This window comes from Haemaphysalis longicornis, unplaced genomic scaffold, assembly GCF_048455015.1.
Source record: "Haemaphysalis longicornis isolate Haplotype H1 unplaced genomic scaffold, Haemaphysalis longicornis Haplotype H1 scaffold_5, whole genome shotgun sequence".
NCBI classification, from domain to species: Eukaryota; Metazoa; Arthropoda; class Arachnida; order Ixodida; family Ixodidae; genus Haemaphysalis; species Haemaphysalis longicornis.
In genome coordinates, this window is record NW_027526385.1 from 169407670 (window position 1) to 169479758 (window position 72089).

General features: G+C 45.4%; 2 protein-coding genes, 1 long non-coding RNA gene and 1 other non-coding gene across 4 annotated transcripts; 3 read left to right on the forward strand and 1 right to left on the reverse strand.

Moving 5' to 3' along the window:
* Positions 1–366: 366 nt before the first annotated feature.
* LOC144139505 (uncharacterized) lies at positions 367–9398 on the forward strand. The gene is made up of 3 exons (XR_013316236.1): positions 367–443; positions 5319–5628; positions 9153–9398. It is a non-coding gene; the product is annotated as an uncharacterized LOC144139505 (long non-coding RNA).
* Positions 9399–13359: 3961 nt separating this feature from the next.
* Positions 13360–55579, forward strand: LOC144139994 (phosphatidylinositol phosphatase PTPRQ-like). The gene is made up of 4 exons (XM_077672211.1): positions 13360–13392; positions 17802–18012; positions 28100–28276; positions 55353–55579. The coding sequence occupies exons 1-4, from the start codon at positions 13360–13362 to the stop codon at positions 55499–55501; spliced, it is 570 nt and encodes a 189-aa protein (XP_077528337.1). The 3' UTR covers positions 55502–55579.
* On the forward strand, positions 36947–37019 carry Trnas-gcu (transfer RNA serine (anticodon GCU)). The gene has a single exon. It is a non-coding gene; the product is annotated as a tRNA-Ser (tRNA).
* Positions 55580–67193: 11614 nt separating the features above from the next.
* On the reverse strand, positions 67194–67958 carry LOC144139995 (uncharacterized). Its single transcript, XM_077672212.1, has one exon. The coding sequence runs from the start codon at positions 67956–67958 to the stop codon at positions 67194–67196; it is 765 nt and encodes a 254-aa protein (XP_077528338.1).
* Between the last annotated feature and the right edge of the window lie 4131 nt (positions 67959–72089).

Genomic DNA, 72089 nt, shown 5'->3' on the forward strand with positions numbered 1-72089 from the left:
CCATAGACGTTCAGTTCCTAGAAGGAGTACGCTAAGATGCACCAGAAATTCGATAGCCTACCACAACTACAGCTTCGTGACCTTTTGTCTTCATAAAGAGAAAGGGATCTCAATTGCCGCACTGAAGATGCTGTGAGCGGCACTGCATATATCTTTAACTTTGCCTTTGCCAACTCCTTTTTTGTGCTCGGATATTACATAAAATCATGACACATGAGAAGCGCAGAGCTGAGGCCCAAACAGAAGTGTTTTGTAAATACCAAGCGTCTTGAATATCTTTCTCCAGAACTATTTAGGCCTTGTCCATCTCTTCCTTGTTATACATAATGCAGTCTATAATTTATTGAGATTGTTAAAACATGTTTCAGGTAATAGTGATCCTACAAAACGTCAGCCAAGATAACAACACCGAAGCAATCGTCTTTACGCCAACTTTTTCCTTGGTAAGTTTATTTGCTGCTTATTCTTTACTACTAAAAACCGCACTTCAAATAGTACCCCATTGCAAGCAAGCGGACACAAATACGCTCGGGTCTAGTCCTAGCACCGTATTTTTATTATTGTTTTTTGGCAGGATAATGGTTTTTACCAAAATATACCGGTCCCATCAGCGAAATTCAATTGAAGGGGGAATAATTTGGCATACGTAACAAGAAAAGCACAAAACTCCCATTTTCATGGGTGCAATAGGCAAAGTATATAAAATTCTGTGCTTGACGTTATACGTAATTCCAAACACTATTAGAACTAGATTTGATGTAACACGTCACGTGCAAAGTGTTACTTTATTCACGTTAATATTTTGCGTTCGAGAAAAATTCTATGTGCAGTATTCTAATAGTATCCTAATGTGCAGTATTCTAATAATGTCTTTAAAGGCGCCAGACCGCTTCTAGCAATGCTAAAGAACGGTTTTTCGGACCGCTAAAAATCGCAAATAAAAGAAATTTCGCAAACACATACATAGTTTTTTTCGCGAGGTGGGGACGTTTTGTAAAGGTGTCGGTGTTAGATGTGCACTTGAAATGTAGAGAAATGTTGCATGTTTCCCTTAACTCACCAACCAGTCTTTAAAATTTTCTGAGTGAACAAAAATACTTCCTGTGCACGCAGTATTTTATGGAATTTTTACCTGAAAAGAATCCGGACAATAAATTTTCTTCTGTTGTGCCCTTGGTATTGATCTACCTGCAAAATGCGAAAATTACTTGACTGCTATGTGTTGGTAAGTGATTTGTCCAGTAAAAACACGTCAGCCACTATCTCAAGGTGAAACACGCGCGGAGAGGGGCAGTAGTACTCGCATCCCTACAAGAAAAACGGTAGGGTGGGCAATCGATACTTTAAGTAAATACCCCAATTAAGCAGTGCAACTCTTCTTGGCCTTGTGGTTGTCCATATTTCGTGCAAACTGCTAACGCCCTCGTATTTTAGTGTTTACTGGTCTCAGAAATGAGGTGGCTATTCAAAAGCCGCTTTTTTGTTCGGAATGTTTTCATTTCGTTCCTGGTGAACAGCTTCACACACCAGTTCATCAAATTTATATTTCTGGACAAGTGCAAAGACAACAATGGTAAATTGCAATGTTCGAACCGCATGTGTGCGTCGGAATGCCAAGGGACTTTACGCCTTTCTTCATCACGTGGGGTTTCTTTTCCTAAACCGTGCCCAAATGATTCGTGCGATCTTGAAACAACCACATCGTTTTTTTCACAATAATTTACGAAAACGACCGAACAAACATCAGACGACGAGATACGTGCGCAGGATGACTGAAACTATTCATTGGAAAGAGAGGATTAAACGCCGAAGTTGCGACCAGTTGAGGTGCATGCAAACAGGTCAATAAAAGTTAATGGTCTCACCACCGATGCGTTTATGAGCAGGCTGCAGGAATTTAAAGGAGTGACAACATTTCACACACGCCATGCCACAGGATACATGAAGTTTTACAAAATATTTCTGCTGTCATACAAAATTAGTTATTCTGGGAACCACCGAGACAGGGCACTGAATCACTTTTATTTCGGGCTTGGTCGAAAGTTAATAAGTCCTCGCAAGTACCATCTTCCTGGGCAACAATAGCGGCGCCAGTACTTCGCGTACCGAGAAGATGTACAGGCGAGCCAGGGTAACATGAAGGATTTCTGCAAAGACCCTATCGCGATGGCATAAACTTGTGCAGGTCATTACCCCACGGAAAAGGAGAGTCATGTTTTGCAGTGATTGGTGCCTTGCTGTTTTTCTTTCAGTTTTTGTTGGGCCCACTGCAGGAGCGCATGCAAAAGTACGCCTACAGCCTCGATAAAAACAATATCGTTATAAATCGAACCAGGGCCCTCAAAATAACTTGCTTTCAGAGGAGCCGATGGCTTGTGCGGCGTTGGCGCTAAACCTAACTATCTGTTTTCAGAATTTGCTCACAGTAGTTGTCACGGTTACCTGACTGAGCTCGCAGTGTTAAATGCAAATGGCAGCTATCGCACTGTCTTTGTAGGAAATGCTTTTGGTGAACCGACAAGGAAAATGCGTAGGGAGATTGATAACGCGAAAGCCTTCGGTGTCTCATCAAACGCTAAGAAGGGGTACAGCTGTCGGCATCAACAAAAACGTTACAACGCTTGCCACCGCTGCAAAGAAAAGTTAACAAAGCGAAATAAATTTGTTGTATAGCGGATTTCAACCATGCTGCAAGCAGAAGGCAAATGCGCTAACTATTGCACTAACCTGACCTCTGATCAGAATGTAGCAACAATTAACCAGGTGCATGCCGTGTGACCGGTGGTGGTGTCGCCAAGCAAAGAGCCAGGGCACGCGGACGAGAGCTCTGACTGTAGGGAAGCTGCGTGTGCGTAACGGCTTGGCTGCTTGTCGGGTAATTCACGTTAACGCACAAATAATAAAAATAAAAAAATAGTGTGGTGAAGTAAAATATGCGGATTCGCCTTCACAAATATCTCGGCGCACCTTGTACGAACGTCGTTACTGATTCGCTCTATTCGTATTATTCCAGTGCGTTGAAGCGCTAGTGAGGTGGATCATGTTCACTTTAGAATGAAAGAAAAACTTGAGCTTTTTAAAAGTTGCCTTGAGTTTGTGTAACTGGCGGTGTGAAGTGGGAACTTTCTTCTGAGGTCACAGCAGAGGCGCTGCCAAATTATGTGACAAAGAAGAGGAAGATGAGAGGGCGGAAACCAAAGCGGCCGAAGCAGCCGCCACATGTACTACAAAATAAGCGGTAGTACCTGCGTGACAGGTCCTTAGAAAACTGGTTTTACTGCGTCGGGTATTATTGAACGATGTAGAAGGGAAGGAAATAGCTAGGAATGGTGTTGGAATAGGCTGAAATCTTGACCCTTTGTCCTGGTAAGGTTAAGCCAGCGGTCCTTGGAGGAGTTTGTGCGGCATAATAGATATATTGGTTTGTAAGCCGTACCTCAATTTCCGGTGCGCTAAAAGAAAACAGAACTTGTGCAGAATAAAAGTATACGCAGCCGAATGCAACTGAATAGTGAAATGACCGCACATATAATATATTCAAGAAAAAAAACATGTTGTAGGTACATCCTCCCTTTCCGGCAAAGCGGGATAACATCGTCATTTCGGTGCCCCCAGTTTCTGCAGTTGGAGGAAGACTGCCATGTTAAGGTATAACAAAAGGGAGCAACTGTAGGCAACACTCCGCAGCACCCACTCTGGGATGATTCTTTTAACGACAAACAAACTACAAAACCGAGTTAGGCACCACGTTTCATGGCCTAATATGTACGAAATAGGCAAAATAAAGTGTTGACAGTAACAATGCCTTGTGTGTATATTTGATTTGGAGTACGTCAATCACCCTAACAATGATATCACTATTATTCCCTATGGCTGCTGTAAACATGATCGTACTACTGTGCGGTTCAAGATATTGACTGAGAATTGGGCCATATAAAATTATTATAAAATTTGACCACCGTTTGAAATTTTATTGGTAGAGAAAATATTTACTGAAATACAATAAAAGGCTAGTGCAACACCCCAAGCTCACATGTGCAGCTCCCTTGGTGAGTGGCTTTGGGGTCGGCGTCGGAGGACAAGCATTAAGAGTGAATAACCAGATGTTTATAAACACAGCGGCCATATCCCCATTGCTTTTGTGTGCTGCTCTGGGTCTATGTTTAACTTCAGTAAAATAACAGCAGCGCTAGCCATGTATACGAAACCCCCATCATTGCATTTGTCTTTGAGGTTCAACAACGTCAACCACTCCCCTTAGCTTGACTTCGAGAAAAGTAGTACTTTCTTTCAATAAATACTGCGTTGACAAATTTACAAATCGTATTCGGACGCTATTCCCAACCTCTTGTGTTAAGCATGGACGTTTGCTAAAGTACAAATTGACCCTTATGACGCACCAAGCTGCGTCTATCCGCTACCTGGCAGCGGTTACTTATACATGTCGGCGACCGCAGAGCGTGTAGAGGCCTAACCTAGAGCCTTCGTCGACCAATTTCACCTTATCGTCGGGCAAGAAACCAAATCTAAACAGAAAAACACGGAAGTTTTTACAGAGCAGGCTCTATGAATAAGCCGTTAACAAATGGGATTCATGAACACAAGCTTCAAACGCATTCCACAATAGCGAGAGAGGTGCATAATGGAGCTGCGCAATACATCACCACTCCACTTAATTTGAAGCAGGTGAACATGATTGGATATCTACAGACACGTAAACCAAGATTCTTCTATCCGAATCAACAAAGACCATTACTGGGAAGATGGCATTGGCATAGTGTGAGCAAAGCTGCTCTCTTAAACTTATTAAGGACAGTTTGGTGCTTTACATCCCTCTCTCTGTGAGATTGCTCCGACTACAAGAATAGTTCAGCCATTGCAACAGAAGTGATAACTTTCCCCTATTCAGAACATTTGAAAAGATCCCCGAAAATGGCCGTTACAACTCTTTGACAGCATAGTTTTATGTGTAATAGGATGTCTCAAAAGTTTAGAAGGGAAAGTAATCGTGAAATCTGCCTACCAGAACTCGTAATAATTAATTCGGAACGCGATACAACGAGTACATTTGTTGTACGGAACAATAGGCTAAAGTTCTAACGGCAGAAACGCTATTGTTTTAGTCACAAGAGTACGCTACTGAATCTTATTTACCTTGACTGCGTGAAATTGTCTTTCACTGCAGTTGCATGACGTAGATTCTTGACTTTTTCAAGGCCGTTAATTAGTAAACTCTACACCATACAAAATGTTTCATCGGCAGAAATTTTACATCCAAGGTAGTGACACAAATTCATTTTATTTTGTGTTTTCTGCAGACGACGAACCCGATAAACGGCACGAACAATATTTCGAAATATTCTGAAAAGCAAGACTTGCTCTCGACTACCATATATGAAATTTCTGTTCCGAATCAACAAGTCTCCTCGCCGACGGCGCTTTGGGCAAAGGAAAAGGGAGTTCACAGGGCCACGATTTGGTTGGAGGGAAACAGCCAGACGTTTTCAAACTACAGCCTTCCAGTGTTCGGCCTGATGCCATACAGGAACTACGAAGTGCACATGCGGTCTTGCGCTGCTAACACCTGCAGCGGCAGTATATCAGCACGCTTCAAAACATCACCCTCAAGTAAGGCCATTTTCTGTGAATTCCCCGACGAACTGTTTTGCATGTTTTCTGATTTTGTTTGAACCAACGCCTCCGAATAGGATCTAATTTATTGAGCAGTGAAGATAGTTACCAGCGCGTAAACAATGCTTACATACGACTAGATTTTAATCATATCCATGGCAAATTAGTTGCTTCTCGCAGATCTAAAAAACTATTCAGATGCACTCAGCAATTTCTTATGTTAATTAGTCACCAAAAAAATGCTGTGTCGAAATATATGCGATTACATTTTCCTAATTTTAAGCATTTAGATTTGTTTTACGCGTACGACTTTCACTGCATAGCTGTGATATCTAGTCGCAAACTAAACTATGCTTATGATTACTTTACGCACAATTATGGCGCTGATGCGATATGTTATCGTTGTGGTTTTGTTTTGATTCTGGAAATAATGTTCCCGTGTCATGGTTTTACCCATTGGCCTTCCCACTAGTGCTTACGTTTCTGAGCGCATGCCTTAACACGAAGAGAACTGGGGTTGCACAGTGCGTTAACAGGGCTATAAGCATTTTCCTGGCAGCCACTCTACTAGCTTTTTTTATTATTTTCGCTGCCGAGGGAGAACACTTGTGAGGTTTACAAGACAATTTAGGCATTTCGCTGCTTTTTCATACGCTTTGACAGCTGCCCCTCTAGTTTGTGAATGCACAACTCTAATACAAGCTTGCTAAGACACAAAGTTAACTCTTCCGTGTGTTGGCTTTAAGAAAAATGAAAATATTTTATCAGAAGAACTTGTGATTAAGGAAGTCTTTATTACTTGCAATTTTAGGTGCAGCCTTGTTCCACCAAGTTATAAGTTGGTTTTCGAGACCCCCGGTTAAAATTCTGTCCACATTGTGAGCGTTACGTTGGTTTAGAAAGTAAAAATTTGACATCTTTTTTGTGGAGTGCATTATGAGCTGCTTAGAATCGTCCGCTACTGGAAACTGCAGCACGCGCCGGGAAAGGCACCGGGCAGCACTGAAAAAGGTTATGTGAAAAAAAGAGGGAGAGAGCGCTTGCCATGAAAGTGTACAGTAGTGGTGGAGGATGGATGGCCGCTGCCGCATGTGCAATACCAGCAGCCTTGAGAGGCAAATGTAACGACGAGGACAAGCAGGGGGCTTTTGCCAAAGACAAGTGAACTGAACGAGCTTTTGAGGGTGCGGTTCGTGGGACAGACCATAAGGTGACAGCCGCGACCGTGAAGATCAAGTGGAAGTTTCACAGTTGAACAGAAGGCCCAAATAGGCTTTCGCTTTCAAATTGCTCGAAAGTTCTACTTACGCTCTCGACATTTTTTTAGGCAATAAGGTAGGTGACACTAAAATTTCTACGACACTGCAGTGATTTAGCCAGGCGGCAGCACGGAGTCCGCTCCCCGTCGCTATTTCAACAATAAGCTTCGACGTGCTGCGCAGCTCCACCCGAATTGGTTGTTGTAGTCAAGGAGCCCCTTTTAAAGAAAGGTTTGCACTGGTTCATTAAAAAGCTTTACTTTGGAAAGCAGCCGTGCGCATGGCAAGAACTGAGTAAAAAATAAACACTGCGACGAATCTACTATTACATCAATCCGAAGCTGTTACATCCCGTGGTTTAGCACTTTCGACGTCCGCATTCTGTCATCTTGGTTCCGTCCCAAAAAACAAAGCCGTTTGGTTTGGAAATGCTGCCTAATCAGTGCTTCCCTAAAATGATCGCGCCTGCACCTGCCCCCGCCCATTTTACGTCGTTTAATCTCGCAGTGTGTACGGGCTGTATCTACCGCAAAACTTTCGCGGAACAGTAGGAGGTGTTCGAAGGTAAATCTTTAAAAACAACGTTTTTTATGGTTCCCGCTGACATACATGTAGAATTCGATGCCTAAACATTCGCTGAATTCACATCGGCTTAAGATTACCCTATTACGAACAATTGCGGTCAAGACTGTCACACAGCCATGAAAACGTGCACAAAACTGGTCACTTGAAGTTGTAACAAAGCTTGGGAAAGTAAATGCGCCCAATTCGTCTGTCGCAAGACAAACTTCACAACAATAGTTTTGAGTTTCGATACGTGCTCTTTCCTGTTGGTTCTCGGACGCAGTACAAGTAAGTAGCTTGTGCTCCCTATAGCTTATACAGCTGTTTTATGTGTTTAAATGGTTAGGAAAACCTGGGTCATTCTTGTTAGCACCCTCAACACTATAGCTTAGAATTAGGAAGTGATAACCTGAACGACAAGTGAATTGTAAAAAAAGTTAGTGTTGAGAACAGACACCAAGACAGAGTGGCAAACCAGAAAAAAAACTTGGCGTCGCTTTATAAACAGCTCACGGTGTGCGCAAACCCTTAACGTATTCTCCTGCTCGGTACACCTCTTCGCGTGATAAAAGGACGCTTGAATTCTTTGTTCCGACAAAAGTGCTACCACGTTTTTGTACTTAAGTTTCAGTTGATCTACTGCAGTGCTTTTGAGAATTGTATCTGGAGCTTCGGGACAGCAACGGTCGTCTCGACTGCTCGGAAGACAATGAAACGCCACAAGAGAGAATATGCTCGACCACTTAAAACAGCACCACACAGAATAATTTATATTCTAGGTGGTGCAACAGGGGTGTGGCCATAGGGGTGTTTCAGTGTCAGAAGACCCTCCGAAATGTCCTGAGCGATGATTCCCTACTCTGTCCACTCCACAATTCGGATTCTTGCCGTGCAGACTGTTCACACACCGCTTAGTTTTATGTAATGGAAACAAAATAATAAAATTAGGTAAGAAAATGAGAATGAAATAATTTTTGCGCGCAGGCTATATTTCATTTTAAGTTTTTGTGTTCGGCGGACTATAAGGCCCCCGGAGAAATATATCCGGCTACTCCACTGGTCTTCAGCGAGCACAAGGATTTACTCTTCGCAACAGGATACAAGAGAGTTTTGCATTCCTACAGAAAAAAATGGTGGTATTAGAAAAAAATTGACGCAGATTGCACTACTTGTGCAAAGCTTGACAAAGAGCGCAGCAGTATATCGAACAAGTTTCTTCCGGTCTTGCTAAACCAATTCTAGAACCGATGATTTAAAATGCCTTAGTAGTGAATGTTTCTACGCACTACGGTAGCTTCGAGCCCATACGTGTAAATGGTGAAGTCTACCTCCAGCGAAAATGGTGTGGCGCTGCTTTACCTTTTTCTACGTGTCGCTCTAAACAAAATATTTAAATAAACAGTTGCGAAAACCAAAAAGAAACCCTGTCTTATGGTATTTGCTTTCTGCATTGTCAAGCACAAGCTAAGCTGTGCCTTCTGGCGGTCCTTTAGGCTCGGTCTTATGAGCAAATAATCACCGTCATTCCTTGCACAACATTTAAAAGTACCTTTAAAATTCAAGTAGCTACAAAGCGCACTGTTGATTTTTAAGCACTGCGAATGGGAAAGCGGAGTCAATAATTGTCCTATGTTTTCGGTGTGATTTGCTTCATATTACCTTGGCCCTACACGATGCCTTTTTCTTTTGTTATTTCAGACATTCCTAAAGCCACGATTACTAAAATATTCTCTAATGACACAAGCTCAATTCATCTGGAGTGGATCTTCCCTGACCCCGATAAATGGCTAGACCTTGGTCTTCAGTTCGAAGTGCGGTCCTACAACGACGGCGTTTTTCAACTGTTTACAACCACAAAACTAGCACTCACAATCAACAACCTCCATTCTGGTGCGGAGTACGATGTCGAGGTTCGGCCTTCCCTCGAGGTAATACCGGGAACGCGAAAATACGGCTTCCCGGCCGAAGCCATGGTCAGCACCTGGCCCCTCGGTAAGCACAATTTCCAGTGCGCCGTATGTTGTGTTTGCTTCAGAGGTATATTTATTCATGCATGTAATAAATAGGCCATGCTCAACCTTTCTTTTGAAACCGTCACGAAAAAGTCCTCGAAAAAGATTAGGGATTTCAGTGTGGTCGCTTTGGAGTGTTTTTTTTACCCTGATAAAACAGCTACGTTCAGAATTATGTCGAAAAAAAGGGAAGAGAGTACTCAAACAGTGTGGAATAAAAAGCTGGAAAAGTGAAACCGGTACAAGGAACCAAAACCGAAATGGAGCCTCACGCTACAAATGCTCCTAAAACTGTGGTTTTATTTTTCATCGAACAAATCAAGTAGAACTGCGAAAAGGAGAACCGAAAGAAACCCGAACACACCACAAAACACTGTTGGACAAGGAGTTCCTCTTCGTAACAGGCTAGAACAGAATTTTGCATTCGTACACACAAAAAAATGGCGGTGTTAGAAAAATATTGGCGCAGATTGAACTAGTTGTGCAAAGCTTGACAAACAGCGCGGCAATATATCGAACAAGTTTATTCCGTTCGTGCTAAATTTTGTTAGGTTTTGGTAGTCTAAGCTAAGTATTGCTTGGTTTAGGCCGTTCGCCACACCAATTAATTTGTGGGCTTGACGTTGGGCGTTCTCCGTTGCACGAAGCCCGGTGTTGTTTTGCCAGCGAATCTGTTTCTACTGCGCATCACAAGCCTGTACTCTGGGTCTTCCTATCTTCACTGTTGTTTAGACGCGGCAGCTTCGGCGCGAAGCTCGGGATATTATCTAATCGTCTCATATGTTCTCTACCACCGATATGATGGCGATCGCACCGCGATTCTTGTTCCGCACGAGTAACATACGTCTCCGGCAGACCTATCTTCTGCTGGAGTCTAAACGCTCGGCATGGAGTCGCAGTGACGTCCCAGCTAGACGAGACTTGGCGCTGCTTCAGAGCTGCGCGTAGGTCGGACCGGGCGGATGGCTCCAGAGGAGTTTTTGTATTTTGTGCTGACGCCACCGAAACAAATTGAACCTTAAACATCTCCTCCGGTAAACCATGACCTTCTCGGTTTCATGTGATTCCCGTCTGCTTGTTGCAGGATTTAGGGAAAAATCACGTCCAGTAAAAGTTTGAAGTGCACCGAGTTTGCGCCACCAGATGGTGTCTTTGAACCAATAAGAGCTTGAAAACCTCAATTTCGGCCTACGCCTTTCGTAATTAATCTCTTTTGCTGCAGGCTCGTATGTTGTAGCTACCATTGGGAAAATGAATTTTCTGATTTATAACAAGCATACGGATGAGGGCGAGAAGAGGTTGCTAATAGGGTCAGTGTTCATCTGTATGGAGGTTGCAGCCAGGCATACTCCAAGAAAACAGCGGGGCAGTATACATAAGAGAAATGTGCAGGGAACAGGTACGCCGGCTTCGTGTAGGTGATCGCGCTTTTTAGGTTCATTGTGGTTCGAATATGCTGCCCCACCGAGCTACAGCACTGGTTAGAAATTTATGTTGCTTCCATATGAAAATTGCTAAATCCCTAGCATCGTTATTAAGAGCAGTCGTAGATAGATTTTGGTTATAGCGAGTAATTTACACGCCTACGAAGCACCACCAAATACTCACAGTAGCAATTTATACCATATTCCTATATTTACGACACCTGCAACTATGTTTGTTATCACACGGCTTTTAGAGAGAATGCTGGCAACTTGAAAGGTACATGCCTCCTTCTGCGCCGTTTGTAATGAAGGGTGGTTTACTGCGCTCTCAGTACCTAGTCGGGGCCTTTTTTGTGAGCCGGCCAAGTCCGCCTACCTCCAGTCAATATCCATCACGCAGTGCTTTCTGGTTGTGCCGTGTTTCGAACCATCTGATAGTTAGAGGTTTTTGTAGTCCGTAACGGACCAAAAACTTGTTTATTTAATTCATTAGAGCAAATGAAGGATGAATAACAAACAAGGCACAGTGCCGATAACAAACTGATTTTTTGCCCATTGCTCTGCTTTTCACGGCGACGTAAAATACCTTAAAGGGAGAAAAAGCCCCCCTTAAAAGAAAAATTACCGCTTTTGTGGGCTGACAATGCTCTCCCGGATTACCCTGTAATCGAACATTACGACACCCAGAAGCTCTAGACAACGGATGGAACCAACACACTGGCGATGGGCAGGCTCAGTTTAACGGAACTTGATGCTGAGTGAGTTTGTTCACATTTGAATAACAAATAAAGGAAATTTAGACTAATGCGTAAGACTTGACAGTAGTGAAGTTGTATGGAAGAGCAGTGGTTTTCCTCTCTTTCGCCTCACGGCGTTGTTTAGGCCTTGCCGCTGTACGAGGAACCACAGCTGGTTGTTCCTCCCTTATCGCACACAATTCTACGCCCCAAGTGGCCTCGTGGCCTTTTTTCATGGCGCGCGTTCATGGCTGCGGCGAAGCTTCATTGCTCCACCACGTCCCGCGCACGTCTCCTTTTCCTCCTCGTTAGTGTTCCCCCTCCTGCCTATCTCTCCCCGGTATCTGGCCGCTGCTCCATGTCCGGTGCTTGCGAAAGGGGGTGTGGTTTGACCCGCGAAGAGTGCCCGAGGTAACGTAATGTAGCTTGCCCTAAAAAAGAAATCTCGCCGCATGACAGACGTAGACGAAGACGTTGCGTCTTGTCTGCATCAACGTCTGTTTAACACAACGTCTCCGTTTTATTCACGCGATCTCAGGCTTGGTCAAAACCCAGTTAAAGCCGTTCGATGTTTATGGAAATTCGTAGGTGCTGCACTGTTAAATTATAAGGAAATTTTCTTTGATATCTTTAAAATACTCATTCGGAAGTTTTACCAAAGCAGCCAGTGCTTAGCTCCACTTTATATATGGCAGGCTTAAGAGTAATCTTAAACACGTCCAACCAAATTCATTCCTACAGAGATAGACTGCACATAATGAAATGTATACCGTCATTGGACCACACACCTGCCCGATATTGCATTCCCTTGCAGCCCACATGCGCTATTACCGAGAGCAGAAAGGGAATATACGTCTAGTTTCTGTCCCCCATCAGGGCAATTATCATTGAGTGCCCTAATAAGCAAGTCACTTCATCACAAGGCACCGCCTTAGAGGTGTAAACAACATATAATAAAACATTTTCTACGCACTCGGTATACAGCGCACAATCTGGTTTATTAAATATACGCGTACCCGGTGGCAACGCTCCGCTGTATTTCTGTGTCAATTTTGTAAAAAGACCCCCCCCCCAAAAAAAAAGTGATTTATTTTGTCTGAGAATTACTATAAATAAATTCCCGATTATTGCAAAATTTTTCTCGTTATTTTAACACAGAAAGTACTTCTCCAAATATTTATTCGCTCTTTTATCACACTTGATGGCCCTCCGCTGTGCCATACCAGATATAGCAAATCTGACTTTGAATGTAAAAGCCACCGCAATGGCGAACATTAGCCTACTAAATCTGTTGCACAAGACAAAATTTAATAATAAGTCTGTGTGTACCATAACTGCGTGCGCTTTTCTAGTAACAACTGAAATGGTGTCCACGCACCAAAAGATTTTCCAGAGGCCTTTCCTTTTGATTTAAATAAAACAGAATAACGTTCCTAATGCTTTGATTAGCAGCATACTAAACTATTTTAACGTTGGTGCAGGCCAATATCCTTATTGCGGCTTTGCCCACAGCCTTAATTTATCACATACACTTAAAAGAAAGGTTAGCGTCGAGAAGCAAAATAAACAGTTGAGAGCATGAAATATTGTAAACGACTTATGCGTTACCTGTAATATGTCTGTGTGCATACTCATGGAGCAAGAGCCAGCAAAGAGCCCGTTATCGGCTTGATATAAACTGAAGGTTTCTGGACTTGCAATTGGCATTCAAAGTTTAAGACTTTAACGGTTGATGGTCCGCATCGGCTATGAGGCACGCCTGCGAGTAGGGCCCCGGAATAATTCCTACCACGTAGGGGACTTTTCTTGGGCGCAATTTTTGATACGCGGGCATTCTCGCTTTTCTCCTACATATGAAGCCGCCACCGTGGCCGGGATCATACCCCCGCCATCACGATTTTTTGCTATCAGGAGACTAGGAATAAACAGCTCCTCTGTTTATTCCCACTATACTGTACATGTACTGCACATGAACTCCACGTGCAGAGAGTACTGCACATGTGGTACTGCAATGATTGGAAGTTGAAGGTGTATTTGTTATAAAAACTGTTGTGTTTGTTTGGTGCTCTACTCTATTATAAACATGTTTGTACTTGTTTTTCTGTTTTTAAGATCCGATGCAGATTTTGTCATAATTGGTAAAGTTTTTTGCACAGACTAGTCAGGCACCGAATTTACCGTTGTCATCGACACCAGTATTGCATTTTGCTTCGGGCGGCGCATGCACACACACAACAGTGATTTCTGAGATGCCCAATCCGGTTGTTCGTAACCAAACATAAGGCGGCAGTTTTCGTACAAAATGAACATACGTAGTTTTGATGAAGGGCTTGTAAGCACTCTTGAATTGACCGACTGTTACTAGGTTTTTGCGTTTGTCATGTTCGTATAACTACATTTACCTCTCTTCATTTTCTTTACCCAGTTCCCCTGCCACCAACTTTATGGACCAAGGGATTCGAAAATGCCGCTGACGTAGTGGCTGTCTCCTGGAGTTTTGTCAACAGCACCGTTGTTATTATAGAGGTAACATGAAATCTGCACACAAGTAGGGCATTGATTAAGATTTGGGTTTTCGGTGGCTGTGTCAGCAAACGGGTGGGAGTATGAGAAGTGGCGTCTTATTTAAGAACAGTTGGTCATCTCACGAACAAATGTTTTTACATACATTGGTATTTTACTTGAAATACTGGTGCTTTTCGTTACCGTAGTGAATCCAGTATTTGCAAGAAACGGGGAAAGTATAGTGGTATTATCTTAAGTTCTTAGGTAGGTCACTTTAATAGCGTATAAACACACATTTGAATTGCTCGTGTTGACTATAGAATATACTGATAAAAAAGTAATAGCAGGATTACTAAAAATAGTTTCAATATGAATAAAAGGTACCTGTTTGTCTTTTTTTTGTCCTTCCTTGAGTAGAAAAACTTACTAATTCGGAAAACTGAGGGTACAGCGTTTTCTTTTGAAAAAAATATTTTGGGATGGGGGATCTCAGTTTCGCCAGAAGTTTTATTTGGCTGGTGAACCACGGCAACTCGTTTGGTAAGTTTGCAGGGAATTTCATTATTTGAAGGTGGAATGAGTAGAGGTGATTCAAATATTGTAATGTGTGACGTCAGCAACTCATATTTTCTCGACCTATCAAGCTCGGGGGGGGACAGAAGAAAGAACAAAACGCCGCATGAATGCGGTGTTGTTGCTTTGACCACGCCGCAGACGTTCCTAGAGACAAGTCAAATATAAACGTGACTTTCAACCTGGTTAAGCCGATGCGGACATCGCACACTGTGTTAATTGCGCTCATGACTCCCTCAGATCTTGCACGTGTTGTAAAATAGAGATACAAGACAGTGCACGGCGGCAACAATGAAAGGAAGCAAAATAAAGAAGAAAAGTGTCCTTAAGGTTGAACAACAACTTGGGGGATAGCGGTGAATGCTGCTGCTAAATTGAACAAACCACGGAACAGAGGTAGTTGGTGTACAGCTCAGTTGGCGCAATAAACGAGAGGCTGGACAAAAACACTCAATTGAAGACTCAGGAACCCTCAATTCTTCTCAGCCGCACTCCTTCTTGCTCTTTTTTTTCTTACTTTGAGGAATAACGGTTCGCTCTGACACCGGCCCCTCTACAAGACAGGACGGTACACCAAAGGGCTAAGCTCTGGGATAATTCTAAACAAGATCATCGTGTTCGGGGAAATTCCTGGTTTCGCTTGAAATTTTACCTATTCTTTCTTTTCTCGGTTTTCTGCTTGAATGGGAACCATAGGCACACGACACAATTACATCGAAAGCAACGTTACCTTGCGTATCGCAGCACCTCTGTTTTAGATAATAAAAGTAAAGCAAATACTAATTGATTGTGCATAAAACTTACACGAATCTTTTTTTCAGCGTGTTTGTAGAGAATCTGAGCACAGCTGTGGAATTCACAAAACCTATTATCTTTATTTGGTAGTTGTTATGTTTGATGGTTATAGTCCACCAACTAAAAACAGACACTGGCCACGAGTGTTTATAAAAAAGAAAAAAAAACACGTTTCTACTCCCGTACAGGAGCCTTGGTCACATCGAGTTGAGAGGGCGAAAGTGATGTGGTTATGTTGGATTCAAGATGTGACGTAGGTGACGTCCGTACCCGTGTGGGATGTTGCCGTCATTGGGAATAAGTGTTTGTTGCGTGGTGTGGATGTTTAGGGATTCAAGAAAAAGCAGTGCGGTCCAATTCTTCCCTTTTGCCATTATTTTCTCATTTGCCCTGTCTATTTTGTGGCGAGTTGCTTCTTGTGTCAAGCCATACATGTCCTGCTTGAGCCTTTGCTGAAAATTGGCTGTCATGCCGACATAGCTTCGATCGTAGTCTGCGCAGGGAATGCTGTAGGTAACTCTGGGGAACTTTTCGTTCGTTACCTTGTCTCTGACGTTCACCAAGGAAGGCCCTAACATTTCTATTGCTGCGTGCCCTACCCGAACACTGTAGGGCGTAGAACATGCATCATGTGCTCGCTAAGTCCATGCATATACGATAGCGGAGCACGATTCTTGGGACGTGGAGTGACGGACGTTCAAGTTGGCTTTCCATGGAGCGCACAAACGAGTAAGCGTAGCCACTTGCAGAGAGTCCTACTGCACATGCTCTATGTCGGCAGCGATATCTTCCAGTTTCTTGCAAACCCTGTTCGTAGGGCAACTTGCCACACGTGTACGCACATTAAATACGTCACATCTTGAATTTAACATAACCACATCACTTTCGCCGCCTCAGCTCATTGGGAACAAGGCTGCAATATGGCAGCCGGAACGTCTTTGCTTGATTTTATAAACGCTCGCGTCGGTGTCAATTTTTAATTGATGTGAAGTGTTTTCCCTACCTGACGGGGTTAAATGTATATGGTAAATTGGAGCCCCCTTTCACTGTCTACTCGATTAAATAGTTAGATGATCCTCGCTTCTTTTTGTTTAGAGTGCTTGAACCATAAAAGTTTTAAACACAAGTTTAGATGTTTCGCGCAGGGCAGCATTTGCGCCAACAATGTGTGTGCCTTTCCGAAAAACCTGATGAGTGGTAACTATGGACCACTCGTCGAATGGGTTTAGTTCGCAAGCATGACGTCACATAATCTACCAACTGAATATTTGCGAGTGATAATACTAAAAAGCGGTGGTAAAACCCTTGATCTATTTACTGTTTTGCGAAAAAAACCAAGTGTCAGGCAAGCGCAATTTCGCAAAATGTTTGTAAAGAGCGAAAATATTTTATTTGAACGCATAAAAGGGAGGAAAATTGTGCTTTCACATTGAAGAAGTTACGTAATAATGATTGTATACTCGAGCCTAAACGTTCCTGCAAGGTACGCCACAATGATATGTTGTTACAAATACACAGTACAAATACGAGTGATTCATCAAAGAACGATGTTTTTTTTTTTGAATCGGTATTAATACCTTCCCACATGGATAAAAACTAACTGCCATGTGACAGTGCAGGTTTCGGCTAACAACGAAGGAGACTCAATTCCTCGTTTTAAGAGCATCAGTTCTAAGAAGGGCTACAAGGTGTACGTCGCTATGCTGCTCTAATTATCTTCTGGGAATAACGTCTTCCCTACTTCAAGAATAACACCACCAGATTTTCCTGAATAATTATTTGAAGCTCAAATTGGGAAACGTCAATAGGTCAATTGAGAAAATTGTGGCAGGGATTGCCGATTTTGGGGGGCTAGAGTTACTCGATGCCATGATGCATGCATAATCTTACATGATGCCGAACGAGAATGCAATTTATTGACAGAGTTTGATGTCGTAAGAACGCTCTCTGTTACAATAGGCTTCTGTAGCCTAAATTTAAATACATTACGAATAGCTCAAGCGCTTTGGGTTTTAATATTTCTTCTACATTAAAACAAGTATAAGCCAGCTTGGGAACTTTAAATTTGCGAAGACAGGATGTACAGCTTCGGTAGGAGTTTAGAAACGAATGTTATGACGACCGTCAAGAGAATACCATAAGACCCTTTGAGTTGTCACTCTGTTATTCGGGATAAAACATTTTCGAACATGTGCCATGCAGAACTTCTTTTAAACGTTTTGCACTAAGTTCTTTTATGATACTGCGAAGAATACTTTTTGTCAAATTGTTTACACAGAAACTAATTTTTTACCCCGTCAGGTGGCTACCAACAGCAGCGACTTCGTGAACTGCACAACCCTGTCGGACTGTGAGTTAGTTGTGCTATACGGCTGGAACTCATCTTTCAAATCTGGTTTTGTCGAAATCTCGGGGCTAAAACCCTACGAAAACCACATCATTGACCTCCGAGGCTGCAACGAACACGGGTGTGGACACTCATCTAGAGTTCATGTCACCACGGGCCTCTTAGGTGATATTTTTTTTCAATTCATATCGTTAGCTATGTAATTAAAAAGTCCATGAAAGAAATGCAGGTATAGTTCAATAAAAAGACTCTTTTGTCTTAACAACATGACAAAGTTTGCGGGAAAACTTAAACAAATAACCCAGACAAAAAAATGGGTCAGGAGTAGCAACTCCAAAGCGATTTTCCGACAACACCTCTGTGACGTCACGGTAGCTTGTTTGTGCAATATCGGGTGTCGAGCAAAGTCCCCGCGAAGGCGCATGACTTGTCAGTTGCAGTTTTGTTTTGATGGTATCACTTGCAATCTAGCCTGTAATTAACGGGATAAAAATTATGTAGTTGGTGCTTGCCTATATTACGTGACTGGCGCCCAAATTACGTCAATGAGGCGCCACATTTCAATGCTACTTGCTATGTCTTGTGTTTTTTGGTAACAAACATACTGCGTTGCTGAAATGGGACTGAGTGAGTCACCATTAAATAGCTATTTTGAACTGAACGAAGTTGTATTTCGTCTTTACAGCCCTTTTGTGTTCGTGAGGCAATTAGAACAGAGAGAGCAAGAAGGCGAGTGAAAGTTCAATGTTCCTTAAACGAAAAAAGCGAAAATAGACATACAGAAATTACATCTACGTGCAAGTATGGAGACAGGTAAAACAATAAAAATGTAAGAATACGTTATGTTATCCAATTAACGAAACAAAATAAAGGTAAGTAGACGTCTAGAAATGATAACGTACATATGAGGAAGCCACACTATTTAGAACATGCATGTGCTCAAACAAAAAAACCAGTCAGCTTTAATTTTCATTTCATGTATTTGCTCCTTATAGGCCCGAAGGCTTTACATAAATGGGGGCTTGCGCCAAGGTTCCGCGGAATGTGTGGTGTTCGGTGCATAGGGTGCTGCAATCAAGCAAGGATTTCTACAGGCCAACTGCTTGAGTAAATAATACGGTGCGAACAAGTATTGTTTCACCCACATACCTAGCGGTGTTTGCTGACTCGGGGTATTTTTGAAAGGTCGAGTTTATAGCCTTACCTTGGACGGTTTTATGGGGATAGAAAGATATTGTATGCGTCACGAAAAATGTGAATCTCAGGTTATCTGAGCCCAGTGTCTTGGAAAAATTACGGAAAAAGTTGGAAACACATGTGTCTTTTCTCAACTTGTTATGGTACTATTTGCGTTCACAAACGTTTGATTAATAAAAACATCATTGTAATAACATCGATTGACATCACAATGAGATCTACACATCAAGCTCCTAAACGTCAGACTTTATATGGGGAAAATATATCAGTTGCAACACGGGCGCAGCAGTTTTTCTGTTTCTCCACTGCCGATTTTTGCTGCCGGTGCTGTACCATCTAGCTGCAGGTGATTTAAACAAAAACAACAAATGGCAAGTAGAAATGTAGTTCGTAAAGCATACTCTTTCTACCGGTCGACTGCGTTGACGTACGCAATCATTCGCGCCGGCTCATGACCGATGTTGATGGTTTGTGAGTGTAACTAATATAGACGCTTTTACTGATAAAAGCGCTCGTGGTTTCACTGTGAGAAAATCGAAGTTGCGAAAGTGAACCGTTTCTGCTCAACGACGACTTAACCGTGAACTCGCAGGTATGGCTGCGCAGTTAAACGATTGTTATTGTGGCCGTCACCAGAGGGATCGCTCTTGAGGTTTACTTCACGATGAATGCTAGTTTTGCTGCAGGCGGCGAAACATACCCGGTGGGGTGCAAAAACGAATAAGCACAGCGAACAAAGCTTGCGTGTTTGGGGTGTACATGCGATGCCTACGAAATTGGTTGAATAAGGTGTTACATAAAAACTTTCACAGTGTTGATGTACAGAGATACCCGCAGACAATGTGTCTATAGTATGATATTGTCACGTAGCCAAGGACGAAGCAGTTGTTTGGAAAAGAAACAAGTTTATTGGAGCGAACTTGTGCTCCCCTAACAACTGAAAAGAATACAGAGGCGGCGAAGCAGTGGTCAACAAAGTGACGTACGTGCGTCGGCGAGCGTCGCAGAATCGAATGCCCCGGCGTCCGCACTGCAGGCTTTTTATCTTTTGGCGCGCGTGGTTCTCGAAACGTCGATTCGCATCGAGAACATAGTAGATCCAAGAAGATTATTCTGGGCTGTTCACGTTAGATCGGAATGCTCTCCCTATCACAACAGATAACACATGCGGCACAGAAAGAAAGAATGGAACACGCGCTTCCCTTGGCGCAGAGATAACACAGACCGGCGCAGCCGGGCGGTAAAAGCAAAACACAAATAAACAAACCCAATGTATGGTTCGCGGCATTACCCCCCCTCTAAGAGTGCATCGACCCGATGCTAACATAAGCGACAGTCCGAACAAATGAAAATAAAAGTTCGTCATCGTCCGTAGAAAGGTTTTAAGCGAACCACGTGGACGACTTCAGGCCGTGTGCGTCGTCGTGATGTGCCGGAGTCACCATCGGGGATCACTTCGTAGGTACGTTGGCCAACACGTCGTAGAATCTGGTAGGGTCCGACATACCGTCGCAGGAGCTTCTCACTGAGTCCGCGTCGTCGGATGGGAGTCCAAACCCACACACGATCCCCTGGTCGGTACTCGGCGTCTCGGCGTCGGAGGTTGTAGCGGCCCGCATCCACCAGCTGCTGGTCCGTTATACGAACTCGAGCGAGCTGGCGGGCCTCCTCCGCACGTTGAAGATATCCGTGGACGTCGGCGTTGAGGTCGTCGTCTTCTACGTGCGGAAGCATGGCGTCGAGCATCGTAGTCGGCCTTCTACCGTAGACAAGCTCGAACGGCGTCAGCTGTGTCGTCTCCAGGATAGCCGTGTTGTACGCAAACGTGACATACGGGAGCACTTCGTCCCAAGTCTTATGTTCAACGTCAACGTACATTGACAGCATATCTGCGATTGTCTTGTTCAGACGTTCTGTTAGTCCGTTCGTTTGGGGGTGGTACGCCGTCGTTCTTCGGTGATCCGTGTTGCTGTAGCGTAATACTCCTTGCATCAGCTCCGCAGTAAATGCCGTTCCGCGGTCCGTGATTAGGACTTCCGGGGCTCCATGTCGCAGCACAACTTGGCTTATAAAGAACTTCGCCACTTCTTGTGCAGTCCCCCTCGGAAGAGCGGCGGTCTCTGCGTAGCGCGTCATGTAGTCTGTCGCTACGATAATCCACTTGTTATGTGATCGTGACGTAGAAAACGGGCCTAAAAGATCCATTCCAATCTGTTGAAATGGTCTCGATGGGACGGCGATCGGTTGCAGAAGTCCGGCGGGTCTTGTCGGCGGCGTTTTTCGTCGCTGGCAGTCACGGCAGCTCCGGACGTAGTGAGTGACGTCAGAGGTAAGGCCGGGCCAGTAGTACCTCGCCTTGATTTTTCCAATAGTGCGGGCTGTGCCTAGATGTCCGGAAGACGGGTCGTCGTGGCACGCTTCCAAAATTTCGTCACGAAGGTCCGCGGGGATGACAAGAAGGTAATTCGCTCTTGTTCCGGGGCTGAAATTCTTCTTCACAAGGACGGAGTTTCTCAGGCTGAATGCTGGTAAGCTGCTTTTGAAGGTCCTAGGAACGGCAACGTTGCATCCCTCGAGGTACTCGATTATGACGCGTAAGTCGGGGTCGGCACGCTGCTGGGCGGCTAGGTCGCTCTCCGTCACGATCCCGAAGAACGCGCTGTCTTCATCAGAGTCTTGTGGTGGTGGGTCGACGGGGGCGCGGGACAGGCAGTCGGCGTCGGAGTGTTTCCTGCCGGATTTATAAACGACTGTAACGTCGAACTCCTGCAGGCGCAAGCTCCACCGCCCAAGACGGCCAGAGGGGTCCTTCAAATTGGCGAGCCAACACAGCGCATGGTGGTCTGTTACAACCTTGAATGGCCTTCCATACACGTATGGGCGAAATTTTGAAATCGCCCATATGATAGCCAGGCACTCTTTCTCAGAGGCAGAATAGTTTTTCTCCTCCTTCGACAGACCACGGCTGGCATAGGCGATTACCCTTTCGCAGCCGCTTTGCTTTTGGACAAGGACGGCACCCAAGCCTATATCACTGGCGTCCGTGTGCATTTCCGTTTCGGCATTTTCGTCGAAATGAGCGAGCACGGGCGGGCTTTGCAGGCGTTTTTGCAGCTCGCCGAATGCTTTTTCTTGGTCGTTTTCCCAGCTGAAAGGGGTGCTATCTTTCGTCAAGCGCGTGAGTGGCTCTGCAATGCGTGCGAAGTTTGCGACGAAGCGCCGGTAGTATGCGCACAGCCCGAGAAATCTTCGCACGCCCTTCTTGTCTTTCGGCCTTGGGAAGTTCGCAATGGCTGAAGTTTTTGCCGGGTCAGGTAGGACTCCCGCGGCGTTGACGACGTGGCCCAAGAACTTGAGTTCTCCGTATGCGAAACGGCACTTTTCAGGCTTCAGCGTCAACCCCGACGTACGAATGGCCTCGAGTACAGACTCCAACCTTGCAAGGTGTTCGTCGAAAGTCCGGGCGAATACAACTACGTCGTCGAGGTATACGAGGCAGGTGTGCCACTTAAGGCCAGCTAGCACAGTGTCCATGACTCTTTGAAACGTCGCTGGTGCTGTGCACAGCCCAAACGGCATCACCTTGAACTCGTATAGGCCGTCTGGGGTTATAAATGCAGTCTTCTCTCGGTCTCTCTCGTCCACTTCAATTTGCCAGTAGCCGGTCTTCAGGTCCATCGATGAGAAGTACTTCGCGTGGCAGAGGTGGTCGAGGGCGTCGTCGATTCGGGGGAGGGGGTACACGTCCTTTTTCGTGATTTTGTTCAGTCGCCGGTAGTCAACGCAAAACCTTAATGTGCCGTCTTTTTTCTTTACGAGTACGACGGGCGCAGCCCAGGGGCTTTTCGATGGCTGTATAATGTCGTCGCTGAGCATTTCGTCGACTTGAGTCCGGATGGCTTCCCGTTCGTGTGAAGAGACGCGGTACGGTGACTGTCGGGTAGGTCGGGCTCCGTCTTCGATTATTATTCGGTGCTTCGCTAGAGGGGTCTGACGTAGTTTTGCGCTCGACAAAAAACATTCGCTATAGCGACGCAGCAAAGCCAATAATTTTTTCCGTTGTTCTTGCGGTAGCGCCGGATTCACGTCGAATGGCTGCGGGAGCTTGAATGTTTCTACGGGTGTGCGTTCAAAGTCGGCGACTGCGATCACATCACTTGCTTCTTGCGTTTCTTCGAGGAACGCAATTGCAGCTCCCTTGTTTAAATGCTGGTACTCTTCGGTGAAATTAGTGACCAGAACGTGAGATTGGCGTTGCTTAAAGTGCGCAATGCCTCTTGCGACGGAGACACCGCGGTCGAGAAGCAACCTTCGATCACTCTCTACGATAGCGTCGATGTCAGAAGCAGCATCCTCACAGTAGACGGCGATCATCAAGCTTGCGCGGGGTGGCAGGGTGATGTGATCGTCGGCGATCCTGACAGCAGCACGGTGATCGGGGTTTGGCTGCGGCGTCGTGGAGTGATCGGAGGAAAATGTTATCGACTTGGTCTGCAGATCAATTATTGCGCCGCTGTCCGTCAAAAAGTCCATTCCGAGAATCACGTCGCGGGAGCAGTTAGGCAGAACGACGAACGCCGCAGGGTACGTTGTGCCGTCTATGGTGACGCGCGAAGTGCACGTTCCACTTGGCGTCACGAGGTGGCCTCCTGCTGTGCGTATGTGCGGACCGTCCCGTCTGGTCATAACTTTCTTCAGTTTAGACGCAAATGGTCCGCTCATTACCGAATAGTCAGCTCCCGTGTCTACGAGGGCGACTACGTCAAAGCCGTCGATGGACACCTTGACGTCAGATGCAGTCTTCCTCGAGTTCCGGGTTCGTCGGGGCGTCGTATCTCTGCTTGTACGTGTTGATGGTCGGGCACTGTGCATCGTCGTTGCCGTCGTCTTCTCAACGGACGTCTCGGTCAGGTCGGGTACGCGTCGCGCCGTGTAGCTGTCGTCGTGTTCGGGAGTCTCGTCAGGGTTAGGTCGGGTCGTCGGGATGAGGGCATGTCGTGAATCACTGTCTTCAGCGCGTCCTTGCGTCGTTGGAGGGTTTCCAGTTTTTCGCCGTAGAGCAACTTCACCTCCAGAAGTTGCCGCCTTTAGTTTCCCCCGCGTGGGCTGGGGGACCTTCCACGTGCGAAATCAGCATTGCTACGGCGGTTAGGCGACTGGTATGGGTAGGGCGACGGCGATCGGTGTGAGCGGGCTGGTCCTCGGTTGGTGTTGGACAGGTATTCGTCGATCTCGGTAGGGCGCTGGCCGGGTCGGGGGCATGGAGCGTCGACGGAGAAACCACGCAGTCCGAGTCTCCTGTACGGGCAGCGACGATAGATGTGATCGGCCTCTCCGCAATGGTAGCACAGCGGACGATGATCTGGCGTTCGCCAAACGTCCGTCTTCCTCGGCGTCTGGTTTCGGGCTACCGGGGGTCGGGCGGGTGACAGTGGGCGGCGGTACGGCGGGGCCTCTTGACGGCGTGTTGGAGCAGGGCGGGGTCGACGGACAGCCGCGGAGTATGTCATAGCTTGTGGCTCTCGGGGTACCTCGGATGGCGTAGAAGTTCCCAACGCTTGTTGCACTTCTTCTCTAATCACGTCGGTGAGGGAAGTGACTTGGGGCTGCGGCGGCGTTGGGAGAAGTTGCCGCAGCTCCTCTCTCACGATTGCGCGGATAGTCTCGCGTAGGCTGTCGGCCGGGATCCGCGTGCTGCCAAAGTCATTCGCATTGGCCGCGCCAACGAAGTTGCGGTCATACTGCTTAGCACGCATTTCGAGGGCTTTCTCAATGGTGCTGGCTTCGGTCACGAATTCGGCGACGGTTTTGGGCGGATTTCGGACAAGTCCAGCAAACAGTTCCTCCTTCACTCCGCGCATTAAGAAGCGCAACTTCTTTTCTTCCGTCATTTCGGGGTCCGCGCGGCGAAATAGCTGCTTCATCTCCTCAACGAAGATCACGACACCTTCGTTGGGGTGTTGCGTGCGCGTTTCCAACAAAAGGGCGGCTCTTTCTTTCCGCACGACGGTAGTGAAGGTCTTAGTGAACTCGCTTTTGAACTGAGCCCAGTTTGTCAAAGAGCTCTCGTGGTTCTCGAACCAAGTGCGAGCCGAATCTTCCAAGTAAAAGAAAACGTGCCGGAACGTTTCTGCGTCGTCCCACCTGTTGAATTTCCGGACGCGCTCCACTTTCTCCAACCATTCTTCTGGGTCTTCTGCGGGGGCTCCTCGGAATGATGGCGGTTCCCGTGGCTGCTGCAGAACGACAGGAGGGTTGGCTTGGTTGAGCATGGTGCTGGTTGCGACGTTTTTCTTCTTCGTCTTCTCCGGTAGTAGACCGAACTCGGGTGGTAAATCTTGCACGCGGAGGCTGGCTCTTGTTGGACTGGCTTGGCGGCTTCCAGAGGTTGTAGTGGGCATGAAGGGTGCGTACCCAGCACCTCCACCAGATGTCACGTAGCCAAGGACGAAGCAGTTGTTTGGAAAAGAAACAAGTTTATTGGAGCGAACTTGTGCTCCCCTAACAACTGAAAAGAATACAGAGGCGGCGAAGCAGTGGTCAACAAAGTGACGTACGTGCGTCGGCGAGCGTCGCAGAATCGAATGCCCCGGCGTCCGCACTGCAGGCTTTTTATCTTTTGGCGCGCGTGGTTCTCGAAACGTCGATTCGCATCGAGAACATAGTAGATCCAAGAAGATTATACTGGGCTGTTCACGTTAGATCGGAATGCTCTCCCTATCACAACAGATAACACATGCGGCACAGAAAGAAAGAATGGAACACGCGCTTCCCTTGGCGCAGAGATAACACAGACCGGCGCAGCCGGGCGGTAAAAGCAAAACACAAATAAACAAACCCAATGTATGGTTCGCGGCAATATACATACGTTCGGTTTCCCCCTCAAATGCAAGCAACGAGGTACGAGTGTTTGCTAGAGCCTCAGTCAATCGAAATTTCTTTTTCTCCGCAAAGCGTAACAACATACTACTGTTTTATATAAAATAAACCTTTGTAATGTGGGCAGGGCGCTTTTTTGGCGCCACCAAAAAATAAAAATACACCACTATCAACCTCGTAACAGCTGTCTCATATTTTGTGGTTCTTGTATACCATATATTGAACACACTTATATTCCTGCTAAAGAATTGGTGACAGAGTATTCTGCTACATTACACTTGAGCCCACAAAGAGCCATAAATTTCATTTCAACCTTTTTTGAAGTTTTGCCGCTTTTACCGACTTTAGGTTTAAGTATCAATATTCTCTAGAATCCCTTTACAGATGTCCTATCATGTCGTCCGGAAACGTTGGCGGGATAAGCAGTGCGTGGCTTAGCGGCCCACATCTGCCTTGCTGCGCCATCTTCCGCCACAACTCGCCAGGTGCAGGCTCTAGAAACTTGCGCGCAAGGCGCGCTTTGGCCGTGCCGGCACATACTTCGTTATCAGGCGTCCGTGGTCCATCCGTTCCGTGTGACGTGCTTCGGATATTCGCTGCAGCCGCTGGGGCGCCGTGTAACCATTCCCACATATATGGCGTCACGGGTCCACGAAAATGAACACCTCGTGCCCTGGTTTTCGGTGGGTATCAACTTTGTCTTAATATACGCCATCGGCGAAGTGAAGTTCCTGTCGAATAGTAAATTACAGTGGAGCTGGCATGGCGAGGGTCTGAAGTTAAACTTAAGGTTTCGACAAAATGTGTTGCAGCAAAGCCAACTTGCCGGTGAACGTTCTGGGCGCCTTATCCTAATGTAAATATACAGAAAAAAGGCATACTGAAATTGGCGCTAGTACGCTTCGGTATTTACGCAGGGATTTATTTACGTTCTTCGATTAACTTGTTCAAAATGTAGCAGTAAACAATGCAAAATTTTCATCTGATGTAGGAGCCTCGGCTTGTATGGGAAGGAACTGAACAGCCCCATCTTTGTCCGCTAGAATAAAACTCTACGCAGTGCAAATCGCATTCCGATTATTACCACCGAAATACGCTGAATTTCAACTTGAAACGTGCGTCTTTCTGCACCTGTAGGGTGCCCAGCTTCACTTGTCCACCTGCTTCACAGAGTAGAAAGGCACCCATTTTTTCAATTCTTTTTTCAACAGACATCAAGTGCGCATTCCGCCACTTACGATCTGTGCACCTTCTCGTCATCAAAGGAAAAACCTTGCGTGTAGACTGGCATATTTGCTTTGCACGTGACATTTCGGAGTTTTTCAGGATTTACGCAGACGCTCACAAATTTATCTTCAGACATCTCATTCCGTAATTTATTGCCATTTTGTCGTCGCTGCGCATATTTCAGTAAAACTTCTTTTAATATACCTACACACAAGCTACCTTCATTGAAGCTTCGCAGCCGTCTACAAAAAACTTGGCTTTGCTTTAGCACACCTTGTAGACGAACTAATTTTTTATTAGTTCCCACCCTATAACGGCTCTGCTATAATAACTTTGATGTTCGACCGGGACTTCTCTTTGTAGATCGAATAAATTAAGACAAGTTTTATCAGCGCAAAAGGCGGCCGCGAGTTACGTCTTTTGTTGCTACAGTGAGAGCACACCCGCGGCAATGATAACACTGCACCACAGCGGCTACCGCGAATATCCAAAGCCCGCCACACAGAACAGAGTGACCAGAGATGTCTGATAAGAATGGGCAGACATGCCCAAAACGCGGCAGGCGCGCGAGTTTCTTGATGGTACACCCGGCGGTATGTCACGGCAGATGGCGCAGCAAAGTAGATTTGCGAACCTCTACCACGAACTGCATTTTCGAAAAACTTTCGCCGCCGACAGTACGTAGAAAATGAATCGATCGGAGACTACATTAAAACAAGCAATATTTCGGCAACGCCCAAGCCTTTCATACCTGAACAACCCTAAAGTTTTTGCGAAAATTAACGGACAGTTTCAGAGGATGGAAATGAAGACCGCTGTTCTAACACTCATTGCTGCACGATATGTTCTTTGTAACTGTAATTCTGTCTCTCACAACTAAATCTTTTAAATCAAACAAAAGCTTCCAATGCTAAATAAATGGCATCTAATCTCATTCTCTTTATCCCAGAGCCAAGTGAGCCACTCGAACTTAACCTGGATACTGAGGATAACGTGGAGGCCCTACTAAGCTGGAAAGCACCACTGGAGCCCGGCGGACCTATAACAGGCTACCTGGTTTCTTGGAAGTGCGGTAATGGCTCTACTATGGCTGCAACTTCAACTGAATGTTCCCTCGTTGTTAACGGTGAGAATTCTTGCCTTTTTATATTCCCATTTTCAAGTAAAAGAAAATGCGTGAAAACTGGAAGTGTACACCGCTTACAACTGAACAGCACTCATAAACCAAAGCCCTCAGTCTATCGTTATACGAATATTGAGTGTCGATTTCACTGTATACATGTCGTTCATTTCTGCCCCGCTGCTAAGGAGTTGAGCTGCTGAGCCCAAGGACGCGGGTTAGATTCCGGGTCACGGCGGCAGCTTTTGTGATGAAGGTGGAAACCAGAGATGTCCGCGTGTTGAAGATTTCGCCACACGTAAAAAATATCCTGGTGGTCAAAATTATTCCGCAGCCCTCCGCTACGGCGCGCCTCATCGCCTTTGTGCTTTCGCGGGTAAACCTCCTAAAAATTTGATGTTATTGATTCCTTAGGTATCAGACAAAAACAAATACCGTGGATAAATGAGGCGTGCATTTTATTTGCAAGGAACGATTTGGAAGAGCAAAAAAGGTAGTAAAAATTTGAAGTTTGTTTACTGCAATCGGCAGAACAACTGTACAGACTCAGTGAGAGTACAAAGTGAGTTTCGAAGGTAAAGCGATAACCCCCGACATCGGACCGACAAGGGCAACCACCGTCTTCAACAGGTAATACGAAGAAGTGAAGATTTGCAATTTTTTTAAAATTGCCTGTTAAGTATAGTTTACGCGTGCTACCTCCTTATAAGTTCAAGATAAAAAATCAAATCAGCAACAGGAGAAAATTGCGAGTGGAAAGTTTCTCAATGCACCTAAAGGCCTGATACGTAAGCTACAGCTGTATGTCGCTGAAATTTTGTTTTGTGGTGTTGGAGTAAAATACCAGATCTAATAATATTGCACAGCGAGAGACAGATGGCGCAGCCCTAGCGCTACCACTAAGGAGCTATGGGGAATGAACCAGCATTTCGACCATTGTGAAATTTTTATTTTCGAAAACAGGCTCAAACTCGGTGATCATCAGTTAACCTGGTACTGCATTGTCTAAGCATCTTGCCGATGCTCTTAGATATAATGAACCGAGATAACGAGGTTAACATGGAAAAGCCAACAATACTCATCAAGCTTATGAAACAAAACAGCGTGACAGAGCTGTTTCATGGCCTTCTTTGCAAATTTTGTGATTTTGTTTTGATTTCATCACATTTTTTTTATTCCATCCGCAAAGCGAGTAAAGTGCATTGTTCTCTCAATATCATTGCGGTAATAAGCAATGGAAATGCACGTTGGAGAACATACAATTCTTAATATTAAAATAATTTTGATATTACGTCTGCATTAAGACGGAAAGAGGCGATTCACACGACAACACACAGCGAATCTTTACTCGCAAGGTGTTGCTCACTGACTCAACAGGCTCACGTGTGGATCTCGGTGCAAACTGTAATGCCCCACCCCCAACAAAACACCATTGGGCAAGCGTATGACGAAGTACTGCATTACATTTCGGAGAATAATTTCTAGCACAAATGATATGCCAACCTCCAAGTGAGCAGTAATTTTTTCTTCGCGTAAATAATGACTATTTATTGACAGCCCTTGTTCAATATAGTTTTTGTTAAATATTGCGTAGAAGACCATTGAAAATTAAGGAAATAAAGTTCAATTTCCCTATTCATTGTATTCAAGAGCCTGCCGTAAAGGGCACTTTTTGATTAGCAAATTATGTAATTTACAAATCTTCGCGACCTGGAGGAGTGAGCAGAGCAATGTTTTGTGTTTTAAGGGACTACCCTTCTTATGTGCTTGAGGTCAGCAACTGAGATGTTGTCGAATATGTTGCCTGTAAGGTCTCTTTCGGTAGCATTTCTATCACTGTTATGAGTGTATACCTCCAGGGTGCCTGCCGTGTTACTGTAGATACACTGGCCCGCATGTTTCAGTTACAGACGAATAATGTAATCATATGCGGAGATTTCAATGCTCACAATTCAATCTGGGGAAGTGATCACTGCGATGCCCGCGGATATGTCATTGAATGCGCTGCCGACAGATCTAATTTGACAGTTCTAAATGATGGGTCCCCGACATTTCTTCGGGGATTTCGGTACTCGAGCTCCACTGATATAACTTTGTGCTCCCAGGACATCTTGAACGGAATCAGCTGGACAATAAATGTTGAAACCCGTGGAAGTGATCATTTCCCTATTCTAGTGAAGCATTCTCAGCTGTGCACTAGTGCGCCTAAGAGGTACGCTAAGCTCACAAACTGGCAGCTGTTTCGTCGTCACATTTCCGCGAATATTGGTGCACATATGGATATTGAAAATTTCACACAATTTATACATAGCACCTTCCGGACGTGCACGCGTGCAGTCACCGTTCCAGACCATTACGGTGCTGTTGAGAGTGAATATGAGCGTCTCCGTGCTCTTGGAAGGCGAGCGGAGCGACATTATCGCCGAACTGGGACTGTCGAGGCTTACAATCAGTGCCAAAAAATTCACTCCGTTACACAGCGTCACCTTCAAAGGCTAGGAAGAAAACGGTGGCGTGATTTCTGCAGCTCGTTGTCACCAGTTACCCCCTGTCATAAAATTTGGACAGTTTTAAGGTCCTTCTGTGGATCAGTAGCCCAGAATTACCCTTTCAGAGCTCTTGCTGTTGCCCGCGGGGACCCGGAGAGAACTGTAGCCGATGAATTTTGTAAAATGTTAATTCAATCAGGTGTCGAGACAAACTCTCTGGAATATAGAATCTCCGTGCAAATTGCCAACGACGAGGTGCATCAGAAGCTCCACCTCCAGCACCCGGAAATAGATTGTCCTTTTACGATCAGTGAACTATAAAGTGCACTTGCTTCATGCCCTAACAAAACGGCTCCCGGGCCCGATGGCATCACGTATGCTACGCTTAGGAATCTTTGTCCAACGGGTACGTCCACACTGCTAGCTTTATTCAACACTTTGTGGAGTCAGGAAGCTGTTCCGGAATCTTGGAAGACAGCGCGTCTCAATGCAATTCTCAAGCCCGGCAAGACACCATTGTCGCTTGAGTCTTTCCGTCCAGTGAGCCTGACAAGCTGTTTGTGCAAACTTATGGAGAAAATGATTGCGGCAAGGCTTCAATGGTGGTGTGATGTGACACAAGTGTTCCCTGAATGCATGTCGGGATTTCGATGGAAGCGTTCATCAATTGACGCAGTACTTGATATTGGGACATGGGTCGAGCATGAGCGCAGTCGGGGGAACATAACAATTGCGTTTTTTTGGACATAAAGCGCGCGTTTGACACTACCAGTCACATTCACATCCTCATGGGTATGTTGCAGATGGGCATACATGGGCGAGCTCTGAGATGGATACAAGAATTCCTTACCAACCGAAGAGTTTTCATGGAAACATCTAGCGGTCGTACTTCCGAGCACGTTCCTTCTCAGGGTGTACCACAGGGTAGTGTCCTCAGTCCTTTTCAATTGTGTCATGGTCAACTTACCACGCAGATTGCCAGCAGGTTTGCAGCATTCCATATACGCCGACGATGTCTGCATATGGGCGTCGGGTCCGAATCCTCTCGTGCTTCAGTCCATCTTACAGGAAGGTTTAACTAGTGTGCGAAACTTCCTAAAAGAGTGTGGGATGACGTTATCGTATTCAAAAACAGCCGTGTTGCCTTTCACGAGGAAGCAACTAAAAACATTCATTCTCTCCCTTGAAGGTCAACCTATTAAAACCGTAAAAGAACATCGCTTTCTGGGCGTAACATTAGATCGGGAACTTTCCTGGGCTGCACACATCAAGATGCTTGAAGGAAATGTTAATGCAATTATTATATTCTTCGTAGGATTACGGGCACATCATGGGGTGGACGTACATCATCACTACTACAGGTTCACTCTGCATTAATTAGGCAAAGAATTGCGTATTCAGCGCCAATTCTGCACGGGCTTTCCAACACCGCTGAAGAAAGACTTCAAAGGTTGCTGGCTAGGAGTTTGCGCGTTGGTTTGGGTGTTCCTAGACCATCGTCAAGTCCTCTTGTAATTGCTGAAGCTCGTCAGCCTCCCTTCCCAGTGATGCGAACTGTAGAAACGTGTCGGCATTTTTTCGATTATCAACCCAGCATTCCCGCCATCATCTTAAACAAGGTCTTTTAGAAAGGAAAGTTTGTAGGATGCACAGGACGCTTGAGGCAAATATAAGCATTTTACCTTTGTAGGAGGTTTGGCCAGGTGACCCTGTGTATCCGCCATGGCTTCTTTCAAGTCCTGCTATTCAGTTAACTGTGCAGGGTCTATTCCGAAAAGGGGATTTGCGTGCTGTCGCCGCGCAGCAACTGTGTCTTTGTCAAATATACATCTTCTACCCTGGCTTCACACATGTGTACACAGATGGGTCTTGTCTACATACCACCCCCACATCTGCATTTGTAATACCGAGCCTAAACTATGAACACAAAATTGGGCTGTCCCATTACACTTAACTACGGCAGAACTTTACGCTAATCTGTTGGCCTTGCGGTTCATCGGCAGTGTGGCAGTTCCACAAAATTGGTTGATTCTTTCTGATTCTCAAGCAGCATTAGCATCTATGAAACACACTAGCAATGCTTTCAATGATTCATTGGTGTATAAAACTTTGAAAGCAATAACTAGAGCCTCTGAGGTGCACCATATTGTGTTTCAATGGATTCCTGGCCACTGCAATATTCCCGGCCATGCAGCGGCAGATGTGGCAGCTCGCCAAGCGCACCAATTTCCAACCTCCGACATGTTGCCCCTCTACATTTCGGACTTGCGACATATTTTAACGAGAGCTTTTTAAACGCTACATGGTTTGACGAACGGTCCCAAAGTAGCCTGCTCTTTGAGGTTGATCCCTTACTGCGATTCCAAATTCCAACACCTACATCCAGATGCTTAGAGACGCTTATACACCGCTTGCGTATTGGCACTGCTTACACAAAGCACTTTCTCCACAAAATCGGCAAAGTTCAAAGTGCAAGATGTTTATGTGGTCATCCTGATGAAACGATTCATCATCTAATCTTAGAATGTCCGCGACATGACGATGCCAGGAGGAACTTTAAAAGTGTGATCATGTCTTTAGACAATAGACCGTTTAACCTCGCCAAAGTTCTCGGACCATGGACAACACCCAGTCAGCGACGGCGTTCTTTTTGTTCTCTTAAACTCTTTCTAGAGACTGCATTATTAGGACTTTATTAGTATGAAATGTACCTCTACCTTTGGTATTATTGCGCTTAGAGTCTCCAACCATGACTGCCCACACTACGTTTTATTGCGTTTCTCGTTGTGCCGTTTTCCCTTCCTCCATTCTGTACTGCATATTGTGACTTCTTTAGTGTGTGATTTGTTTGTAATCTTCTGTGTGATTTGTGATCTCCTGTTTTGTGTGACGTTCCCCTAACCACCATCAAGTGTCTACCATAGTTGCTGACTCCCATTAAGGGACACCAGGGACAAATTTGTGTTTGCAGTATATTGTGTGCATTGACTCCATGAAAATTGCAAGAACTCTCCCGCATGAGCTGCCTTCGCCGAACTGGCCAATGAGTTTGAGACTCTTGAAATGTATATTACGATCAGTAACTTACGTGAGAAGGAGTAGCCGGTGCTTCTATAAAGCGTCAACCTCTCCTATTTTTTCACGAGGTATTAAAGAAGAAGAAGAAGAAAGGTACCGATATGAGAGTTCCAACATTGTTTTTGGGATAAGGATGTCAAACATCGAACACTTGTTGAAGTGAACCGTAGTGAGCAAAGACTACCGTTGACAAAGAGTGCCAGTCAATATCATTTACATGAGTTTGTTCCACCAACGAGAGAAAAAACTCCACAAAACGTGCCTCCTATTACCTGTGATACAAAGTAAGCACAACACTGTGATCGTGTTTCTACATACGTTTAGGACCAAACTTGTCCCGAATAATTATGAAATGAATGATACTTTCTTCAAAATTTCTGGCCCATGAAAGATATTTTAGCGAATAGCAAATGCCGTGCTTCCTACCATGAACATACAGTTAGAACGCGTACCCAAGTTAGAGTAGTCTTTTTTCTGTTGCGCACATCTATGCAATTATTTTTACAGAATTATTCTTCAAAAATGTAATATACAGCTCGCGTTAAATTCCACCTTCACTCATGTCATTTCTACCCAAACGGTGCCTTTGAATGGATACGGGCCACAACTTAATTTATGCCATGAAAATGTTTGGATAAAAGTACGATGTAATGTTTTATTAGTGATTTTTTCCGTAAAACGAACTTCATGTTTGTGTACATCGTGTTGTCATTGGCCAATCTGCTCTGCTAAAATGCAGAGGTTTCGCCCTATTCGGGACACGGAAAATGTCACAGGTTTTATAACTGGAGGAGATGGTAAAATATTCCCTGCATCTCTCGAAGTGCACAGAGCAGCCCCGCAGAATAAAGACATTTTCTGCTATCAGGTTCACTCATATCGAAAGGTACTAAATCTTTCTTGAGGCATGGTGATTGTGCAGGTGTAAAAGCCAACAACGCATATTGAAGCATATTTCTCTTGTATTTTGGTGATCGTTTTGAATTGAGGAAGAACAAAACTTATACACCTAGCATTTCAGCCATTGGTGTTTTAAGAATACCAGAAATTGGTTTTTGCGTCAGAAATAAATTGTACACTAACTCGTTTTGCTTTCCGAGAAGCCCATCGAAATATTTAGAGAACTGAACACAAGATACAATGCGTTCTTTGTTTGTTATAATAAAGGAGTTAACATAAGAAACAATACCTTTAGCCAAAAAAAGTTGCATACAAGGAGAAAGAAAACGTTACAACGGGCGAATATGCAGAAAAACCCAGCCCATAATTGAAAAAAGAAATCCACCCAGATCGCAAACTGAACGTAGCTCAAGAATGTAACTTTTTGGACACCATATAATTTGGATTCCCAAATATCTTGAGTAAATCAGAACCAGGTGTCATTTTTTACGATGGGCCATGGAGCAGTTTAAATAATTTTGTATGGAAACCAAAAAATTTCAAGAGACCTCTAGACCAACAGTTGTATTTAGGTAATAGGCCTGCTCATGTCGGGTTCATGGCTATTTCTTATTTTTTATTTATTTAGCTGCAATAAAATGCACATCATATGCGGTGTCCAAGCAGATGTGGATGCATAAAACTGTCGTGATATTTATGAAAACAAGTCAACTATACATAAAAATATCAATGCCTTAAAGAAAAACAATACAAACCTTGCAAAATTGAAGCATTGGCGCCAAAGGCAGAACTTCAAATACACGCTGAGAAAAAGCACAAAATCTATAATTATAACAAGGCATAAGAAAAACTGAAGAGTCCAAGAGGCGGCTGAAACCGTACGTATAAAGAAAATTTTCAATCGAGCTCGGTACTTTTTCCAAGAAAATATATATGCGGACAGGAAACACATCCCAACAGCTTACCCTTAAAGTAAAGAAGTGTGTATAAGTTCGCCTGTTCATGCGAAAATGGGAGTCGGTCTTCATAAATGTTGATGTGGCGACACCCTGGAGCTTGAATTTTAGAGAATGGTTGAGGGATCGAGGTGTAAAAAAGTTTTCCAGATTTGAAATAAAAATTTAGGCCTAGCAAGATTCCTTCGAGGCTTTCCTTTGATATTTTAAAGTGCGAATTATAGATGTATTTATTACTTCAATTGGTGAATAACGACTTTTGTAACGACTGTAGATGAAACAAATTGAAGGTCCTTTGATTTTATTAAGTTTGTTAACATATCTATTATGTAAGCAGTGTCAAAAAATACAAGTGTAATATTCAGCTTCACAGAAAAAAGCGGACCAGGGGCAACAAAACGACGGATAACAAACAGCGGTAGTTTATAGTCGCTCCTTCTTGTTGTTGATGGTCCATTTTCGGGCCGTGACGCTCATGAATTACATACTAGCCGTCACCCCCACGCTTTTAAAATACATGTGTACGCTAGTGTAGTAATAAGAAGTGTTTTGTAAGCCCACAGTTTTTGTTGTAAGACGGTGTCTTACCAGACCTAATTTGTGGCGAGCAGAGACGCAGACAACATTCATGTGTTGGATCCCAGGTAATTCAAATGTTAGTATAACGCCAAGGTATTTGGAATTTTGGTTTAAAAAATCGCTCTGTCTTTTACACAGTAAGGTTTTTTCACTAGAGGTCAGACAGGCGTGTCCGATCTACATCTTTAATTTGTTGAGTATATGTATATATATATGTATATATATATATATATATATATATATATATATATATATATATTTTCTCCGCTTTCTTTCTTTCTTTCCAAATTCTTTATCTGCTTGAATAACCTACCACAACCTCCCCGTTGCTTTCCGAGGTTTTCTTGGCTGCCAACCCTTATGTCTGTGTTATTTCTACGAGCCCCTCATTTCCTATTCTGATTCGCTGCATGCATAGCCAGGGCCTCTGTTCTGGCAGTCTTGGTGCCATAGGAAGCTTAAGAGGGTTTAACGCTGGTTGACCACTCTCGACATGTCGTGGACACTCGAGTCACGGCGCGGGGATTAAAAAGAAGGTCTCCTTCACCCCGAGAAGTCAGAGTGGCGCTGGATACCACCCCCAAGCATAGGAAAAAAAATTATATTGACATAAATACCCCACAAAGCGGGGGGGGGGGGGCGCCGGAGGAGGGGAAGGGCGGGCGAAAATCGCCCCGCCGGTAGCGTAGTGGTTATCGCACCAGACCGCTATTCTGGAGGTCGTGGGTACGGATCCCACCTGGCGGGCATTTTTTCTCCGCTTTCTTTCATTTTTTCCAAATTATTTATCTGCTTCAATGACCTACCACAACCTCCCCTTTGCTTTCCGAGGTTTTCTTTGCTGCCAACCCTTATTTCTGTGTTATTTCTACGAGCCCCTCATTTCCTATTCCGATTCGCTACATGCATAGCGAGGGCCTCTGTTTTGGCAGTCTTGGTGCCATAGGGAGCTTAAGAGGGTTTAACGCTGGTTGACCACTCTCGACATGTCGTAGACACTCGAGTCACGGCGCGGGGATTAAGGAGAAGGTCGCCTCCACCCCGAGAAGTCCGATTGGCGCTGGCTACAACCCCAAAGCATAGGAAAAAAAATTACATTGACATAAATACCCCAGAAAGCGGGGGAGGGTAAATCGCTCCTCCCGTAGCGTAGTGGTTATCGCACCAGACCGGTATTCTGGAGCTCGTGGGTTCGGATCCCACCTGGCGGGCATTTTTTCTCCGCTTTCTTTCTTTCTTTCCAAATTCTTTTTCTGTTTCAATGACATACCACAACCTCCCCTTTACTTTCCGAGGTTTTCCTGACTGCGAACCCTTTATTCGGTGCTATTTTCTACGAGCCCCTCATTTCATATTCTGATGCGCTCTATATATATATATATATATATATATATATATATATATAATATATATATATATATATATATATATATATATATATATATATATATATATATATATATATATATATATATATATATATATATATATATATATATATATATATATAGTGAAAGAAGTTTGCTGACACGTTTCCCGTTTTTGTTGCCAACAGTTTCGGAGTTAGAAACTCCTTCTTCAGGGCTGTATTTTAATTTCTCACATTGCGTCTTTATACAAAAACTTCTGTGAGGGAGGGTTACTTCCCTCATCCGTGCAGGAGAGGTCGCGGGTGCGGGGTGTTTCAAACAGTTTGAGCAAGTGAGGCATTCCGATTGGCTAGAAAGGTGGAAGGTGAGGGAAGGGGAAAGAACACGGACGGAAAGGCAGCACGAAAACACGTAACAAGAGGCACACAAGCAAACACAAGATCAAAAACAAGATTGAGTCCTGCGCGCTCCACAAATGGTGTAAAAGTAGTCAGCTGGAAAAGAAAAGGGGGGGAAAATAAAAGGGGGGGGGATGAAGGGAGACGGACATAAGATGGCGGCTCAGGCATGGATCTTCGATTCGGTCAAACTCCCAAGGCCGCATGCATGTACGGCCCGCCCAGTCGACGCATGGTCCCCGCGCCATACTCGGAATTTTCTGTCCCATTTTCGGTTCTGTTTTACTACTGGTTAAACCTCCAGAAGCTCTCGTCTTGGCGCCGCTTCGACGAAACCGAGTGGTGCAGCCAAGCTTTGCTACGCGGCCAGCGAGCCGCGGAACAAGTCACACTGGGATTTGGTTTCATTTGCGGCGCATTCTTCGGCCGTTTGTCTGTCATTGGTGCGGCGGTCATAATTCAGGCCGCTGTGAGGTGACGTGGGATTAGTGGTTGTTGAATCTGAGTCGGAATGCATTCTCGGTCTGGCCAATATACTCCTTGCCACACATTTCGCAGTGCAATCTGTATACGACGTTACTGGAATCACAGTCGAGACTTTCTTTTATTCGGAAGGAAAAATTAGAAAAGTTAGATTTTGCCTTGTCGGTTTGGGTGATGAGGGGACAGATTTTGCAGCGCGTTTTCCCGCATGGGCGGCAGCCTGAGTGTTGTTTCGTGATCCCAATTTTAGCCTTAACCAGCATATCTCTTAAGTTCTTGTCTTTACTATACACTACACGGGGTGGGTCGGGGAAGATAGCTGACAGGTGCTCAATTTGTCTGATCATGTTGAAATGCTTGCTCAGTATGTTGTTCACTCGCGGCATGTTCGCACCGTATGTTAATATCAGGTTGGTCTGGGGTGTTTCCGTTTTTTGTGAATTGGCTTTTGACAATGCTGACTTGCGGTCTGTTTGGCGGGCCCGGTCGATTGCGTCATCAATTATATTTTCTGCGTAATTTTGATTCAGAAGGGTGTTCTTTAGATTTTGCGAGTTTCTGTCAAATTCTTGGACATCAGAACAGATTCGGCGGTATCTGTATGCCTGGGAGTATGGTATTCCAACTTTGCAATGTCGTGGGTGGTTTCTGTCAAAATGCAGGTACTGTTGGCGATCCGTGGTTTTTTTGTAGACGGTGGTCGCGAGGGAAATGCCATGTACCTGAATGGTTACATCCAGAAAGTTGATAGTATCTTGAGATATGTCGTGGGTGAACTTGATTGATTGATGGAGGCAGTTAAATTTTGAAATGAAGTCTAGAAGGCTCGCTTTGTCGTGGTTCCATATCACGAATATGTCATCTAGAAAACGCCTTTAAAACAGTGGTTTCTTTTCTTGCTTCTCAATGAAAGGAGTTTCCAATGATGCCATAAAAATATTGGCGTAATTTGGAGCCATCTTGGTTCCCATCGCCGTGCCGCTGATCTGAAGGAAGTGCTTTTCGTTGAATTCGAAGTCGTTATAATTTAGTACAATGGTTTGAAGCGTTGCGAGAGTTTCGCTCTCTATGTCTATTGATGGGTTGTTTAAGCCAGTAAAATCTGCCACGGTCGCTGCAATGGCTTCCGAGTGAGAATATTTGTGTACAATGAACAGACGTCCAGCGTCACCAGAAAACACCCTGGGGAGATGACGATACCAGCAATTTCCTGTAGAAAATGGCTGGTATCTTTGATGTAGGATGGGAACGTAGGGGGGATGTCCTTAATTATGTGATTAATGAAGCTTGAAACTTTTTCTGTCACCGTCCCGTTACTGGATACAATGGGTCTGCCCGGGTGGTTGCTCTTATGTACTTTAGGTAGCAAGAAAAATCGACCAGGGACAGGATGTTCCGGTGACATAATTTTAACCATCGCGGCAGTTGTATTACCTTCCGTGACAAGAGATTTGAGGGTGTTGTGAATTTCACTTTCATAGAATTTTGTGGGGTCATTTGGTAGCTCATTACAGAATTGTCTGTCGCTTAGTTGTGGCATTCCCTCTTCCAAGTATTCAGACCTGTCAAGTATAACAATGGCTCCCCCCTTGTCCGCTGGTTTGATAATTATGCTGGTGTCCGCTTGAAGGGAATTTAAAGCTGCTCGCTCTTCTACTGACAGGTTGTTGCGCCCGGGTTGGTGCTGTGGATATGCCCGGATTACATCCTTCTGTACAGCCGCTATATACATATCTAAGTGCTGGTCTCGTCGGTCTTTTGGTGTCCAGGATTTGTTTGACGCACCAGGCAGTTGTGTTTTTGTGTTGGGGCGGTCATGGAAGTATTCCCGGAGACGCAGATTACGTGCGAATGTGTCCTGATCCTCATATAGTTGGAACTCATTGAAATTTCCGGAGGCTGGGCAAAATGTCAAACCTTTTGAGAGAAGTTTTTCTTGAGCCGGGGATAATGTTTTGCTTGACAGATTTACCACGTTCATTTGTTGTGCGTTCACGGGGCGAGATATAGCATCGGGACCTGGGGTGACGCCTACGGGATGGGTTGGTTGCACGGGGTGGACTATAAACTGTGGGGAAATGTTATGTCGTTGCAATTTCTTGATTTTTTTGTTGTGATATTTCTTTCCTCTTTGTCGTGTCAAAGTTTTTAAGTTCCTTGCATTCTAAGTCGGATAAATTCGATTGCGACCTCTCTAGAATTTCGGCAACTAGAAGCTCCATGGCCCGTCTTCGGCTGTGCTGCGAAACAATCTCCGTGAGACCCACCGACGCATCGGGCAGCACTTTCTCCCATTTCGTGATTTCCTCCAGATTAAATGTGCACATCGAGGGTGTGCAGGCTAGACGAAGGCCTTTTGGTGCAGCGTTCTGGGTGACGTATGTTTCCAAGTGAGCAGCATGCAAATCAAAGCGAACACGCTTGTCGATTAATTTCCTAATTGACAAAAAAGAGGGGGACCATGCATGATCAGGGCGAGCCGTACCTGTCTCCACTGCAAGTGAATTATCAGCCTCCCGGCTTGGTTGCGACGCCGCCTTTGTGGCCAGGTGTGTCATGTAGCGGCGTTCTGGGACTGGCGGGGCTCGGGAAGGCGTGGGACGGGGCGGACGTTGTGGACACGGCAGGCACGGTGGGCACGGGGGAAAGGGGGGCAGGCCGGCCGGGGGAGACGCTTGGTCATGGTTGTCCGTTTCTTCTGTTAGTCGAGGCGCGGAGGCCCAACGCGGGCGATGATAGCGCAGGCGCTCCTTAAAGTGTTGCGCCAGGACCGCGACGCCCTCGAAACTCGCGTGCAGCCCGTCGGCGGCGAGGAAGCGCCAAGGAGGAAGTGTCAGGAACCCATGGTCTATGTAGAAAATCGAGGGGCCCAGTACCCCTTCACGGCACAGCTGTCGAACCTCACGGGCGTAGCGCTGGGCCTCCGCGTTAAACCAACGAACACAGTTTTGGTTGGCACCCCCTCTGCGACAGTTGGGGGGGGGGGCGCGGAAGAAGGAGGCTGAGAAGGATGGTCTTCATCACCGGGCGACGTTGTCGTATCCGCTACACTATTCGCTTCAACTCCGCCACCGCCGCCGCCGATCCGCGCCGGGCTATGTCCACCGTACCCACGTGTAGGACAAGGGTCTCCACTCCGGTGGGCAAGTACTCCAGGGTGGCAAGGACATCCTCGAACATCGCTCCGCCGTAGGACACAAATCGCGGTGCAGAGGTATTCCTTGGGTCGAAATGATTGAAGACATGTCTGATGAGTGAGTCACCAACGATTGCTGTTTTGATTTTGGATTTGGGAAATCTCCGGGACAGACGTTCAGTCGCGGGTTTGCTGGCAGCCATAGTAAAATATAGAGATCATGAGGTTCGATGGGCCAGTATAAAAATAGTGAAAGAAGTCGACTGACACGTTTCCCGTTTTTGTTGGCAACAGTTTCGGAGTTAGAAACTCCTTCTTCAGGGCTGTATTTTTATTTCTCACATTGCGTCTGTATACAAAAACTTCTGTGAGGGAGGGTTACTTCCCTCATCCCTGCAAGAGAGGTCGCGGGTGAGGGGTGTTTCACACAGTTTGAGCAAGTGAGGCATTCCGATTCGCTAGAAAGGTGGAAGGTGAGGGAAGGGGAAAGAACACGGACGGAAAGGCAGCACGAAAACACGTAACAAGAGGCACACAAGCAAACGCAAGATCAAAAACAACAGTCCTGCGCGCTCTGCAAATGGTGTAAAAGTAGTCAGCGGGAAAAGAAAAGGGGAAAAAAAGAAAAAAAGGGGGGTGGGATGAAGGGAGCCGGACATAAGATGGCGGCACAGGCATGGATCTTCGATTCGGTCAAACTCCCAAGGCCGCATGCATGCACGGCTCGCCCAGTCGACGCATGGTCCCCGCGCCATACTCGGAATTTTCTGTCCCATTTTCGGTTTTGTTTTACTACTGGTTAACCTACAGAAGCTCTCGTCTTGGCGCCGCTTCGACGAAACCGAGTGGTGCAGCCAAGCTTTGCTACGCGGACAGCGAGCCGCGGAACAAGTCACACTGGGATTTGGTTTCATTTGCGGCGCATTCTTCGGCCGTTTGTCTGTCAGTGGTGCGGCGGTCATAATTCAGGCCGCTGTGCGTCGGCGGGCGCGCGGAGCGCGCTCACAGCTGTTCAAGGTCACTGATTAGTCTGGTGGTGGTTGCCGAACGGGCGGGGAAGGGGGGGGAGGGCGTTTTCCCCGTTTGTTTTGCTTGACTTCGTCCCTAAAGCGGGGTTTCCTTTTTTCCTTCTTGCGAGTATGGCGAGTATGGGGCGGGGAGTATGGCGCCATTCCGAGTATGGCGCGGGGACCATGCGTCGACTGGGCGGGCCGTGCATGCATGCGGGCTTGGGAGTTTGACCGAATCGAAGATCCATGCCTGTGCCGCCATCTTATGTCCGTGTCCCTTCATCCCCCTCTCTCTTTTTTTTCTTTTTTTCCCCTTTTCTTTTCCCGCTGACTACTTTTACACCATTTGCGGAGCGCGCAGGACTCACTCTTGTTTTTGATCTTGTGTTTGCTTGTGTGCCTCTTGTTACGTGTTTTCGTGCTGCCTTTCCGTCCGTGTTCTTTCCCCTTCCCTCACCTTCCACCTTTCTAGCCAATCGGAATGCCTCACTTGCTCAAACTGTTTGAAACACCCCTCACCCGCGACCTCTCCTGCCGGGATGAGGGAAGTAACCCTCCCTCACAGAAGTTTTTGTATAAAAACGCAATGTGAGAAATTAAAATACAGCCCTAAAGAAGGAGTTTCAAACTCCGAAACTGTTCGCAACAAAAACGGGAAACGGGTCAGTCGACTTCTTTCACTATTTTTATACTGGCCCATGGAACCTCAAGATCTCTCTCTCTCTCTCTCTCTCTCTCTCTCTCTATATATATATATATATATATATATATATATATATATATATATATATATATATAACAAAGAAATAAGGGTTGGCAGTCAAGAAAACCTCGGAAAGCAAAGGGGAGGATATGGTAGATCATTGAAACAGATTAAGAATTTGGAAAGAAAGAAAGAAAGTGAAGAAAAAATGCCCGCCAGGTGGGATCCGAACCCACGACCTCCAGAATACCGGTCTGGTGCGATTCTGGAGGTCGTGGGTTCGGATCCCACCTGGCGGGCATTTTTTCTTCACTTTCTTTCTTTCTTTCCAAATTCTTAATCTGTTTCAATGATCTACCACATCCTCCCCTTTGCTTTCCGAGGTTTTCTTGACTGCCAACCCTTATTTCTGTGTTATTTTCAACGAGCCCCTCATTTCCTATTCTGATTCGCTATATATATATATATATATATATATATATATATATATATATATATATATATATATATATATATATATATATATATATTTTATATATATTTATATATATCTATATATATATAAATATACACATATATATATATACCTTTTTTCCCCAGTTTCTTTCCGTCTCAAAAATTTCTTCAGCTGTTTCTATGATCTACTACCGTCTCCCCTTTGCTTTCCGAGATTTTCTTGACTGCCAATCCTAATTTCCTATTTCTTTCTCTCTCTCTCTCTCTCTCTCTCTCTATATATATATATATATATATATATATATATATATATATATATATATATATATATATATCTTTGTGCATAGGACACAAAATACCTTAACTTTATTGATGAAAAAAATCCCAGAAGTCGAAGAATCGGGTCACGGGTCCTTTTATCACCTTGCTGAAAATTTGAAACTTCTACCACTGCAAAACAACAACTACTACGGTATCGAACTAGGTCGTCTTATGTAAAAAATTTGCCTACTGTTGGGAATGAGCATCCCACCGCTGCCACCACTGTTGGGAATGACGATCCCACCGCTGCCACCACTGTTGGGAATGACGATCCCACCGCTGGTACTACTGTTGCGAATGAGCATCCCAGGGCGGTCGCCAAAGTTGTGACTCGCCTCCAGCTCGTCACCGATGTTGGGAATCAGCCATCCCGACGCTGTCACCGAGGTTAGGAACTGGGCCATGTCACCGCCGCCTCCACTGTTGCGACTGGCCATCCGAGCACAGTCACCGGTGTAGCGACGTTGCCTTGCTCCGTGCGCTATCGACGCGGCGCAGAGCCGAGCAAAAGAAGTTCTCGAGCCGACGAAAACTTGAAGTAACATTTATATACAGTATGTACAGGGTAAGCAAACGTTACATGACTCGCACAAAGGCGACATCACCCTTTTCACTCGGTGCTTCCGAAGAGACTGGTGCCGGAGAGAAGCCGCCGAGGAATGCCGACGATGAGAGCCTCCGGGCTTCTTTTATAGCCCGGGAAGTTCGTTGTGGCCCCAAGAAGTTCGAAAAGCTCCAATCAGGGCTCTCGCTGCCTGAAGTTTGAATTCCGACGAATGGTAGCGAAGCGGTGAGTCAGATGCGCCGCCAATGGGGAAAGGGAGGCCGATGCCCCCGCCGTCTCCGTGACCTCGCCTCCGGCCGTAGCGCGACATGCCCTTGTTTGGTCGTTGTCTGATGCGGGATTCGGCCGCGCGGCAGCGTTTCGGGATGCGGGATTCGGCCGCGCCGCAGCGTTCTAAGATGCGGGATTCGGCCGCGCCGCAGCGACGAAAGGGAGAGGCGTGACTCAGCCTCGCTGTCGGCGCGTTTCCTCGTGCAACGCCTTTGGGCCAGGCGCTCTGGCACAACAGCACCCCCCCCGCCAAACAATGCGCCGTGAAGACGAGCTGCTTCCAAGTGGCTCGGATGCTGGGCTCGCTCGTTCGCCAGGCTCGTCCAGGTCCACCTCCAGTGCCCCAGGAAAGGGCGGCTCCACCATGTTCCTCTCCTTGAACAGGTACCACCTGCCAGGTCCGGATCACAGGTACCTCGCCATGCTGCCCAGGTGTCTCGACCAGCTTCGTGCGGCTCTTCCGGTCTGTCCTCAGCACCGGTTGCTCATCGTTCTGGAGCTTGCAGAGAACCGACCGACAACAGGCAACACCCAGCGCAAGCAAGCACCCTCTGTCCTCTGTCAGAACACCAGACTCTAAAACGTGACAAACTCTCCTAGCTTAGTGTCTATCCCAAATTTGGACCCCTACACCAAGAGACCCATGCGGGACGTAAAACTCCTAAAAGAAGAACTCACACTAAGTGTCAAACGTAACACACAACATTAAATGATAACTAAGGTTGATTACTTGAAATCACGCGGTGCGGAAATAATCAACTGAGGCAGCAAATGAGGGCAATAATTTTGCTCCCATATACCTGCTACGATGCGAAACGAAAGAAGCGAAACGAAAGACTCGGGGAGGACGAACGCAGCCTTACTTAGAACGCACGGCTTAGTGCGTCTGAGTTAGCGTTTCCGGTTACATAGCACGCAACTTCTGCACTACCGACACGTTGCAGCCACATTCGTTTCCGGATGTACTGTAAGCCTCTTTCCTGCAAGTTAGCTTGCGGCTGAAGTACAAAACTGGTCGTCGCATCCTCTTGGCATAGTAAAGCTTCCATGCCACGATCGCTCGATCGCACTGAATAACGGACCTTTCGAAAAGTCGGGAACCGTTAGAACTGGCTCCTCGCGCAAAACTCGTTTCAGCGCTCAAAACGCGTCCTCCTACTTTGTGCCCCATTTCACCTTCACTGGCACAGTCGTTCTAAGATCATCACTAACGGACTAGCCAGTGTGGAGTAATCTTTCACTTAAGTCTAGCCCTATCCAGTGAAACCCGAAAAACTCCTTATCTCTGACGTAGTCGTTGGTCGGCGATAGTTCACGACTACGCCTACTTCAATTTCGGACGGTCTGCGTCGGCCGCGCTACCACCGCCACATGCTTTAGTTACGTCACTTCGGCGCAACCTACGTGACACTTCGATGGTTTGATTGGTAGGTCTGCTTCTTTGAGCCTGCTCAGGACGACTCGTAAGTGCTCTACTTGCTCCTACTCAGCGCGTACTCTCACAGGCCACGAAACACCGATCCATTAGTTTGGACTCAAGAGGCCACACGGCGCGCGTTTGAGACCGAAACGCAACATGACGGGACGGACTGTCCGAAAGGGGAAACAAAGAACGCAGCGTTACAAGTAGCTCTTCCCAACAAGATAGTTTCGCCATTCGAAACGCGTTCTCTTTCCCCGGTCATATACAAGCCTCGCAAAGCCGACGCCCGTAATCTCGCGCGGAGCTGACTTCAAGGCTAACATAGCAGCAGGCACGCATGCCTCTCAATCGCGTTTCCGCTCAAAGCAGAAAGCTCTGAACGTTCGCTTTCGCCCTGGGGACCTTTGCTCCACTGGGTTGGAATGCAGGTGAAAGTGCCCCACCTTGCTTTCAAGCAAGCCATCATAAACTGGGGACAACATCGAGTCAGCCTCGCAACACTCGGCCACCTGGGTTTCCCCGCCGGTGGGGATGACGCAACCCGCTTCGGCCGTCGGCGGCTCCACTAAGCTGCTGCCAAAGCTTTCCGGACGCTCGCCGCTCGGCCTTCTTTGCTCGCTCGTCTCTCGTGTCCCGCTCCCAGGCTTAGCCACAACATCGCCAGAGTTAGAGCTCGCACCCGACGGAACGCTTCCGGTTTCCGGGGGCTCTAGCGGCCTCGTCTGGCTAGCCTCGCTGTCCAAGGTTTGCCGCGAAACCTCGCTATCTTGCGCACTGTGCGCGATCGTGTTGGAAGCCGTCTCTGAGGCCTCCTCTGATTCTGAGCGTTCTGCCGAGATCGTTGAACCCGAGACCGACACATGAACACCATCAGCGGACCCGCACGGCCCTCTATCGGACGTCTTAGAAAGTGCATTATCTACTTTGGGTACGCTATTGTTCTCCGAGACGGCGGTACAGTCTCTGTCAGCTTCATTCGCTACGAGCTCACCGGATTTCTCTGTCGGCCCTGTCGGTAGCGCTTCGACCTTGAGCTCGTCTTCGCGTAACCGCTCATCAGAAACCGGTGACAACGTATCGTTCGTCTCGCCCGGCTCCGTTTCTCCACTGAAGGATTTCGCGCAACCCCGTCCTGTTGCTGGCGGTTCCACTAGCCTACCGCGACAGTTTTCGGTCGGCTCGTAGTTCGGGCTAAGCTTCTCGGCGTCCTTTCGCCTCTCGCTCGCTGGGGCAGAGTCAACATTCTCCGAGAGCCTCCCCGCTTGCGAACTCGAAAGTACCATGCCCTGTGCCATGCAATGGCCACTGCTCGCGGACTGTGCGCGCGTTTCGAAATCTTTATTTCGAAGCGGCTTGTCTGCCTCCGCGCCGTTGTCGCCTTCCTGGCTGGCTTCTCTGTCCAAGAATACGAGTGCGGTCGCTTCTCGTTTGGCCTTGGACGCTCCGTCTTCCGGCCCTCACCTCTCCACAACGAACGGCGGCAGTTGGTCCTGACTTCTCGGACCGCCCGCCTGAACCGTTGGACAAGTCATGTTAGGCGCCGGCGAACCCTGCCGGAGCTGCGACTCTAGCCTCATCAACTCGAGCCACTCGAGCTCCCTTACGGCTTCCCGTTCCTGCCTTTCGGCTTCCTCCCTGCGTTCCTGTCTTTCGGCTTCCTCCCTGCGTTCCTGTGTTTCCGCCTCCTTGCGCTCACGGTGCTCTTTCTTTTCGGCTTCCTCGCGCTCACGGCGCTCTTTGATTTCAGCCCTGGCCTCATTGACTTCCTCAGCGGTTACGTTCTCCTTCCGCATGATCTCAAGGATCGCATGCTTCCGTTTCGCACGGCCTAAGTCAAGGCACAGCTCCTCGCAAATTTCGATGAGTTCCTTCACTTTACGGTCCTCCATCGTTTGCACTGGCCTCTTGCTGCTTACCCACGTTAGAATTCCCTTGCCGTTCCTATACTATCGCGCTACTAGTAAGGCACGCGCAAGTAATTCTCTACGCTCCTTTGTTTACCTCTCGGCACTAGCTCTGGTTTCAACACACTCTCTAGGCATGAAACAATCAAAGCTATGTACAGTGCTTTACACAGCCCTTCTCTAAACTACTATAACCTGTTCTACAGAAGTCTGGTGAACTGAGAGAAAACGTTGAGCGCTTACCACACCAGGTAGTAGCCGTTGCCGGTCGATCCTGCAGCTGCCATCCACTGTTGGGAATGACTATCCCACCGCTGCCACCACTGTTGGGGATGACTATCCCACCGCTGGTACTACTGTTGCGAATGAGCATCCCAGGGCGGTCGCCAAGGTTGTGACTCGCATCCAGCTCGTCACCGATGTTGGGAATCAGCCATCCCGACTCGGTCACCGAGGTTAGGAACTGGGCCCTCTCACCGCCGCCTCCAGTGTTGCGACTGGCCATTCGAGGGCAGTCACCGGTGTAGCGACGTTGCCTTGCTCCGTCCGCTATCGACGCGGCGCAGAGCCGAGCGAAGAAGTTCTCGAGCCGACGAAAACTTGAAGTAACATTTATATACAGTATGTACGGGGTAAGCAAACGTTACATGACTCGCACAAAGGGACAGCACCCTTTTCACTCGGTGCTTCCGAAGAGACTGGTGCCGGAGAGAAGCCGCCGAGGAATGCCGACGATGAGAGCCTCCGGGCTTCTTTTATAGCCCGGGAAGTTCGTTGTGGCCCCAAGAAGTTCGAAAAGCTCCAATCAGGGCTCTCGCTGCCTGAAGTTTGAATTCCGACGAATGGTAGCGAAGCGGTGAGTCAGATGCGCCGCCAATGGGGAAAGGGAGGCCGATGCCCCCGCCGTCTCCGTGACTTTGCCTTCGGCCGTAGCGACATGCCCTTGTTTGGTCGTTCTCAGATGCGGGATTCGGCCGCGCCGCAGCGTTCCGGGATGCGGGATCCGGCCGCGCCGCAGCGTTCTGAGAAGCGGGATTCGGCCGCGCCGCAGCGACGAAAGGGAGAGGCGTGACTCAGCCTGGCTGTCGGCGCGTCGCCTCGTGCAACGCCTTTGGGCCAGGCGCTCGGGCAGAACACTACCCTCAAATGATTTACCGTACTTGTGTTTGGCTTGCAGGGCAAGCTTTTAAAGTAAAATTCTTGAATTAATTTTTTTTAATATAGTGTAAATGTAGGGCCGATTTTATCCCAAATAACAGAGCTAGGGAGTTCAAAAGTTTTATTTTTATTCTTCTATTCTTTTTCAATCTTCGTGGAAATTTTAGTTTTTCTGCGGTCAAGACGGTTATAGTTCGAAAAAGCCCTGTACTGCAGCTAGATAACGCATTTTCGTATATTTTGAAAGCCAAATAAAAAAGGGCGATCTCTGATTCCTTCAAAACTTTCAAAACTTAATTCCAAGGTTGCCCTCTATCACCTACATAAGACCATCTTGCACTGTTTTTGTTCTTTTGCGTCTACAAAAAAACAAATACGGCCTAGTTGGCAGAATTGCGGTGAAATACTCGAGTGGTTTGTAAGATGCCTAGGACTGCAATTTTGGGCGAGAAATGATCGTTACAAACATGGAATCGTTATATAATAATTGCGGTCACCATGCTTTGTTAAAATGACGCGTGAACAAAGTACCGAGCTTTTAACAAGTTTTAGCAAAGCACCCCAAGTCGATCGGTCAAGCAAACGCACTCGCTCTTCTGGATGCATCTTTTCATGCTCTACTCAATGTTTTCGCGTGCACGCTGTGCAGGCCTACTCGCACATACAGACATCATAACATGAGATCCGGAAATCTCAGGAGCGACCGGGTAGCATGGGCTCTGCCAGAGCTGAGCATATCTTACAGCGCCAGGGGAAGCGTTCCGCACTAAATAAATAAGTACTGATGGATGTCGGTTGAACTTCCTGCCTAATTTTAGTACTATATGACCCAATGCTTCCCAGTAAAATTAAAAGTATGAAACAAAACATATAAGCGTTGCCTTAGCCTACGTGAACGATAGCAGGAGGCGGCTTGAAAGCACCGACCAAGCTAGGAACTCTTTCTGCTTGTTCATCACCTCCTGTGATTCACTCTCATCGACAAGCACCAGGAGGCTCAAAGGCCCAAAAGTAGTGAGGATCGCGCACTTTGTGCTGATTATTGTAGCTGCATAGTGAAAAAAATGTCTCCAGACGTTACTTCCGTAGCAAGAAAGATCTCGATATTGAAACCAAAGATCCCGTAGAGCCGAGAACCCAGCACGTACATCCTCTACTGTATTTAAAGTGACTAGAGGGCTGGCACCCTGAAACTGTTAGCATCTGAAACGTTTTCGTGGCCGATAACCCGCCATTGGCTATTCGATCAGCCTTACGGCCCTCCTCCTTCATGGTGAAACGAACGACAGTAAGGACCTATGGCCTCTTCGGTGATACCACAGAGATCCTCAGGAACCAGTTCACGTAGACTGAAATTTTAAATTAACGTACAATGGCACACTGGTGTTATTTGTGAAGTTTGAAAAGAGCGCGAGCACCAGATCAGACACATATTATGCATGTATTTCGAACAAGATCATATTTTACAGTCTTGGTTCATTGAAGACATTCTTGTATCACTCCATCGCTATTTTGTGTTTTATTCGAAATGTTACCGCAATATTTTAAAGCCGAGCGGTTAAAAAAAAATGAAGGAAGTTCACACTTACGCACAGGACTTGAACGTAGTGAAGCTGTACGCAACCTTCCCGACCATCACGACGGTATAAGTCCACGATTGCAGCCGATTAGCTACCACTTCACTGCCGCAACGACTTTTACTCCATCGTTGTTGCTGTAGGCGTTAGCTTTTTTCACTTTTTCGGAAGTGATATTCACTGGACGTGAGCTTTGAGGGGCGTACGCTATGACGTGTCTTTCTCGTTCCGAGCAAGTGCTGCCACGATTGCGGCGAAAGCAGTTTTTGTGACCGATCTCCCTAAGTGGGTATGTTTTGCTTGACACACGTGTGTCTGGTATGTTGGGCGCTCGCCGAGACGCACGCGCACAGGAGCGATGGGCATTTTCTTGTTTTGTTTAACTGCTGGGCGGTCGTCATTATCCTGACCCCTTTCCCTAAGTGGGAATGCTTCGCTTTACAAAAGTGCGAAAGGGATGATGGGCAGTCGTCACAAGGCAGGCACACATGAGCGCTAGGCATTTTCTTGGTTTGGGTTACTGCCGGTGGTTGGCGCGAGGGCCGCGCTCATGTGCACGCACTCGATAATTTCTTGGTATTTTTAACTGCGGACACAAAAAAACTGCGATTTGCTAAGGGCTTCGCTCTCAAAAGGCCAGGTCTCGAACTGGGTGGTTGAGAAGCAACAAGTGGATAATTACGTAGAAGACCAAACTTTTGCTATGAACGTAAAGCTTCAACACGAGATTTAGGTGCGATTTACTCGATACACATTCCATTTCAACAAAGCATGCTTACCGCAATGTTTTTTGAATGTTTGTCTTTTTGTAACGGACATTTCGCGCTCTACATTGAGTTTATAATCTTCTGACTTAAGGACAGAAAGTTGGGCTAGTTGGTTAGACGATAATGGGGGCATTTTACTAGCGCAAAAGACGGACCACACGAGTAAGAAAAACAGAGGACGAACGCTACACATGAACTGGATTTATTAGAAAATGCACATACACACCATAACAGCGGCGCACGCGCAGGTGAAAGAGAGAGAGAGAGAAAGAGAGAGAAAGGGACACTTATTAATCAACACGTGGGCGGGTTAATCTTTGCAGCAAGAACCTCAGTTCGTTAGTGGGCAATGCCAGGGAAGGGGTGCTGATACACTCGTCGCCTTCTTGATGGATAGAATAAGCCTCACAGATTTCACGTTCACGTTGGGAGCGTGCCCTGTACAGGACCTGTGTTTTTTTAATTCTTGAGTAAATTTGCACCTGCGACAATGGTCGGCCAAGTGCCCCCATCTCATTACAGCCAATACTGCTGGGCGATGCTCTCTGAGCCTGTCATTCAGGCATCGCCCCGTCTGACCAATGTAACATACACGGCAGTCCAGCGGAGTGCAATAAACTACACCAGTATTGCTTGGCAGAAAGCGCGTGGACTGCTTCTTCGAGCACTCAGGTTTCGTTTCATTGTTCACCTTGTGGCACATTTTCACCAACTTGTAGGGAGCCGAAAACACAACGGGCACTCCGCGTTTTCCCTCCACCTTTTTGAGGTGATGCGAGAGCTGGTGGATGTAAGTCTCACTCTTTTGGACGGATCATCTCCCTCAGCATTGTGTCTGGCGCCTTTTATTTTGGCGACAAGGCTCTCAGTCACACTGGCAATGATTTCTTAGGGGAAACCTGCACTTATTGAGCGCTTGGCCTGTGTCGTGACGCTAGTGCCAACCTGGTGTTGACAGGCCTTATCTAGAGCAAGGCGCGGACAGCTTTTTCCTATACCCCTTTTTATAACTTTTGAATGGACCGAAAATATAGCAAAATGCGTTACCTGGCTGCAGTAGGAGTACTTTTTGAAACACAACCTTTCTCACCGCGTAAATTAAACTTAGCACAAAGATTGAAAGAGAATACCATAATACAACTAAATTATTTCAACGTCCAAGCTTGTTCAGTTGCAAAAGAAAACGGCCCTACAGTTTTGCAATTTTCAATACTTTTTCAATGTAGGAAGTTTTGTAAAAAAACACTTCGCTCTGCACGCCATACACGAATACGGTAAATCATTATAGACTAGGCAAATCCTTTACATAACAAGAGCTATGGCGATCGCCGCAGTAGTTTTTAGTACAATGGTAGAAGTTTCAAATTTTCCCCGACCCGCTCAACGAGCCAAAGATCCGAGTCAATTCAGTGAATTTTTTTGAGGAAGGGAGCATTTCTTTTCCGCAAAGTACCTACAGATATGTTTCGGCCTCTGCACCAGGAGTTGTATATGGAATTGTCAATATTAACGACGCGATCGAACACTCCTGTCTGATCTCCATGAAAACACCCCGCGATTGGTAATTTACAAACATTTGTGTTTGTAATACGCGTGACCATTGTTTTTTGAAGTAAACCTACATTCCCGATTATCACAAATTTTAAAGTAGCGTCAACGGTAACGTTTAAAGTGGCCTGGTCACTTCTAATATAATTTTCTAAAACCTAAGGAAAGGCTATGAAATAAACGTATAGAAACGCTCCCTCCTTTGCGTGAATTCAAAATGTAAATTAGAAAAAATTACACCATTTCCCCGACGGGAACTGTGTGGTGATGCAAAGCATCTCGGAGTTCCCAACCCCCCCGTCACTCGCGCGACCGCTTTCGCGGCGCAGTCGCGTTGACAAGTGGCATCCGGATCAGCTTGGCGACGCTGGCGTTTCGAAGCGGCTTCTCGTTGGCGAACCGCATCCGGATCCACTTGGAGACGCAGGCGTGCCGAAGGGGCTTCGCTTTCTCGCAGTGTGGTATCCGCTGCTCGACGCGGGCGTTTCGAAGCGGCTTCACTTTTGCCAGTTCGCTGACAGAATTGTTGGCGTCCATTCAGTTCATCGGACAAGCAGCAACTGTTGGAGAGGTGCACGGAGAGGAGAAGAAGAGGAGCAGCGCGCACGCTATCGCAAAGCTGGTGGGGAGAGGGGGAGAGGAGAGTGGCGTTATCGCACAGCTGGTGGGGAGAAGGGGGGGTGCCCATCGCACAGCTGGCGTGTTGAGAGGGAGTGAAGGAGAGCGGCGTTATCGCACAGCTTGTAGGAAAAGGGGGAGAGGTGCGGACGGACGCCGACGGATGGACATAGCCCCAAGCAAGGGATGCTTTGCATCTAAAATTCAGCACAGCTTGCTCTACTGGTGCAAGGCTGAATTAACAGCAAAGGTGGGGGCCTCTCTCCTTTCGTCGGAGACCCGTCTGTGGTGCTTCACAAGGATTTCCGAAATTACATCTGAAAGTTCTCCATGACTAGCAGGCCCGGATTGGTTCGTCCACAGGCTTTAACATCTCTCCCAAAGTGAACCGTATTAGCACAAGCTGGATTCCACGTAACCGGCTTCGTGAACTATCGGTCTGTGGTGCGACCTTGTTGCCTGTGCTACGCACAGAAAACACGACCAGACGAGTAGCGGCGACTAGAACAGCACGCGAAAGATCACGCCACAAACGCTAGGCAGAGTGTTCTGGAAGATGGATCCGGCTGGCTCCGGGCGCTTCTGGCCCACTGGTTAGTTATCGGATTTCATGGCGTAAAAGTGCAGGGTTCAACTCCAGGGACGTCCCAACAGGGACCTCCCGCACTCCCAACAACTGCTCGCGGCCTCCTTACCTCCTCGCCCTCATCCCTCAGACTTCTTGGTCCCGCCTTTCCACCCTCTTCACTCCGCCGATGATGATAGCTTTCTAGGGATGCTCACGGTTGAACTAACAGCCTATAGAGCTGTATTGTTAAAATCAGCGAATTGAACCGCAGTTAAGAGCACCGAACTCCTGAATTCACCGGAGGTAGTCAGACTAGTCGCCATTAACATGAAAAAAATTTCTGGCGCTGTCGTAAGAATCGGGATTGGCCCTAAATGATTAAAGAGGAATATAAGAACAAGGTTAAAACAATGCCACGAAGATTTCGGAGAGCATTGCACATTAAAGTGTAATGTTTGGAAACGTCTTACGCCTATATCCTAAAGAGTAAACCTCGTTTCCTTGGTCAGCATGCCTTCAAACTCTGAATCCAGAACTTTGAGCGCGAGAAGAAGGATGCACTTGTATACTGCAGAATATCGCGCAAAAATATCGTTGCGACAAATATTTATTATGTTCATAACAATTATTTTATTCGTTGAATACTACCCGTGCATTACCAATGTTGATACCTGATAAGGATGCCTGTTCGAGAGTTGCCGTAAAGTATTTGAAAGAGGGCATTTCGTGATAACTGGAAAAACCTTTTATTTCTGACGTTAGAAGTGCCTCGCCTGCTAATGCTACATTATTTTGTTTTTTACAGGCTTGCCGACTGATCCACAGGAATGCTCTTTCTCCGTCTCTGCTTTTCACGTGGGTAACGATGGTGAAGAGCTTCGTGGGAAGCCAGCAACGCTGACCACGCTGTACCCGCCTGCTCTGGCGGCCACTGCAGCGTATTCGTCTCCTTAAAAAATCTATATAAATACGGCTATAGAATACCAGTCACTTCAGCGTAAAACGCACGAGCCTCTAATATATTTGTACAACTTGAGAAATGAATTTTCCTTTCAACCAAACAGAGACAGAAGCGCATGAAATGCATGTCCCCTTCTGTGTCCGTTTCCTCTCAGCCGTTCTCCTTTGCGGGAATGAAGCGTTTTCTTATTGTGTGATGTGGGAAGGCAGTCTCAACGTTTACCCATACGAATGACACAACTAGCGATTACGAAATTATCTGGTTTTTGATACATCACATAGCATCTCTTAGCAACTAGCCGCTACAGTTATACCAATAACTGGTCGCATTGAAGTCTATGATTAAGAAAAGGTGGGCCCCTTTTTGCATTTTTGCTTTATTTGGCGGCTACCTACTCTTACACTTTAAAGCAATTCATACCCTTAAATGATTGTCTGGCTGGCTGAGGGACTCCCCGATTATTCGTCGTAGCGCCGACTTAAGTGCCTGATCTAAAGATTTTAAATCTCGGTCGTAGATTTCTATCTTGGCAGGCAGGCCTGATAAGGTAAGGTTGTTGCCAACTGAACTTTATTAAATAAGAACGACACTATTTTTTCCCATTCGCGAATATATGGCTCTCGCGTTGAGGTATCAAAAGTAGTTTTCGGGATATATGTGAGCCAGACATTTTTTACAATGTGTTTTGTTATCGCCGCAACAATTCCGCAATTGCAAATCTGGCCTGTTGAATATATAGCTTGCTTCTACGGGTTTCACTACATACTCCCTTCATAGCCGTTTCAATTTCGCCTTTTTTTACTGGTGCGACATTGCAAGCTTAGCTTGCATGGTCAGTTTTTTCCCCGTGGTCTAACGGAGCTGCGGCAGATTCTGTGGCGACCCTTTAGTTATCACTTAGCATGCGTAAAGACAAAATACTACCGGTGACGACGCTATAATTTTGGGTCTTCCAAAGGAGGGAGGAGACAGTATACTGGAAAAGCTTACTCCTCTATTTTTAGAACACTTCAAGACCCTACAATTGCCCATAGACTGCAAAACCGGCGACAAAGTTTTAATTTGCGAGAACGGGTACACCAAAGACAATACCTGCCAGGTTTCTTAATTTTTCCGCGAGACTCGCGAAATTTGATGGTTTTTTACGTTTGTGCGGCAGAAACAAAAACCTCCCGAAATCGCACTTGTGTTTGGCCAAATCTTTTTTGCGGTGTAAACACATTGCGCCAGAGCTACCTGACAAGCCGATGCAATCTCACATCAATTCACATCGTTATCAGTGAAGAGCCTAAAACGGGTAGTCGGCAATGTGCACCGGCTGAACCAGACCATAATACAGCTACTCTGACTACGAGAACCAGCTGAACAAAGATGAAAAACGGCAATCTGTTGGGATAATTCATGTGTGGCAACCCTCGGTCATGTTCTTTTGGCGGAGTGTCACAGGGGCGAACATTATTACCTTCGACAGTATTACGCGGACTTCCTGAGCGTCAGCAACGTTCAAGATCTAGCAAGTGACAACTGGTGCACCTTGTCAGAATGTTCGACACTTCGGTTTCTGCTCGGTTGTAGCTAAAATGAAAAGGCCTCTGAAAAGACTCATTCTGTGACTACTAATTCCCCCCTCGGATCTCCGTAATCCCATCCCGGTAAAAAGCGCAGGTGTGCCAAATAAATTATCAACTGCCGACTCGTCGGCCTATTCGCAATTGTATACAAGCTGTTTACCAGAGTAACAGCTAACCTAATAAGGGACACACTAGATTACCAACAACCCCGCGAGCTAGCGGGGTTTATGAAAGGGCATTCAAAAATTGATTACATCCACGTCGTCTATCAAGCGATAGAAAATTTTTGAGATCATATTACACCAGTTTACATGACATTTATAGACTACGGAAAAGCATTTGATTGCGTAAGCACAGCAGCCCTCCTTAGCATTGAAAAACCAAGGTTACAGCACACCTTCATAGGACTCATCGACGACATAATAGAGCATGTATTGGCATGATATTCTTAAGAAAGAAAGCAAAATATTGTCTTCCTACTGAAGATTTCCCGCTGCGAAAGGGCGAACGATAGGGTAATACCGCATTGCCAAAACCCTTCCCAGCATGTCTTGAAGGAGCATTTAGAAGGCTTGTCTGGGAAAACACAGTAATACGGATAAACAGAGAATACTTGAGCCAGATAAGGTTCGCAGAATAAATATTTTTCTAAGCGAGTCTGTCGAACACCTGAGAAATGCATCAAGAATTAAATTTAGAACGTTGGTCGCGGGCTAAGTATAAAAGTGAATAAATGTGAAGTAATAATGAATAAAGATGCCGGAAGCGCCCTGCTCACGATGTGTAACGAAACGCTAAAGCAAGTGGGAGATGACGAGAACCTCGCGCACGCGGTCATTGTTGATCCAACCACGGGAGAGACATTCGGCGCAGTAAAGGATTGGTCTGGGGTGCACTCCACAAGTACTCGAAAATAATGAAAAGTAAGCTACCTCTATCATCAAAAGAAGATATACGACAAATACACGATGCTGGCGATAGCATATGGAGCTTAAATGTGGCACGTCATAAATAACTGGAAAGCAAACGTAGGTTGAGTCAGGGGGCCATGGAAAATAAATAAGAGTTACGTTAACGGTGAAGAAACGAGCTGCCAGGATAACCGAACAAACTCCAGTAGAGAGTATCATAGTTGAAATAGAGAATAAGTAGTGGACTCAGGCTGGCCGCGTACTTAGGCGAAATTACAACTAGTGAACCAGGGCAAGAGACAGAGAACCAAAAGAAGGCTGTAGAAGGGAAAGACCTAGACCTGAATGAAGAGAAAAATTAAGGAAATGCAGAGGAATTGATTCTACTCGAACCGTAGTGGACAGGGAATGTTGGACGTCCATGAGAGCGGCCTTCTTCCCGCAGTAGACGTAGTAGGGTATGGTAGATGATGATAATAATTATGGTTATGATGACTAAAAACTTTAACTTACTGCCATATAAAATGGGATTTCTTCATAAATGTTTCAAAACAAACATTTTTTTATGAGACAGTGTTAGTGACAGCACAGAACAGTTATTTAGGATTACGCCTTTTAGAACCTAGCAGGTAATATGAACGCGCAGGCAAACTGCGTGCCCCATCATCACCAATATCATGCTAAGCAGATATTTAGGTTCATTGCAAGACGAATAACGCTACTTTTGTACTCTACTTGCACCTGCTTTTCTCGGCAGGTATCCATTCTTTGGCTCTTATTTCCGTAATTTTTTCTCTCCATCGAGTAATTCGCCTTCCTCTTTTTTATTTACCCAATTCTCGCTATTCACTTTATTTTGGTAGTCCACCAGTAGTGACGTCATCGCACTACAAGAGAATCCTAAGTATATTTTCTTTTCTCACATTGAACTACATCTTCTACACGGAATCGTTGTTCATAATCCCAAAAGCTTCTTTCCTGCCCCTATTGCTTATCTCACCATCCTTCGTTCTCACCATCCTTCGTTGGATTCCAGACTTATCCGCACGAACCAAGTTCCACACTAACTCTCGAGTACCTACAGCACGTTCTCCTCTTTTCTTCTTCCGGCGGCATCGCATGGTCCACATTTCCCTGCCATGTTGTGACCAACCCTCACAACATCGAACCCACCTAATGATGTTAAACTTAAACAACATGGAAACCACCTAATGATGCCCACCAACGCCGTAATATTTATTATTGCGGTTGTTTCAAGCCCTTTTTGACCAACACGCCTGAAAAAAAGGGATAGAATTGGCAGAAAATGAAAATTTCAAATTGTGCACACTTCCCCAGGGACGCAAGTATGTCGATTCAGCAACATTTGTTGACGGGCTAGTTGGTGTAATACTTGAAAAGCCCTGAGGATTGCGCGGAAGGACGACGCAAAGAGTAAACAGGACGAGCTCAAAAAAACGTTCCTGCGTTTTTGCAGCCGCCCCTTTCCATAGGGGCGATTTGCCGTGCAAGCCGGGTGATCTTCCCAAGCGTTGTAATCCCACTGAAGGGCCGAGCGCTATGCCGGTTAGTCGCTTGTACCTATTTTACCGGTAGGTGCCCGGTGCCACCAAGGCACACTAATGCACATGGTGCCTTTCACAGCCACGGTGGACACTCAACTCGCAACCGCCTGTGGCTGGACATGCCACCAGACTCTTTCGCCCCCCGCCAATGCCACCACGTGGCATGATGGCCGGAGGCCCCGCTAGATGACAAATAGTCAGGGTCCCCTCGCAAGGGTAAAGCCAGCTTTCCAGACTTGAATTCCCCTTTCAAGAGTCCGCACTCCACCAGGGACGCCTGTACCCATTAAAAACCGGTGGGTGCCTCGCGGTACCAGGATTCAAACCCAGTGCCTCCCGCAGACGAGGCGAGTGTTGTAACTTCGAGCCATCGCTGGGGTTGTCTCCTGTTGTCGCCTTTTTGTGTCGTCCTTACACGCAATCCTCATAGCTTTCCAAGTATGATGAGTAGCGACTATCTCAGTATATATTACGCAGATTGGCATGTTGTCCCACCAGAACATTGTTGGGTACAACCGGTCGTTAAATAAGAAAGCACAGAAATAAATTTGTATGTTTTACACATGAGTCTGTATTGTTGAAAAATTGAAATCGTGAACGGGACCACATTTTCTCTGGGCAGTGATTAAATTTTTTTTTCAACGCAACTCCCTATGAAGGTGCTGAAGTCCATGCGACACTGCGGTGGAATATGCTATTGTTCTAACCCGTAAATATAAATGAGACAGGAGAATAGCTTTTGTCGGAAATCGTAAATTGCTTTAGGGAACCCGAAATGATTAAGGCATATCTACATGAAAACCACAGTGGCATCGCTGAGCAAAGTGCCTAGCAATGCTAACAGAAAAACAGCGCAGGTTGTTCTTCGGCTCTCGATTCCCAACGATAACCAATACTCAAGTTTGTATGAAGCGAATGAAGCATCGCCTGTTTTATCTGCGTTCTGACGCCTGGTTGTTCATGGCAACCATTTAACGGAAGTTCCTATCATCCGCTTGACTAATGGTATGGCTTTCTTGCCATTCTTCGACATTTAGTAAAAGAATGCCTCAGTGCTTGTGTAAAGCACCTAAAAATTTCTTAGCTTGAAGAAGCCGTACTTTCAATGTATTCTGAATGCATTTAAAATGTGTACTAACTTTGTATTTTTTGCATTGTTTGGTAAACCGTCCATATGCTATTTAAATACCTTAAAACTGCATTTTAAATGTATCGCCCCAATGCATTAGAAGTGCAGTGAACACATGTACGTTATGTATATTTAATTGTTTGAAAATGTGCAGAAAATGCTATCCCAAATACGTACAAAATGTTCTAATAATAAATTTTAAATGTTCAGAACGAAGTGTTTAAAATATATTAAAAATATGTTGCAAGTGTATGCTTGTTTTACTTGTAAACGTTAAGTGTAAACTTGTAAAACACTTTTGTAAAACACTAACTAAAAGACTCAATACATTAGGAAAATTCTGTTGCAGTGTGACTTATAGGAATATTTTGCTTTGAATCCACGAAATCTTCTGTGGTTTTCAAAACTTTAATTGGGATCAGCCTAAATATATGCTCGATTGATTGAATCTAAACCGGCCTGCACTGAATAGGGAAAGCAAACGACTGCAAAGAACACGTACGCACAGAAACTTACATTTTGAAATCCATTCATTAAACACCTCAGCCAAGTGGCCAATGTCGCCTTAACAATGAGCAACGCAGAATGAATGCCCTACAGCCGCCTCGGTATCCAGCGTAGAAGCAGCATTATGCAGTTGACTCACGTGAACTTTAGACGTCTCTGAGGCTGGTGATTTCGCCAGCACCGTGGAGCGAAAAAAAACATGAAAAACTAACTGAAACACTGCTTAAGTGCAAAATGCGCGCCTACTTTGAGCAGTATGAACGTCCTTGAAGAAAAATTATTGCGGACCTTCGCATCCAAACAAATAACCAGAACAAATCTCATACAGATACAATGCAATTTACAAGTACGTAAAAGAATGTACTTTGTATTAACTATATTTTATATGCCTGTGTGGCATTGAATCTTCCGGACCATAACAAGTGAAGGAGGGGTATGTTTGGAGATTATGGGGGGGTGAGCATTAGCGGAAATTAGAAAAAAAACACGCAGCTCGACAGTAATAGGAATGTTATCCATCCTGCAAGACAATTGTTAGCGTTGTGCTAGTTTCTTTTTTTGGGGGGCGCTTGAGTGGTCTTGGCAGCCCTTCTAGTTTTTCAACTAACTTGCACAAACTTGGCCTGTGCCCCGCGGAAGCTAATAAACGATCACTACTAATAATATTTGGTATATTTTTTATGTGATCCGTATTCTGGAGTCACCGTCTTAAGAGGAGAAATGTTTTAAATATTTCGCAGGAAAAAAGGTAAAATTGAAGGGCAGGGAGGAAGTGAAAGGCTTACATATGTCATTAGATTGGCATGATATCAAACAATGCCTTTCAAGGAACGGCGTGATAATTGAATTTACAAATACTGTGAGGCACAGGCCAGGAGTCGTCGGGCACCGGTTTATTAAACGAACCTGACAGAGAGCGACAAGCTAGCGAGCTGAGGTCGAGCGCAGGGATTCCAGAACACACCGATGATGATACCCTGGACGACGATGTGCGCGGAGAGCGAGGAATGTGGCACATAGCATTTGGCGCATAGCCACTAAGGAGAATGTCCACATACGGCTGCTAATGGCTGCCTTAGTGCTTACAATACATAAACTCAAAGTTTAGAAGCCGTCTATGAAAATTCAATTACGGGTAGGTATATGGTGGGTGCCTAACTGATAGTATTAAAAGGAGAAATACAAAAAGTCTAGTGCTTATACACATTTTTTTTTCTCCGTCTCCACCGGACATCACCGGAAATTTTGTTCTTTTGCTGTCCACAGAAAATGTAATCCTCTAATCGAGAAGAAGAAAGGAAAATTTTTGTAAAAGCTGACGTGGAAAAAAGAAATGGCGAGCACCTCTAGCGTCATGGAGGAACAGGTAAAAGTAGTGGGTTTAATAATAGTAAAGACACCAATAACAAAGTGATTTAAAGTACACATGAGGCGCAGGTGAGCAATGGACACTTTCCAAAATGGACCCTTTTCAAAATGGCCTGGCTCTAGCGGGGAAGCAGTAAGCCACTCTTGGAACAGTGTGCTCCACCACCTTGAACTACGCAAAAAGGCAGCAAACTGTCCACCGCGGCGTAAGGTTGTTCTTGCCATAACTGGGTGGTAAATTAACCTTGCTGTTCCTCTTTTGTTTGAAGAGCACCATATTATAGATTTTTATTTGACGACGTCGTCAACTGACAACCTTCAGAGATCCTCTAAATACAGCGGGGAATTCCGTCGTCTGTGGTGACGAACAGCAGCAAACGGATGTAGGATTTCTTAAGCCTTACCGCGGCCTACTTGTGGGGTCATGGAGTTGTAATTGTATTTAATCGATGTCCTATTGACCGATGGTTGCGGCGGCTGGCAGCTATAAACGGAATATGAGAGGCCCGACCTCTGCTGATCGTATGAGGGCCCGTCCCCTGGTGAGCATTGACTTTGCGAACGTTCAAACTGTCGTAACCATTCGCCGGAAGACCTAAAGCATATATAAAGACACTGTGTTTGTCTCCACGGGTTGTTCTGAACAAACTCGAGTTGCCTTGCAGACAGTTAAATATTGTCCCCCGTCTCTCTTGATTGCTGCTATTCACCTCTCTTTACTTTAAATGCAGTTGGAAACTCAAGATAGGGCACTTGCGAATAAGTTATGCAAGTTTTAAAAAATTGATGTGTTTTTCACCTGTGTCTGGTAAGCAAACTGCAAACGACTGCATAGTTGCAGTGAGTATGTAATGTTTGTTTTTACCTTTATAACATGAGCATTCGTGCATTGTGGAACAAGTGTTATATCAGGAGTTCACACGTACGCATACTTATGGAAAAGCACAATACCGATTCACTTGGAGTGCGGCTAATGATAGCTGCACAGCATCCGCCGTTAACGCTGTGATGGAACGCAAAATAAAGTATTTGTTCGCGTTTTCAATTTACTGTCGGCGAAACGTCAAATCTATCTAAGCGAGACACGCCTGCAAGCTCAAATGTTTCGCTGCACCAATGTAACTCTCCTGCCTTAATGTTTGGCGTTAACCTAGAGGCACTCCTGATCCGCACATGAAGCTGTCTCAAAATACAATCAATCAATCAATCAATCAATCAACCAATCAATCAATAAATCAATCAATCAATCAATCAATCAATCAATCAATCAATCAATCAATCAATCAAAGTTTTTACTGTACTGTACATAAATACATCTGCATGAAAATATACAGGTGGGACCGCAGAACCCAAGAATGGGTTGTAAAAGGAGTCCCTACGATAAATGAGGTGATCAAAGTCTGTTTGAGCATTTTTTAAATACATTCTCCTGGTTTGGACAGCCGCTACAAAGGCTTGCAATGAAATCAGGTATATAACACGAAAAATGTACAATAAAAAACAGGAGAACGGTCATTGGCAAATAAAAAAAAAAAACAATGAATAGAAGAGTTTAGGGGAAATGAAGAAAGAAAAAAAAGAAGAAAGATCATAATGTAAAAATAAAGATAAAAACTGTTGCAAAAACAAACCTCTGGTTATATAAACACAACTACAAGTCTGTACGTCAGTCAAATAGCATAAACACTTGTGCTTTTAGTTGTGTTTTATACATATAGAACGATGGTTTGGAGGTGACGCTGTGTGGGAGTTTGTTCCATAAGTGTGGAGCCATATACGAAAAGGAAAATAATCCATAGTTAGTTCTAATTTCGGGTATTGCTAATGTGGTTGAGCATGTGGTTTGAAGGGAATATCTAGCGGTGCGGTGAGTAATTCTAATCGAAGGACAGCTTATGATATTGTGAATTATCCTATACAGAAGCAACAGGGCATAATATCTAATACAGGTGTGTAATGGCATTATATTGAGCATTTGATACGCAAATTTAACAGATTCTTGTCTATGCATGAATAGTATTGCGCGGAGAGCTGTGTTTTGGGCGGTTGCAATAGGCACAAGAGTGGTTCGATATGTTAATCCGTAGACACTGACTGCGTATGTAATGTGGGAATGTAGTAAGCTGTGGTACAGTATAATCAAAGTTTTAAGAGGTAAGACATGACGTAGTTTACAGAGCATTGGAATTTTTTTGTAAATCTTGCAAGCAGTTTCTTCAACATGCTTGTGCCATAAAAGTTGATTGTCTAAATATACACCTAAGAACTTTGTGTGTTTCACATTTTCTAGAGTAACATTGTCAAGCTGTACGACTGCATTATTTGTTAGAGGGGTGTTTTTTGCTGAAAAGATAATATAGTTACTCTTTCTTACATTCGCAACAAGCTGTTTGCGCTTTAACCATAGGGACAATTTTGATAGGACTGCTTTAGCTTTTTATAGAGGTCTGTTTCGTTTCCGGGCGTCAGGAAAATGTTAGTGTCATCAGCATATAAAACACATGGTTCTGACAAATCTGCAGGCAGATCACTGATGTAACACAGGAAAAGAAAAGGTCCTAGAATTGAGCCCTGTGGCACGCCATTATTTGTGGTTAGTCTTTGTGATGAAGCATCGTTGACGACGACGTATTGCTCCCGGTTTAACAGATAGCTTTTGATAAGTTCGAGAGGGGTTCCACGTATACCATATTTTTCTAACTTTGTTAATAATACTTTGTGGTTTATCATGTCAAACGCTTTCGTTAAATCTATAAATACGCCCATTGTAAGTAACTTGTTTTCAATACTTTGCTTGGTGTTTTCAACTATGTTAAGTAGAGCCAGCTCTGTCGACTTTCCTTTCAAGTAACCGTACTGCTCTTGCGCATATAGTCCGTTTGATATAAAGAAGTTATCTAAACGAGACAGAATCGCTTTCTCGGCAACTTTCGACAGTGGTGATAAGATTGATATTGGTCGATAGTTTTCTGGTTTTGTTCGGATACCCTTTTTAAATATTGGCACAATTTTTGATATTTTAAGCCTTGTTGGATATTTACCCGTGGTGAACATGTCGTTAATAATATGCGCTAAAGGGTCTTTTACATGGATTGCGCACGTTTTCAGCATTGAAACTGAGATGTCATCATAGCCTACTGATGCAGTGGGTTTTAAATTTAGAATTAACTTGTAAATTTCTTGTGCATCGACTGGTCGCAGAAAAAAGGATCTAGCACTGTTTGCGCCTTTTATGTGGTCAATTATTGCTTCCCCTGAAGAATTTTGTATTATTTTAGATGTTACCGTGGAAAATAGTTATTAAATTCTTCTGAAACCTCGGTGCTATTTGTAACCATGCTACCATTTACAATCAGTTTTGTTACAGCGTTGACAGCGGTTGTTTTGTTTAATGCAGAAATAATTACCTTCCAGGTTGCTCTGGTGTTTCCATTCGCTTGCTGTATTCTCAGGGGGAAATATTTCCGTTTTGAAACATGAATTAGGTTCGTAAGCAATTTATTGTAACACTTGTACTTGTTTTGTAGAGAAACTTTGCGGGGATTGCTTTTTAGTTTTTTGTACATATTATTGTTGTGGTTGATTGATTTTAAAAGCGCAGTCGTTAACCATGGTTTACGCTTTAGTGTGGTTCTAGATTGCGTAACAGTAACTTTACCACATTTTATGTGCTTGGCAAAGGAGTTTAGAAATTGATCAAACTTATCCTCAGTGGATAGTGCTTCGTACACAGGCCGCCAAATTTCCGAACATAGGGAACGCAAAATTTTATCGTGTTTGTAAACAATGCGTGATTTAGCTTGTTTTATGCTATAGGGCGGGGATGCTATTGCAAAAACTGGCTGATTATCCGTTATGTCGCACAAGATTGTACCTGTTTTGAATGTGGTTGACGAATAGTCTGTTATTATGTGATATAGTATAGTTTGTTTGCTACTAGATATGCGAGTTGGTGACGTTATTAATTGTTCTAAGCCTTGATTAGTCAGGAGGTCTATATAATTGAAGCTGGGTGAATCGTTTTGCGAAACGTCAATTATAATATCACCCATAAGTATTATTTGAATTTTCGAGTAACGGTAACTGCAGAGTACTCTTTCTAGTTCAGCTAAAAAGTGCTCCTTTTTATTTTGAGGTCACCTATATAATATACCTACGAGAGTAGACTTCGCTTTGTGGGGAACTATATCTCGCGACGTGTAGTGAGATGGCACCTCAACGAACAGTGTTTCACACCATTCAGACGAAATAGTAACGTCATTTCTAACAGCATAGGGAAGAGAAGAATTGATGTATAGGGCAACGCCCCCATGTGACACCTGTGTCGGTAATCGACTTGGCTGTGGGCGTAACCGGCATTAAACTTGTAGCTGGTAGCCTGGTAAATTATAAGCACCGTCGCTTTGCTGTGATAACCATGTCTCCGAAAAAGCAATGAAATGAAATGCGTAATTCAGATTTGTACACAAGTCATAGAAGGCGTCATAATGCGCTGGCAAGCTTCCGATGTTCAGGTGCAAAAGCGATAGCTGCGATGTATCTTTCATTTCTTGTAGAAATATTTTTGGTTTGAGTAATTCGTAAGCCATGAGGGAAAAAATGGAAAGGGCGTAGATACTGTAGTGCGACTTCGTTTAGGTGATGATGCGCAGGTCATCGGGCGACACTATCCTATGAACTTTGCTCGTCGGTTCTTTTCGAACCTTAATGACACCTTGATCGGTCCATAGGAACTGCCACTGCTTTGATTTCTTTAGCTTGAGTGCTTCCGAAAACAGTGTCTTGTTCCTTGGCGTCAGGTGATCATTAAAGAATACTGGAATCGCTTCCGTACCCATCCCTAGATCTTTCGACGTGAAACGAGCCTTTTTTGCTTTCTTTTGGAAATAATTCCTTTTGTCCCGAGAGACAAAGCGGATGATGATATTGTTGGCTGTTGGGCTGTTTGGTGTGGGGACCCTATGAACAATGTCGATATCTGATGGCGTGATGGTACATTTCACCTTCGATCCAATGTCAGCAAGCAGCTGTGGAAGATTCTCATCTTCAGCATTTGGCACACCACGTATATCGACATTGTTCATACGAGAGTACTGTTCTTGTTGGGCTACCTGTTTTGTCAAGCTGATGTTCGAAGCCCTGAGTTCATCTTTGATGGTTTTAAGGGTCTTGGTCTCTGCAATCATGCCAGCACGTTCAGCCTTGATTGTGTCGTACTCCTGGCTTAAGAAGGTCAAGCTTTTCGTCGCTTCTCGCAATTCTGATTGATACGACACTATTTTTTCCTCGCTGAGAGCCAGTTCTGCGCGAAGTTCATTACCTAGCTCGCTGAATCTTGCTTCCATTGCCATTTTCAGCAGCCGAACTTCCTTATCTAATTCAGCACATGTGGGCGGCATTCTAGTATCTACCAAATGAGCGATCCGCAACAACCACAAGCAGTAACTAAAACAAAAATGGAGTCCCCACCTGGGTAGAAGAGACGAATTAGGCGTTTGCCGCGTAGTGCAGCAGGCTGTGCGGATCGCTCAAATGGTGATGCGCCTGTTGTGTCTGCAGCTTAAGTTGGCTTGAAGATCTTTGGTGGAGCTCCGGTAGTTTGGGCGTCACGCAGCTTGTGGCCACGTGCGGTTGTTTTTTGCTGAGGTCATCCGGGGTGAGGGGCCGGAAAGGGTGCGGTCCGGGGCAGGCGATCTGGGTAGAAGAGACGAATTAGGCGTTTGCAGCGTAGTGCAGCAGGCTGTGCGGATCGCTCAAATGGTCAATCAATCAATCAATCAATCAATCAATCAATCAATCAATCAATCAATCAATCAATCAATCAATCAATCAATCAATCAATCAATCAATCAATCAACAAATCGATCGATAAATCAATCGATCGATAAATCAAATATTCGATCGATAAATCAATCAATCGAACAATAAATCAATCAATCAATCAATAATTTCATAACCGTCTTTATTACTCCTTTGCGCCTCTAGTTTTCTTTGCTTTTTGGAGGGACAGGTTGGGCCAATCAACCTTTTATCAACTCATTCGGTTATTATGTCACTCGTGGTTGGACATTTACGTAATTAGGATTTTGAAATTGCCCACCTAGTGGGTAATTTCAAAATCCATTGGCATTGCGTCCCTCTGTTATTGCACTTATAATCCTTCCCCTGTGTATAGGGTTTCTTAGTATGTATAGTGAAGAGAAAACTGCACCTGGTAGTCTAGGTACTCATGGGGGGTTAGGGGAAGACCACAGCTTCTAGCTTGGGCTTGGCATGACAATTGGATTCCTAAGCGGTTTTTGAGATTTGCTTTCGTAGCTCTGCATTAACACGTCTGCGATCTACAAGGTAGCTGAAATCGTTCCTTTTTTGTTGTAGCCGTGAGCCGTGGTAACTGCGTGTTCGGTTAAAAGCCAGGAGGTGCATGATCGTACCTAACGCTGGTCATGCCGGAGTCGAAGGACCGTACGACTAAGACGGTAATATGTCGCCGCGAAAGCTGTAGGTGACGAAAAAAAAACGAAAGAAAATGTACGTTGGCGAAGGCCAGATACGACAGATGCAGGTGCCTGTGTGCGCCCTATCTTGTCTTCGTCCCCGCCGCGTTTTCAAGTATGAAACAACTGGCTCAGCAAGAAGTTTTGTTAAACTGTAGATGACGGTCGTTGCACCATGGACCACGAAATCGACGTTTTTGTCGGCACGTTCGAAAAGATTCTAAGCTCTTGAAACAAACTCTTAATTAAAATTTAGTTAAAATAATAAAATAAACAGTCTATAATGAGTTTACTCCCAAATATTAATATTGTTGTTAACTACCACATTGGCCGTCAGAATTGCAGGCACAACTGCTCCAGACAAAAAGCGCTCCCTTCCTTTTTTGTTAGCTATAAAACAGCCTGTTTTATTTTCAATTTATATAATACCGCATCATTCTCCGTGTTTTTGTTGCACTGTGTTCAAATATATAGCCACTAAAACATTTCAATCTAAGCCAATGACGAAACTAAGGCGGGCGCACGGTATAATGGAGGTCCATGACGACACAGACGGCCTTGATATGAGCCGCATTGACGCCAGCACCAGATTACTCTCTAGTGTATATAGTAAGAAACTGTGGCTTCTACGAACGATTTGTTAGATTCCGGTTAAATAATATACCCGCCCAAACCGCTATTGAAGTGGCTGTCGTGCGTAAAAATAACTGATGGTGACGATGATATAGACGATGGTGATATTGTTACGTGGTGAGAGAACACATGACACGAATCACGAACAATTGAACGTTTATTTACATGATGAGATAAAGTATATACAAGCTGCCACAATGGAGCCCGTGCTGGCTGTCCCCAACAGAGCTTCTTTGTCAAGTGACCGTAGGGAACACAGCGGTACGCCTTACTGCACCTGTCCTGTGGCCGTAACACGGCCCGCTCATCTACGCCGACATTGCCGGTTGAAGCCACTGCTGAGGAACAGGACCCAAGGCCAGGGCTGTGCTAAGGGCGCTCTTTTATACCTTTTTTCCACTAACTCATGATGATGATTGCTCCCATGGCGCGGCGTCTCTTTTTCTTGAGCATACTCCCTCCCGCGACAATGAGGCCGATGCAAATACGCAGAGAATTCTTGTGAAGGAAACACTTCAAAGAAATATAATAACCATTCTTTCTGAAGTCTGGCTGAATTGTGCTTTGCCGGTCACAAAGAGATTGCCAGCCGGTTTTTTCTCCAACTCTGCATCGAGTAGCCATGTCACTTTCTAACGATGATCATTTTTAGGATCGGTTTTGCGCTCCATTAAAGAAATATCGGACTGTCGTGCGTCTAGATAGTTTTTGATGACGTGGTCGGAATTGATGATGATGGTTGGGAATTTTATTGCGCATGGCCGACTAAGGGCAAAGAGCACCAACAAAAAGTTATTTTATCAGAACAAAGTGATAGAAAACGCAAAAGCCTAAGCTCAAAATTTATGTGAAATGACATAAAAGACAATGTAGATGAATGGTATAAGGGCTACGGTGTCAGCATGCATGGTAAGTGAGGAGGTGTAAAAACTAGACAACGCTAAGAAAGTAGAAGTATGCTTGTGGCTAATTTTGGGACCGTCCCCTAAATGTACGATGGGTGTAGGGGAATGTGTTGCCTGTATAGTTGTGTGAAGTGTGTGTGTCTTGTTGTTTCTAGCCCCTTGCATTGTATGAGGATGTGGATCACGGACAGGGCCTCTCCACACCTGCTGCACAGAGGTCTTTGAAATCCGGTAGCAGGTGCGAGTGCGTTGCGTATGTGTGCCCTATCCGTAATCAGGCCAAAACGACTTCTGTGTATCTGTTGCGTGGGTAGGTGGTGTATGGTCCCCAGTGTGGTTTTATTACGTGTAACTGGTTGTCTGTTCATTCCAATGTGTTTTCCAGGTTTTGCGAAGTTGTTGTCTGATGTGTGGCTTCACGTTGGTGTAGGGTAATGTGGTTATGTCTACTGTACTCAAGGGTGTAGCAGTAGCAGCTATTTGATCCGAGGCTTCATTCCCGTCTATACCACACTGGCCAGGGACCAAGGGAAGGACCAGTTCAAATTTGTGGACATACACAAAGATAATACCCTTGACGACCTGATGTACAACATTATTTTTCAAAGACATTGTTCACTGCAATGCCCGCATAACACTGAGCGAATTTGTATAGATAATGGAATGTGGGATGCGGCTTTGAAGTATATGATTAACAACAACGAGTACACCGTAAGGCTCTGCCGTTACGAGTACACTGCATTACTAGTTAGAAGTCTAGTAACATTGAGGTCGGGCCCATGCGCCGCGCAGGACACAGAGGTGGCTGTTTTAGAGACGTCTGTATAAAATTCAGAAGAGTGATACTTCTGCTGCAAATATAAGTGCTGCAGAATTGCACATGGGGCAGCTCGGTTTTTGTCTAAATGTGTGAACGATGTGTTCATGATACAAGGCGGAGATGTCATGGTGCTATAAAATCAGTAACAGAAGTTTGGATCGTATCTAAAAGGGAGGCAGCAAGCTCTGACGCTTCCTCTATAACTCTGTAAGAGAAGGCCGCAGAGAACAATGGTCGATTTAGGAGGAGTTCAATCATGGAGGTATCACAAAAAGTGATTTAAATGCATGGTGAGGCATGGATAAAATTTTGAAACCGTAAAGGCGATCTGTGTATGCTCGCTGACGTTGTAGGTTCTATTTGTTGCACTCTACATACAGGCTTTCAACTGGAATAGTCCAGAAGGCACCACACTAAAAGTGGAGCCCTAGATGAAGCACTAGCTCATGATGATGCTCCTTCCGGGCTTGCCGTCTTTTTACTTTTCGCAACAGGGACAGTAAATGTTCGGAGGCAACGACGACGTGAATGTGAGGAAAGTATGGAGAAGTTTTTGTAGCCACGGCGGGTGCTGGAAGGTTCAGTGAGCAGCTGTCGCAGAATAGCGATGGCGCCGATGCAGCAATACAGCCTTCAATTATAGTCACACCGACGTGAGGCCGGAGTCAGCCCAGA

Bases quoted from the DNA above. Each gene is read 5' to 3' on its own strand.
- LOC144139994 (XM_077672211.1), top strand. From the start codon at position 13,360: ATGGTCCGCATCGGCTATGAGGCACGCCTGCGA. The intron at 13,393-17,801 runs GTAGGGCCCCGG...TTACCCCGTCAG, and splicing joins GCTATGAGGCACGCCTGCGA to GTGGCTACCAACAGCAGCGA. The intron at 18,013-28,099 runs GTGATATTTTTT...TCTTTATCCCAG, and splicing joins TGTCACCACGGGCCTCTTAG to AGCCAAGTGAGCCACTCGAA.
- LOC144139995 (XM_077672212.1), bottom strand. From the start codon at position 67,958: ATGCCGCCCACATGTGCTGAATTAGATAAGGAAGTTCGGCTGCTGAAA.